This window comes from Cibotium barometz, chromosome 16 (assembly GCF_041138505.1).
Source record: "Cibotium barometz isolate CiBa-2024 chromosome 16, ASM4113850v1, whole genome shotgun sequence".
NCBI classification, from domain to species: Eukaryota; Viridiplantae; Streptophyta; class Polypodiopsida; order Cyatheales; family Cibotiaceae; genus Cibotium; species Cibotium barometz.
The window spans coordinates 42,346,081-42,418,169 of record NC_141061.1 but is presented as its reverse complement, the minus strand read 5'-3'; positions in this window follow the sequence as shown (position 1 = coordinate 42,418,169).

The window sequence follows — 72,089 nt, the reverse complement described above, 5'->3', positions numbered from 1 at the left end:
TTTTCATGCATAGAAGTATGTATAAAGGAAAATTTTTATATCAAAAGTGTTACTTTTATCATTTTTAATTTTCATGCATAGAAGTATGCATAAAGGAAAAATTTTTATATCAAAAGTGTTACTTTTATCATTTTTAATTTTCATGCATAGAAGTATGCATAAAAGAAATTTTTTTATATCAAAAGTGTTACTTTTATCATTTTTAATTTTCATGCATAGAAGTATGCATAAAAGTTGATTATTTTATTATAAAAGTGTGACTTTTATCATAATTGAATTTCATGCATAGAGGTATGCATAAAAGTTGATTATTTTATTGTAAGAGTGTTACTTTTATCATATTGGATTTCATGCATATAGGTATGCATAAAAGATATTCTTTTTATACTAAAAGTGTGATTTTCCTCATAAATGGATTTTGTGGATGTATGTGAATGTGGATGTAGATGTGGATGTATAGATGTGAATGTGGAAAGTGGATGTGGATGTATGTATGTATGTGGATGTGGATGTATGTATGTATGTGGATGTAGATGTGGATGTATAGATGTGAATGGAAATGTGGATGTGGATGTATGTGAATGTGGATGTAGATGTGGATGTGGATGTATGTGAATGTGGATGTAGATGTGGATGTATAGATGTGAATGTGGAATGTGGATGTGGATGTATGTATGTATGTGGATGTAGATGTGGATGTATAGATGTGAATGAGAATGTGGATGTGGATGTATGTATGTATATGGATGTGGATGTGGATGTGGATGTGGATATATGAATGAGGACGTGATAGTGGATGTATGCATGTGGATGTGGATTTATGGATGTGGATATGGATGTGTATGTATGAATGTGGATATGGGATGTGGATGTATAAATGAGGATGTGAAAATGGAGGTAAGCATGTAGATGTGAATGTGGATGTGGATGTGGATGTATGGATGTGGATATGGATGTGAATATATGATATGTGATGTGAAGGAATCTGAAGTGAAGAGATGAAAAATGATGTGATTGGATGAGTACACATATAAATGGAATGTGGAATAAGTAATGTGGATTAATGAGGGATAATGTGGAAAAATGAGAGTTAATATAGAAATTGTATTTGTAAACTGTTTGTAAATGCTGTTTGTAAATGGCTGTTTTATGTCAAGAATGCTGGGGAAGCATTTTGACCGTCTTGTGTTTAAGGTCGTGGAGACCTAACTGATAAAGTTGCAACTGCTGACGGAGAGTCAATGGAGGACGTCTCGCGTAGCAAGGTCGACCGAGGTCTTGACCAGCCTCGGTTCGATTTAAATGGTGAGCTTCCGGTACGGTGGATGAGGGACCAAGGAAGCGGCCTATGAGTGAAGCGCTAGGTCACCTGCGAAGGATCCTAGAGGGTGCTGACCATACGGTGCTCGGGCTCTGGGTCGCCGAAGATACCCACACGTGCGTCGTGGAAGATATTGGAACAAGGAGTAAGAGTTGTTTTGTGAAACCGGGCATGGATCTGGTTGATTGACCTTGCTGGTCTTCAATGGATGAGTCCATGGCTCTTTATATGGATCTGTTGGTTGATCTTGCTGATCTTCAACGAGAGTCCATCTTGATTTTTATAAGTGATTATATTGCCGAGTATTATGGGCTAGGAACTATTGAAAAGGCCCCTGTGTGGACAGGTGGTGAGCGTTCTAGTTGCCAATGATGCCATAGATACTCTGATGAAGGAATGATGGGAAATTATGAATCAACTGGATAAATTGGAAGATTGTGATCAGTGGTACTATGGTTTCCTTAAAGGATTGTTTTAAAGTTAGCTGATGCTAAGAAAAAGGCAATTTCATATTGGGTGTGTAAGTGGTGTGGCTAGTTTTATGTTTGCATGAACTTCCGGCTAGGGGGCCTTGGAACTCTTTTCCTTGGTACCCGGGACAAAACCTAACCAAATTCCAAATTGGATCCCATCACTACAGTGGTTGGGCGGTTGGCTAACCCATGGGATCGGATGGGGTTAGGCTGGACTGATGGATCCGTAAATCGAGATTTAAATTCTAATATTACGATAGATGAAGTAAATCCCGGATAGAAATTGTTCTATGGATAGGAATCAACGGCTGTGCCTCTTGATGGGGAAAAAAGCGTTGATCCCAATGATCCAAGTGCAAGTTCTTCCTTGATTTGACCAAGTACCGTTAAAGGTGCAGTCAGATCAGTTTTGATCAGTAATGATCTTGACTACGTTAGAGTAAAGAGTTATCCTGGTGGAATCGCCCGTGCTTTCCGGGTAAAGGAAGTTTTTCCGGTTTCGGTTTTGGACAAACCGACGGATTAGTCTCTTGTCCGGATATCCGTGGGCGAGGCCCCGAGTGTGGAACCCCTGTCCCGCGCGAGAAGTGCTACTTCCGCTGCTAGTACCCCGAATCCGTTGCTCGGTGGGAACAGGGACCTCACAGTTGGTATCAGAGCCAAATTGAAAGCTAATAAGGATAATTAAATTCTTATCTGAAATTGGTAATAAGAATTCAGAAACAGCATTTTCATAATGTATTTTCATTCCGTAAGCTTCTTTAATGAAGAAATTTTAATCAAAGAAATTGTTTTTATAGATGGAAGTTCCCCATTTATCTGGTATTCCCGACCTCACCCAGTCTCAAGATATGATTGCATTTGCCTTCGAGCATCTCATCTCTTCCGCTTCAACACGAACAAGCCGAGAAAGACTCGCACGCCATTTCGAGGAATTGTATTTTCCTAACCTAGTGGAGAGACAACAGCATAAGTGGTTTGCAGGGCTATATATCCACGCCTCTTATAACCGGCGTGCAATGCTGAGGCAGAACCTCTCATTGGCCATGATTTTGATAAAGCTGAAAATGACGCGTGGTGTCATTCTATATCTTTCAACGCCTCAAAATTTGAGACGTGCTTGCCGAGTTTATAGACTCCTTAGTCGATTTATCCCTAAGGAGAAAATAATAGCTCCCTTCGCAGTTAGAGAACTTATGTAACAGGGCATGACTATGGCCCAGTACCGTCGTCTTATACGTCTCTCGAAGAGATTTTGAATTTTGGAGCCGAGCCACTCTATGTAATTATTGCAACTTGTATATAAATATACAAATGTTTTTTTTAACGGACGATCGGATAAAGAAAAATCTATTTATCAGACTTAAGTCATAGATCTCCAATAAGATCAACTGAGGAGCAAATTATGTCAAAAGTTTATCAAGACGCACAAAAAGGTTGTAATTGTTTGATATAATTCATACAAATTGTTAATTCAAATTGAAATTCGTAAATTAGTAATTGGGTCTTCAATTGGAAGTACCGCAATTGTATGGAACCCTGACTTGCTTGAGACCTAGACATGATGGTATTTACCTTATAGTTTCGAGTATCATGACTATCCGTATATACCGAGGGTATAACTGCAGCTCTTTACCGATAGTATATACGAGTAAATCTAAGACTTGAAATTATAAGTGTTAATGCTATCCAGATGATGATTTTGAATGTGGTTGATATGATTTTTAATTCTGTTTGGGAACTGATGAATTGATTTGGATTCTGATTGAAAAATGATGATCCTTGAAAATGGGTTGAAATGTAATAAGCTGAGCGAAACCACAATGTGGATGATTGGGACGAGTCCCTGTAATGATAAATGATGAAAATGATTCAGCAAATCACTATGAGATTAGTGGATTGTGCTGTCAAATTGCTACTGTTAACACTTGACCGTTAGATCAAGTTAAGGGATGACAAATTGAGAACTTACTTGACTGAAATTCCCGTGGAGGAATGCTCAGAAGGAAATTTTTCGGTCTAATGGACCTTTATCATGTTAAAGATATGAATGATATGATCTGAATGAATTGTTATTTAATGATGAGTTCTAAGGGATATTTATCCCAGTATTCTGTTGGGTTGACCAGAATATAAGGAACCCCAGAATAAAATTGGATCTTAAGAAAAAGAGTTGTCCTCTACTTTATGAGATGAGAACATCTCGCACTTTTTAAGTGGGGTAGAATGTAAGATTCTCCCCCAGCCTTAGAGGTATACAGGAGTAAGAATCTCCCTTTCTGATCTTATAATTATTCTATCTCTAAAATAAAAGAAAGATTCTGTTTAAAAAAGGAAGAACCTTTTCCTGAATACTTCTCAAGAGTCCCACCTGTTTTAAGGATTCAGAAGTGAGAATCGATGTTTTGGATATCAAGGTTTTGGTCTCGAGTACGGTCCAAAAGAAGTTCTTTATCTCTTGGGAAGAAGTTATCTCCCAGATATTGGACCAAAGAAAGTAGGTGATTTAACTTACAAACTTCTTTTATCTCCTCATCTCAAAGTTCTTAATGCCTTCTATAGAAAATTGTGCCAAACCCAAATCATGGAAAGACGGTAAAACTTCAGTGGCAAGTTACCGTTGGCTTCTAAGTTACGCTAGCTCCTTCCTTTATATAAGTCGTAACTTTTACTTGTCGCTCACAGTAATCTTACTTCCATCGATCTCCTTTCTTTCTTAATCTCCTTCATGGCTTGGCAACAAGAACTAGTTTTATCCATAATGATTCCTCACCTTCAAGACGCAAGTGAATCTGTAAAGAAGGATTTTATAGAGCAGTATGAGCGCTCACTTTTCCCTCACTTGGGAACTTCTGTAGCGCAAACCAAATGGCGGACCTATCAAAACATAACTAGGGTAACACCCTGGGGTCAGCAGCACTTTCGTAACAATGTCCGCTTGGCCATGGTTATTGAAGCTTTGGGTTTGGGTCCCCGATACTACTGCGTCATGAGATCAAGGCATCCTGGGTTTTCTGAGCGGGTCTTCTTACTGGCGTGTTTTCTTCCTCATGAGAAGATATGCCTTTACCCCGTTTTTGGCTTGCCTCTCAGAGGTCCTTTTGTTAGAACACCTCATACCACTGAGATAGGCGCAGCAATAACCCACAGAATCATTCCCATAGATGAGTTACCTTATACTTGTGCAGCTTGTGAGGACTGCTTTTGTGACCATATGATGGACGGACTTATGGAAGTGTAAAGAGTTCCTCTATCTTTACTGTATAAGTTCTGAGAATGAATAAAGTTTAAATCTTGTTCGTATTTTGAATCTTGCTCTCTTTAAGACTTATCTTGGTGGTTAATCTTGATTAAAATTTTTCTCTAAGTCTCATATTCGTGAATCTTGCGAAATTATCACAAGTTGCGAGATGAGGACATCTCGCGTTTTTTTAAGTGGGGTAGAATGTAAGATTCCTCCCCCAACCCCTTTTTGATGTCTAGTATCTTCCCCTGTAATCAATCCCTCTTCAGAAATATAAAAGACTTGTTTCTAACTGTTTTAACCTAGAGAGAGAAAATATTCTAGAGAGAGAATATTCAGATTTTGAATATTTTTGGATAGAAAAATATCTCTTCTAATTCAGCTGAGTTCCCCTGAAACAGAAATTCAAAAAGAATTTTCAATGTGCAATTGGAATTAATTGAAAATAGCTATAAAGAACCTTAGCCTAAGGGTCTAGATTTTCAGAAATCTTTAGACTATGGTCCAATTAAGGTTCCTATGGACCAATAGCATCAATCCATGTGTAGGGAGGAGATAAATCCAACTTGCAAAAAGAAAATACCCAAAAATGAGTAAATGCTCACATGAGGTGAAGAGTTGAAAATGTACAAGGTTTATTAGTAAAAAAAACTATGTGCAATATTAAAAATATGAGATATTTTGGGTATAATGATTTTATTATGACACATATGTAAGGAAGGGGAGTCCCTTAAATGCTCACATAAGATGAAGAGTTGAAAATGTACAAGGTTTATTAGTAAAAAAACTATGAGCAATATTAAAAATATGACATATGTAAGGAAGGGGAATTCTTTAAAGGAGGTGCATATTTCACATAAGATGAAGAGTTGAAAATGTACAAGGATTATTAGTAAAAAACTATGAGCAATATTAAAAATATGACATATGTAAGGAAGGGGAATTCTTTAAAGGAGGTGCATATTTCACATAAGATGAAGAGTTGAAAATGTACAAGGATTATTAGTAAAAAAACTATGAGCAATATTAAAATGATTCCATTATGACACATATGTAAGGAAGAGGAGTTCTTTAAAGGAGGTGCATATTTCACATGCTTGAATGAGTTTTAAACTCATAAAAATTGAGATATTTCATCTCTCCTCTCTCCTCATTCAAGTCTAGTTCTAAAAAGTTAGCTTAACTGACCTAAAAATGGTCAAATATTGACCAAACTGATTTAGAAAATTCTAGAATCAGTTTGTTTGGTTAGGAGCTCAATTTTTCCTATAAATAGAAGCCTCCCCCTTGTTGAAAAATATATAGTGTTTATGCATCGTTACTCTACTCCACCTAAGCCAAGAACTGTGAATTCATTTAATAATTCACTAGTTTTTGGAGCTTCCCTCTTTCTTCAATCCCAATTAGTGGCTCCATCAACATACTTAACCAATTGATTGGTTGGGGGCCTCTACCGTGAACAAAGAATCAAGCAAGTTGTAAGGTAATTAGTGAATATTGATCTTTCTATAATTTCTCAATGTTTCTCTCTTCTCAACCCCTCTCAAGCTTGAGAAGTTTAATTGGTATGTTTTTTTTTAATGCTATTGAAGGTTGAATAGTAGTGAAGAGTTACATAATGCTATTGAAGTTAATTTTCATTTATGTTTAAATTCTAATGATTTTTATGTAAATTCTCTCTCTCACTCAAGAAATGGTCATACTCATGACCCGTTCTCAATCCAAATCAAGCTTTTCATAAAGCTTTTCCTTAACCCAAGATTAAGCTATGCTTGAGGCCAAATTAATGGCTCTTTTCTATGCTTTTAGTTTATGTATATTAATGATTCAATCCATTATGGATTGATAATCCAATTAGAGATTATTTTAATTATTTTCTTAATGATAAGCATTATCCCTTAGAAAAATTGAGATTTATCAGTCATAGCAGCGGAGCTATGGCAAAATTTTTATAAAAATTATGCATAAAATAATTTCATTCAAAGCATAAAAAGAGGACTTCCTACCATATTCTAGGAATTATCATCCTAGATTAATTGAAAGAATTTCATTATAATCATGGAGAAATTAAATTTTAATATCATGCATAAAGGATAAGTTTTTATATCAAAAGTGTTATTTTTACCATTTTTATTTCATGCATAGAAGTATGCATAATGGATAAGTTTTTATATCAAAAGTGTTATTTTTACCATTTTTATTTCATGCATAGAAGTATGCATAATGGATAAGTTTTTATATCAAAAGTGTTATTTTTACCATTTTTATTTCATGCATAGAAGTATGCATAATGGATAAATTTTTATATCAAAAGTGTTATTTTTATCATTTTTAATTTTCATGCATAGAAGTATGTATAAAGGAAAATTTTTATATCAAAAGTGTTACTTTTATCATTTTTAATTTTCATGCATAGAAGTATGCATAAAGGAAAAATTTTTATATCAAAAGTGTTACTTTTATCATTTTTAATTTTCATGCATAGAAGTATGCATAAAAGAAATTTTTTTATATCAAAAGTGTTACTTTTATCATTTTTAATTTTCATGCATAGAAGTATGCATAAAAGTTGATTATTTTATTATAAAAGTGTGACTTTTATCATAATTGAATTTCATGCATAGAGGTATGCATAAAAGTTGATTATTTTATTGTAAGAGTGTTACTTTTATCATATTGGATTTCATGCATATAGGTATGCATAAAAGATATTCTTTTTATACTAAAAGTGTGATTTTCCTCATAAATGGATTTTGTGGATGTATGTGAATGTGGATGTAGATGTGGATGTATAGATGTGAATGTGGAAAGTGGATGTGGATGTATGTATGTATGTGGATGTGGATGTATGTATGTATGTGGATGTAGATGTGGATGTAGATGTGGATGTATAGATGTGAATGGAAATGTGGATGTGGATGTATGTGAATGTGGATGTAGATGTGGATGTGGATGTATGTGAATGTGGATGTAGATGTGGATGTATAGATGTGAATGTGGAATGTGGATGTGGATGTATGTATGTATGTGGATGTAGATGTGGATGTGGATGTATGTGAATGTGGATGTAGATGTGGATGTATAGATGTGAATGAGAATGTGGATGTGGATGTATGTATGTATATGGATGTGGATGTGGATGTGGATATATGAATGAGGACGTGATAGTGGATGTATGCATGTGGATGTGGATTTATGGATGTGGATATGGATGTGTATGTATGAATGTGGATATGGGATGTGGATGTATAAATGAGGATGTGAAAATGGAGGTAAGCATGTAGATGTGAATGTGGATGTGGATGTGGATGTATGGATGTGGATATGGATGTGAATATATGATATGTGATGTGAAGGAATCTGAAGTGAAGAGATGAAAAATGATGTGATTGGATGAGTACACATATAAATGGAATGTGGAATAAGTAATGTGGATTAATGAGGGATAATGTGGAAAAATGAGAGTTAATATAGAAATTGTATTTGTAAACTGTTTGTAAATGCTGTTTGTAAATGGCTGTTTTATGTCAAGAATGCTGGGGAAGCATTTTGACCGTCTTGTGTTTAAGGTCGTGGAGACCTAACTGATAAAGTTGCAACTGCTGACGGAGAGTCAATGGAGGACGTCTCGCGTAGCAAGGTCGACCGAGGTCTTGACCAGCCTCGGTTCGATTTAAATGGTGAGCTTCCGGTACGGTGGATGAGGGACCAAGGAAGCGGCCTATGAGTGAAGCGCTAGGTCACCTGCGAAGGATCCTAGAGGGTGCTGACCATACGGTGCTCGGGCTCTAGGTCGCCGAAGATACCCACACGTGCGTCGTGGAAGATATTGGAACAAGGAGTAAGAGTTGTTTTGTGAAACCGGGCATGGATCTGGTTGATTGACCTTGCTGGTCTTCAATGGATGAGTCCATGGCTCTTTATATGGATCTGTTGGTTGATCTTGCTGATCTTCAACGAGAGTCCATCTTGATTTTTATAAGTGATTATATTGCCGAGTATTATGGGCTAGGAACTATTGAAAAGGCCCCTGTGTGGACAGGTGGTGAGCGTTCTAGTTGCCAATGATGCCATAGATACTCTGATGAAGGAATGATGGGAAATTATGAATCAACTGGATAAATTGGAAGATTGTGATCAGTGGTACTATGGTTTCCTTAAAGGATTGTTTTAAAGTTAGCTGATGCTAAGAAAAAGGCAATTTCATATTGGGTGTGTAAGTGGTGTGGCTAGTTTTATGTTTGCATGAACTTCCGGCTAGGGGGCCTTGGAACTCTTTTCCTTGGTACCCGGGACAAAACCTAACCAAATTCCGAATTGGATCCCATCACTACAGTGGTTGGGCGGTTGGCTAACCCATGGGATCGGATGGGGTTAGGCTGGACTGATGGATCCGTAAATCGAGATTTAAATTCTAATATTACGATAGATGAAGTAAATCCCGGATAGAAATTGTTCTATGGATAGGAATCAACGGCTGTGCCTCTTGATGGGGAAAAAAGCGTTGATCCCAATGATCCAAGTGCAAGTTCTTCCTTGATTTGACCAAGTACCGTTAAAGGTGCAGTCAGATCAGTTTTGATCAGTAATGATCTTGACTACGTTAGAGTAAAGAGTTATCCTGGTGGAATCGCCCGTGCTTTCCGGGTAAAGGAAGTTTTTCCGGTTTCGGTTTTGGACAAACCGACGGATTAGTCTCTTGTCCGGATATCCGTGGGCGAGGCCCCGAGTGTGGAACCCCTGTCCCGCGCGAGAAGTGCTACTTCCGCTGCTAGTACCCCGAATCCGTTGCTCGGTGGGAACAGGGACCTCACAGGTCCAACTCCGAGCCTTGCTAACGTCACCACCCGGCTACACAAGCACAGAAACATGGTTAGCATCAAGGCAAGGAGAAGATGTACGTGCACTTTGTACGTGCACTTTTTAACTTAATCAAGATAACAATTGCTAAACTAAACCATAGAATACGATAAACAACATCACCTTCTCGAGAAAACAACAATATCACAAGGATTTTGGTATTTTTCAAAGTAAGGATAGTGGTATCTTCTTTTTTTATTAATTAATGCTAATATTAAAATTCAATCAAAAAGCTCTTTTTTAAATGATGACGTTAATCTGGCCATTAATTCCTTGTGGGCAGGGAGAGAGGGGGGAGTTCCCCTTAATTCTATTCACCTGAGAGGGGGGGGTGGATAGTAACTAAGGACGCCCTCTACTAAACATAAGGGTGAGATGATGAAAAAAAATTTTTGCAAAGGTGGGCTAAAAAGGGCTTACTAGGAGAGGGGTTGCAAAAGGCTGTCGAGTACAGTCCCGCCGCACGGAGTGTCAGGAACAGACTCTACATAGAGTGTCAGGTACAGGCATCACAGGGTGTCAGGGTGTTAACCATGAGGGTGCTTGGAGTTTATATAGGGGCTAGTACAGGGTACAGGTGTAGGGAAAGGGAGAGCAAAGCGGGGTCTAAAGGATGGTGTACGATGAAAGTAAGCCAGCATATGGTTGTATAAGCTAGGGAAAGGGATGGTGCCTGTACGTAGGCAAAAGAGGACGTATGCATGTACCTTCCGATTAGGTGGTAGCAAGGGTGTCCACCTATCGCCCAGTGTGAACCATATGTTAGGGTGGTCGGCCTTTGGTCCTTACGTGGCTATTGTATAGGCACCCGGGTATGTGAATGCCATCATTTTGGGGCAGGGACCCCTAATTTGGAGCGCTGGCGTGCAAGAGTGCCTGGTGGGTGTGAAAAAAAAATTAGACAAAAATGTCTGGCATATTCTCCTGGTCATAGGGGTGCAGTCTATTTGTCAATCGGACACCTAGACGTGCATTTATTAAGGTTTAAAGTTTACCGTATTTTAATTGAAAATAACTAAAAATTTATGTATAGGCTTAATTCGGTGTCCGTTTTGAGTGCTATAAAATCCTATATTACGATAAAATAATGGGCAAATTCTAAATTTGGACTCAGAAGTTTAAGATTCCAAGTGGAAATAGTTCGATTATTAAAATTGATGATTTTTACACCACAAAAAGACCATAAATTCATCTATCAAATGGGCATATACTATTTTTGAAGATGGGCATGTTACATCCATCCCCCCTTAAAGAAATCGAGATGTCCTCATCTCTTCATGAATTCAGGGTATTCTTTTAAGACTATAGCTTCATCTTCCCAAGTTGCATCCTCTTCAGGGTAATCTCTCCACTGTACTAGATGTTCTACAAGAGTTCTATTACATAGTTGCCTTTCTCTAGAATCTATGATCTTACTAGGTTGCAATTCAAGGACTCCTTGAGTAGGGATTACAACTTGCTCATCATCAAGAATATGATCAAGACTGGGTACATAAGGCTTTAACAAACTTACATGAAATACATTGTGGTCCTTAATATGGGCTGGGAGCTGCAACTTATAGGCACTTCTACCTAGACATTTGATGACTATATAGGGTCCACAATATCTTGGGATGAGCTTCTTATATTTCCCAAGTGATAGAGAGCTACGATTGGGTCGCACTCGTAGAAGAACTTTGTCTCCTTCCTTGAAGATCCTTTCAGACCTCCTTGTGTATCGGCATAATGCTTTTGTCGATCTTGAGTAGATTTAATAGCTTTGGTCTGTTCCTCCATCTCCTTGAGCATTTTTCTCGATGCCCCAACTCTTAAGGTTGGATCAGAGAAATTTAGAGGAGATAAGCATTCTTGCCCCCATAGAGTGCTTTCAATGGTGACATTCCTATGCTCTAATGATAAAATGTATTATAAGTGAATTCTACTAGAGGAAGGTATTAGATGTGAGCTAGACTGAAACAAAGTTGAGTATTCAAGGCCTAAAATAAGGACTGCGAGAACTTCCAAGTGAAGTTAGAATCCCGGTCACTAACAATCCTCTTTGGTAAACCATGAAGCTTGAAGATCTCCTTGATGAATAACCAGGCAACATCAGAAGCTTTGAAGGTTTTCTTTGTTGGTATAAGATGAGCTACTTTGGTAAGCAAGTCCACCACCACTAGAATGGAATCATATCCTCCTTGTACAGTGGAGAGTCTTGTGACAAAATCCAGACTAATGCATTCCCGCTTCATTTGGGAGATATCCAAGGGTCGAAGCTTCCCATGCATTTTGACTATTTTAGCTTTGATCCTTTGACATGAGAGACACTGCTTCAAGTACTGAAGGACGTCATTTTTCAATCCCGCCCAATCATAGCTCCTTCTTATAGCATTCAAGGTTTTTGCATAGCCTGGGTGCCCTACAATGGGGCTATCATGAGCTTCGTGGAGGATTAACTTCTTTAGGGAAGGATCCTTTGGAATACATAGCATATGATTAAAGTAGAGGCACCCATCATGGGTGGACTAACCTTTGACTAGATTTTTCTCTTTTTCTCAGGTTCCTCCTTCTTTGACTATGTTCACCATCTTTTGTTAATCAAGATGATGAAAATACACTTCTTTCACCTTGATCAGAATGGGATCATTTGGCATAGAAATTGCACTCAAGAAAGATTTGCGGTTAAGTGCATCAGCTACCACATTATCCATCCTAGAGCGGAATTTGATGTCAAAGTCATATTCTTGTAGGATTTCAATCCATCTTCTCTGCCTCATGTTGAGGTTAGGCTGAGTGAAGATCCACTTCAGACTCTTGTGGTCAATAACAAGCTAGAATCTGCACCCCAAGAGATAATGTCTCCATAACTTGAGTTAATGAACAACCGCTAAGAGTTCCAAATCATGGGTGGCATAATTTTCTTCATATTTCTTTAGCTTGTTGCGAAGAAGTATAAGCTACTGGTCTTCCTTCTTGGCCTAAGACACCACCAAGTGCTAGACTACTAGCATCAATAATGGTGAAATCAGGAAGTCTTAGGGCTGGAGCTGAGGCAATGATGGCTTTGAGCTGATCAAAGCTAACTTGATGCATTTGCGACACTATTTTAGAATCCTTCGTAAGAAGATCTGTCAAGGGTGAGGCTACTAGGGCATAATCTTTCATGAAAATCCTATACCATCTTGTGATTCCCAACAATCCATGAACTTCATGGATTGATTTAGGGGGTGGCCATTCTAGTATATCCTTGACCTTGGCAGGATCTATTGAGATACCATCCTGAGATATAATGAATCCAAGATACTCAATATGCTGAGTAAAGAAGGTATATGTTCTCTTCTTAGCATAGAGTTTATGTTTGTGTAGCAATTGCAAAACTTTGTGCACATGCTCCTCATGCGCTTCCACCGACTTGGAGTAGACTAAGATGTCATCAAAGTAGACAAGCACACATTAATCCAAGTAGAGATAGAATATATCTTACATTAGGCGGTTGAAAGTTGTAGGAGCATTGGTTAACCCGAATGACATTACAGTAAACTATAGTGGCCATAACGGGTATTGAAACTCGTCTTAGGTATATCTGCTTCTGACTCTAATCTGATAGTAGCCAGAGCTCAAGTCTATCTTTGAGAAAACCTTGGCCCCATGAAGCCAAGAATCTTGTCATGTAGGGGATATGATACTTGTTCTTGGTGGCAGTGACTTGATCTAGCCCCCAATAATCTATGCAAAGAGACAAAGAGTACTGTCCTTCTTCTTTTGGAAAAGAATGGTTGCTCCCCAAGGAGAGAGGATGGGGCAGTGTACAAATCCTTGTTCAAAAAGTTGGGAAAGTTGCTCCTTGAGTTTAATGGCTTCACAGAGAGACATCTTATAGGGTGTTTTCGAGATAGGCTGAGCACCAAGGATTAGCTCTTGGAGCCAAGAGGGTTCTGATTCCTTACTAGGTTCAATAACTTTGTTGAGTTTAACTAGGAAAACTTGTTGTGTCCCTTACATGATCCATTGAGTAGATGTTTTGCTTTGACCACTCTAGACTTCGGTTTACATGTCTTCCCCTAAACTGATACTACTTGGCCATGCTCATTTTTAAAAGTAATACTCCCCTAGTTACAGTGATGAATACTAGCATTGTTTATAATTAACCAGTCCATCCCAAGGATCGCATCATAAATTCCTAATGGAAAGATTCTAAAATGGCCATGAGTTTGTTTACTACCCAATTCAAAGTCAAGGTCTCCTACAGAATGGTGGGATACTACTTCCTTCCCACTAGCTATTTCTACAACCATTCTCCTAGCTGGTTTTTAACCCAAATTTAATATTTGTAAGCACCTAGGAGAAAGAAATGAATGGGTACTACCACACATCAAATCAAAAGCTCGAATGGCTTACCGTGATGCACTAGTGGTTGGGGTTTGAATGACACCAAATTGTTGATTTGGACCTTGATGTTCTACCGCCGCATGGACAGTGGCACACTCTTCCTCAACTATCTCCAAAGTTGGTTCTTGATTTATGGCATAGACTGTGCGAGCAACTGCTCTACGACCTCTCCGGCGTCCATCACCTCTTGCACCTTGGTGGATGGGGGCTCCTGGCCCTAATTTACTTGACTGCCTTGAGGAAATGATGATGCTAGCTGGGGACAGTTGGCCCTAAAGTATCCCGGCTCATTGCATTCAAAACACAAAGGAACCTCTCTAGAAGCAGCAACATACAAATGGGGAACAAAGGACTTGGTCTGCCACCCTCGGCTGTAGTAGGGAGTATTTTGTTGGGGCTTCTTGTAAGACTGATCTTTAGGGTTTTCTTCATGGTAAGATCTCTTCTGATACTTAGCTTTGCCAAACTTTGTCTCTTTCACAAGAGCCTTTGCTCGTATGAGATCATCTTGCAATGTGCTCAGCCTCATTGCTTTAAGGCGAGAGTCCAAAGGTTCATTCAGACCTTGGTAGAAAATGGGCTACTTGTTGTTGGGAGGTAGTCATGGCTGGGGCATGCTTCCGGAGAGTGATGAACTTGGAGTAGTATTCTTCCACGGTTAAACTGAGCTGCTTGAGGCTAAAAAACTCATTCATCTAGATAGATTCATGAGATGGGGGAATATACCGCTCCTTCATAGCTTACTTTATGTTATCCCATGTTTGGGAGTATTCAGTGGGTGACTGGCTTCAGTATCGGCAACAGTTGAGAAATAGTCATCAATAGCTTCGATCCATACCTCAGCATCCTTCTCATTTTTTGAACCTTCCCCCTTAAAGGAGGGAGGTTACATTTGTTTGAGTAGAAGCTGCTTCTCCTGGACATCTCTATATAGCACATTGGGGACTGGAGGAGGCTGATTGTCCTGGCCATTGGTGCAAGATTAAATTCTAGGATTACAAGATTCATACATTGCACTATGCTCACGTTTTTAAAAGTAAAACTTTGAAATCATTTTATTTCTCAAATATTTACAAGGGAAAGTTTTATTACAAAGGTTTGGGACTAATATAATTAGTCTTAAGAAAATCCTAAGCTTAACTAAGACATAAGACAAGAACAGTCCACATAAGTGAAATATGGGGGTTCTGTAGTGGTTTCTCAGACACGAAAGACTGATTGTAAGGGAGGTAGACTTTGGATTGGGTTGTGTCCCATAACGACTACTTTGTCCAGCGGGTAAGACTTGTGTTACTTGGTCATATACCTAGCGGTCTTGTAATATACGATTCCCATCTATGGTCACAGAGCTGCCGGCGGGTCTAGGAGTACCACGAACCAAAATAAATGGACCGTCTTCAACTTTTCCATCCAACGAATCCGCTTAAATCGGTGGTGAGGTTCCCAATTCGGTCCACTGGATGAAAACGTACCTCAGCCCATGATTCCAAAAGTGATCCCTATCCCACCCTCTTTGGATATGAGAGGGATGAGGGAGGGACAACATCTCTAGTATCTGCACCGTCATATCACAGAATTCATAATTTGAGGAGTGACAAGCCGTTTGGAAGATGCACTAAAAGACTAGGAATCTTGAGTAAGCGTATCTCTCTTCCTACAGCCATTCAATCATCACTAACTTAAATTGTTCTTCCTACAGTCATTCAATCATCACTTACTTAAATTGTTCTAGTAAGGTATTTTATCAATCACCATTATGTTAGGTAGAACATACATTCCAAAATAACCTTAAATAACAAGTCCTAGGAACTAAGATTGGGTCTGATACCAATTGTAAGGTTTCCCCCTTCCTAAATAGGAGAAACCATAAGATAGCCTACTAAGTCTAACTCGAGAAAACGTTCCTACTCGTCGATGCCTTGACCATGTAAAGATACAAGGATACAATTCTTAGGGAAGACCTAGTTCTATCTCGCAAAGGAGAGCGTGGTCTTCTTAATGTCTCTAAAATTCAAATCACTCATAGAGTGACTCACCTTAATTCGAGTAATCTCTATTCTAATTCTTACAAACAACGCTTTTTTCCTCATCTATGCAAGGCACAGCACTGGCCTAGTCCTCTAGAGTAGAGTTGCCCAAGAACATATGTATCTAACGTAGAACTTCCAATTAATGTAGGCACAGCACTGGCCTAGTCCTCTAGAGTAGAGTTGCCCAAGAACATATGTATCTAACGTAGAACTTCCAATTAATCTATTGGAAAACTACCTAACTAAACGGGTCCACCCATCCATAGGATGTTTCCATCAGGGCATTCCATCATCCCACTTTCCACCCAACTCACATATCAATTTTGTTTTCTAATTAGTCCCACCACATTGTCTGACATATATAGACAAGTTCTTTAATTAATAACCTTACACATTGTTTATTTAAATAGCCTTTAACAATGATACAACAATGCTTACAAACAAAGGATTTAAAAAAAATAGATACAATGTTAAAAATTATCCATAACCAAAATCCAAGCTCTCTTATTCCTTTACTTTATTCTGCCCACATGATCTAGAATTTGGCATTCTGGTCTCTATAGCCTACTAGGCGATCCCTACGAGACCATAAACCGCATCGTCAGCAGCAGCTGGGTGGCAAGGACTCAAGCTAGCCTGTCGCCCTCTCAGGCTCCATCACTTGATCCTCCCGCTCCTCAAAGGGATGTCTACACACTAGGGAGGGCTTATTCACCGCACTAGCCTGGGCTCGTAGAACTAGGCAGCATCATATTACTCGCTTAGGTCGGCAAACCTCATCTTCCCAATGGTAGGAGGGATACCTTGGGCCAACTCCAAGCCTTGCTAACGTCACCGCCCCGGCTATAGAAGCACATAAATGGGGTTAGTGTCAAGGCAGGGAGAAGATGTACTTGTACTTTTTAACTTAATCAAATAAAATTTGCTAAACTAAACCATAGAATACGATAAACATCACCTTCTCGAGAAAAAAACAATATCACAAGGATTTTGGTATTTTTCAAAGCAAAGATAGTGGTATCTTCTTTCTTAATTAATTAATGCTAATGAAGTCGATATGAACGAATGGATGAGATGAGATATCAAGTGAATCAAAATGTGAAATGAATATGTGAACGAATGAGATGTAATGAGAAATGGATGTGATGAGACGTAATGTAAATTAAGAAAGATAGGAATGGATGTTATGTGAAGTGACTGAATCTGATGAGATGGGATGGAAAATGATGTATCTGGTCAAGAATAGATACACTTATGAATTGAAACAAACTGGAAAGATGTGAATTCATTATAGAAACTGTATTTGTGATCTGCTTGAAATGACTGTTTTATGTCAAGAATGCTGGGGAAGCATTTTGACTATCTTGAGAATGTGGTCGTTGAAGACCTACCTGATAAAGTTGCAGCGGCTGTATGGAGAGTCAATGGAGGATGTCTCGCGTAGCAAGGTCGGCGGCCGAGGTTTAAATGGTGAGCTTCCAGTACGGTGGATGAGGGACTAAGGAAGCGGCCTATGAGTGAAGCGCTAGGTGACCTGCGAAGGATCCTAGAGGGTGCTGACCATACGGTGCTCGGGCTCTGGGTCTCTGAAGATACCCACACGTGCATCGTGGAAGATATTGGAATAAGGAGTAAGAGTTGTTTTCTGAAACCGGGCATGGATCTGGTTGATTGACCTTCTTGGTCCTCAACGGATGAGTCCATGGCTCTTTTATATGGATCTGTTGGTTGATCTTGCTGATCTTCAACGAGGATTCCATCTTGATTTTATAAATGATTATCTGCCAGGTACTATGAGCTAGGAACTATAGAAAAGGCCCCTGAGTGAACAGGTGGTGAGCATTCTGGTTGCCAATGATGCCATAGATACTCCGATGAAGGAATGATTGGAAATTAAGATTCAACCGGATACTTGGAAGTTTATGATCAGTAACACTATGATTCTTTAAATGATTGAATTAAATACATTTGAATCTAGGAAAAAGGCAATTTCATATTAGGTGTGTAAGTGGTGTGACTGGAGTTAAATTTGCATGAACATCCGGCTAGGGGGCCTAGGAACTCTTTTCGTTGGTACCCGAGAAAAAACCTAACCAAATTCCTAATTGGATCCCATCACTACAGTGGTTGGGCGGTTGGCTAACCCATGGGACTGGATGGGGTTAGGCTGGACTGATGGATCCGTAAATCGAGACTCAATGAGGGGGGAGTCCCCATTAAATCTATTCACACAAGAAGGGGGGGTGGGAGAGCAGCTAAGGACACCCTCTACTGAACATGAGGATGAGATGATGAAAAAAATTTCTATAGAGCTTACTGGGAGAGGTGGGCTAAAAAGGAATTAGTACTGCGAGAGGGGTTGCAGAAGGCTGTCGAGTACAGTCCCGCACAGAGTATTGGGTACGGACTCTACACAGAGAGTGTCAGGTGGTACTACAGGCATCATAGGGTGTCAACCATGAGGGTGCTGGGGGTTTTATAGGGTTGGTACACAGGGTACGGGTGTAGGGAAAGTGAGAGCAAAGCGGGGTGCAAAGGATAGTGTACGGTGAAAGTAAGCCGGCATGTGGCTGCATGAACCGAGGAAAGGGATGGTGCCTGTACGTGGTGGGCAAAAGATGACGTACGCATGTACCTTCCGAGTTAGTGGTAGCATGGGCATCCATGTGTCGGCCAGTGTGGACCATATGTTAGGGTGGTTGGTATTTGGTCCTTACCTGGCTGTTGTACAGGGGCTCGGGTATGTGAACGCCATCTTTTTGGGGTAGGCACCCCTAATTTGGGGCATCGGTCTTGATATGAATGCCAGAGTTCCGGGTGGGTGCGGAAAAAGTTTTCGACAAAAATGTCTAGGGTACTTCCCTAGTCATAGGGGTGCGGTGCATTCATTAATTGGATACCCGGATGTGCATTTATTAAGGTTTAAAGTTTACCATATTTTAACTGAAAACAACTAAAAATTTACGTATAGGCTTAATCCGTTGTCCGTTTTGAGTGTTGTAAAATCCTATATTAACATAAATTCACAGGCAGATTCTAAATTTGGACTCAAAATTTTAAGATTCCAAGTCAAAATAGCTCGATTATTAAAATTGATGATTTTTACACCACAAAAAGACCATAAATTCATCTATCAAATGGGCATATACTATTATTGAAGATGGGCATGTTACATCCTTCCCCCCTTAAAGAAATCGAGATGTCCTCATCTCCTCATGAATTCGGGGTATTCTTTTAAGAGTGTAGATTCACCTTCCCAAGTTGCATCCTCTTCAAGGGGTAATCTTTCATTGTATTAGATGTTCTACAAGAGTTCTATATACGGAGTTGCCTTTCTCTAGAATCTATGATCCTACTAGGTTGCAATTCAAGGAATCCTTGAGTAGGGATTACAACTTGCTCATCATCAAGAATATGATCGAGACTAGGTAAAGAAGGCTTTAACAAACTTACATGAAATACATTGTGGACCGTAATATGGGCTGGGAGCTATAGCTTATAGGCACTTCTGCCCAGACATTTGATGCTGTATAGGGTCCACAGTATCTTGGGATGAGCTTTTTATATTTCCCAAGTGATAGAGAGCTACGCTTGGGTCGCACTCGTAGAAGAACTTTGTCTCCTTCCTTGAAGATCCTTTCAGACCTCCTTGTGTAGGCATAATGCTTTTGCCGATCTTGAGTAGATTTAATAGCTTTCTAGATAGCTTTGGTCTGTTCCTCCATCTCCTCGAGCATTTTTCTCAATGCCTCGACTCTTAAGATCGGATCAGAGAAATTTAGAGGAGATAAGTATTCTTGCCGATAGAGTGCTTTGAATGGTGATATTCCTATGCTCTGATGATAAAATGTATTATAAGGGAATTCTACCAGAGGAAGGTTTTAAATCCATCCTCTTGGCTCATGTCCACAATATGCTCTGAGAATGTCTTCAATTATTTGGTTGAGTCTCTGAGTCTGGCCATCGGTCTGTGGTGGATGATAAGCGATACTAAAACAAAGTTGAGTAACCAAGGCATAAAATAAGGACTGCCAAAACTTCAAAGTGAAATCAGAATCTCGATCGCTAACTATCCTCTTCGGTAGACCATGAAGCTTGAAGATCTCCCTGACGAATAACCGGGCAACATCAGAAGCTTTGAAGGTTTTCCTTGCTGGTATAAGATGAGATACTTTGGTAAGCAACTCCACCACCACTAGAATGGAATCAGATCATCCTTGTACAGTGGGGAGACTTGTGACAAAATCCATACTAATGCATGCACACTTCATTTGGGAGATATCCAAGGGTTGAAGCTTCCCAAGCATTTTGACTATTTCAACTTTGATCCTTTGGCATGAGAGACACTGCTTTAAGTACCGAAGGACAACATTTTTCAAGCCCGCCCAATGATAGATCCTTCTTACAACATTCAAGGTTTTTGCATAGCTTGGGTGCCCTACAGAGTGGGGCTATCATGAGCTTCATGGAGGATTAACTTCTTTAGGGAAGGATCCTTAGGAATACATAGCATGTGATTAAAGTAGAGGAACCCATAGTGGGTGGAGTAACCTTTGACTAGATTTTTCTCTTTTTCTGAGGTTCCTCCTTCTTTGACTAGGTTCACTATCTTTTGGTAATCAGGATCATGGACAGACACTTCTTTCACCTTGATCAGAATGGGATCATTTGGCATAGAAATTGCACTCAAGAAATATTTGCGGTTGAGTGCATCATCTACCACATTATCCTTCCCAGAGTAGAATTTGATGTCAAAGTCATATTCTTGTAGGATTTCAATCCATATTCTCTGCCTCATGTTAAGGTTAGGCTGGGTGAAGATTCACTTCAGACTCTTGTGGTCAATAACAAGCTAGAATTTACACCCCAAGAGATAATGTCTCCATAACTTGAGGCAATGAACAATAGCTAAGAGTTCCAAATCACGGGTGGCATAATTTTCTTCATATTGATTTAGCTTGCGTGAGAAGTATAAGCTACTGGTCTTCCTTCTTGGCCTAATACACCACCAAGTGCTAGACTGCTAGCATCAGTAATAACCACCTCAAATTCTTTGGTGAAATCAGGAAGTTCTAGGGCTAGAGCTGAGGTAATGATGGTTTTGAGCTGATCAAAGCTTCCTTGATGGATTGGCAACCACACTATTTTGGAATCCTTCTTAAGAAGATCTGTCAAGGGTGCAGCTACTAGGGAATAATCTTTAATAAAAATCCTATACCATCTTGTGATTCCCAACAATCAAACTTCACGGATTGATTTAGGGGATGGCCATTCTAGTATATACTTGACCTTGGCGGGATCTACTGAGATACCATCTTGGGATATAATGAATCCAAGATACTCAATATGCTAAGTAAAGAAGGTATATTTTCTCTTTCTATCATAGAGTTTATGTCTGCGCAAGAACTGCAAAACTTTGTACACATGCTCCTCATGCTTTTCCACCAACTTGGAGTAGACTAAGATGTCATCAAAGTAGACAAGCTCATCCAAGTAGGAATGTAATATATCTTGCATTAGGCAGTTGAAGTTGTAGGAGCATTGGTTAACCCGAACGACATTACAGTAAACTATAGTGGCCATAACCGATATTGAAAGCTGTCTTAGGTATATCTACTTCTTTGACTCTAATCTGATAGTAGCCAGACCTCAAGTCTATCTTTGATAAGACCTTGGCCCCATGAAGCCTGTCAACAAGAAGCTCGTCGCGATGCAGGGGATAGGATATTTATTCTTGACAGTGACTTGATTTATCCCCCATAATCTATGCAAAGACAAAGAGTACCTTCTTTCTTCTTTTGGAAAACAATGGTTGCTCCCCAAGGAGAGATACTGGGGCGTACAAATCCTTGTTCAAGAAGTTGGGAAAGTTGCTCCTTGAGTTCAATGACTTCAAGGAGATATTAAGAGACTAAGGTTATGTAAAAGGGGAGGAGAAGGGTGTGTGTGTGAATGGACTTATGGTCCACTAGCTCACCTATTTAAAGGTGGAACTAGAAGGCATTTTATGAGCATGAAGCTTAGTTGTATTGTGAGCATGAAGCTTAGTTGTATTGTGAGCAACTTAAAAGCAAGATCTTTTCTTGTATTTTGTGTCTCTCTCCTCCACATATTTGATCTAGCATGAGCACCATAAAATTCTAACTTGGTATCTAGAGCTTGGCAAGATTAGGTCATTTTTGTGGTGTAGAATAGGTCAATTTTATTCCTTTTCTTTTGTGGAGCTGAACCTCTTGCCAGTGGAGCTGAACCTCTTGCCAGTGGAGGAGCTCTAGCATCTCGTGGAGGCAAGAACTCGGCAAGCTCTCATCTAGGAAAGTGTAGAGGAGGTCTGGGCACTTAGAATTGTACAGCTAATTGCTGGATTACACTCCCCTCAGTCGCGCCATTGCACACTGAGCAGGCCGGCGTACGATTTTAGCAGCGCAGTTTGTCGTACAATAATACGCAGCTTGTGGGCAACCTCAAGCCACACAAGCTTAGGGCTTTTGAATCCCTAAGTCTCAAGGGTCTACAGTCAAGATTTCAGCCCTAATGGAGGCTGCTCCACGTGTGCGCTACAGTCAAAAAACCAGGCTGCTCACTTGGTAGCCATTGAAGCTTCCATTAAAGCTTCAAAATCAAGTGTCCTTTTTGCACTAATCCTCTCCTCTTAGCTTTAAATCTCTTAAGTGCTTCTTGAAGTGTTTGTCTCTAGATTCTCTAATGTTGTGGCCATACACCATGAGGTGTTCATAAGCCTCATTGTTATCAAGCTTCATCAACATCTTCAAGTGCACAAAGCTTCTCAAAGTGTGCTTATAAGCACTAATAGTGTTGATTAACACTAATGAGGCTACTAATCCAGTAAAGGGAAGCCATTCCAAAGTGTTTCTAAACACTAAGAGTGTTTTTAAACACTAATGGTGAATCTAATCACCAATGCAAGTGTCATTAGATGCTACAAATGTGCTCTTAAGTACTAATAGTGTTGCTAAACACTAATGGTGATCTTAATCACCAAATAAAGTGTTCTTTGACACTAATAAAGCTAATCTCCATCAAAATTAGTGGTTGGGCACAAACCCTAAGTGCTAAACCATAAGCTTCACCATCTTAATCTCCTTTTTATGCAACATCCTTGGCTTGATTAAGGGTTGTTGCACTGTCATAAGCCTTTCTCTTTCTACTTAAGCCAAAACATCACAAATTTTTGGTTTTTTCTTCTTCATAAATCAGCCCATTACTCTCTTATAATCTCCTTCAATACCCAATGTCAAAGAACAACACCCAAATTAAGAAGTTCTCTGGAGAGGGCTTCCACACTTGGCAAGTCCTTGTCAAGTACAAGATGATGTCCAAAGGTTTTTGGCCATTCATCTCTAGCACTAAGGTTATTGATCAAACTAAGGCTAAAGATATTGAAGATGATGAGAGGGCACAAGCCATCATCATGCTTCATCTTGATGAGGCTCTCATTCACCATGTGGACCAGCTTCCGGCCTGCAAAGGAGAAATGGGATGAGCTTGACAAGCTCTATGGAGCTCGTGGTAAGAATTCCAAGATCTCACTTAAAATTGAATTTTTCAGCTTGGAACTCAAAGAGAGAGACGGCATTGGAGCCTTCATCTCTCACTTGAAGGGCCTTATGTGTCAACTTGTATCAGTGAATGCGAGAATGGATGAAGATGATGCAGTGGCTGTTTTGCTAAAAGCAGTCAAGAAGGTGTACCCCACCCTGAAGAACATATCGAGTCCCACCCTTGAAGGAGTCATTCAATCTTGTCTTGATGAAGAAAAGAGGCCAAAGGGAGGAGCTGAATCTTCAAATGCAACAACTTCATCGAATATCGAACAAGCTTTGTCACATCAAGTGATCAAAGTAAGATATGTCCATTGCAAAAAGGTGGGTCATTTGGTAAATAATTGTTGGATCAAATATTCCAACAAAATGAAATGTAACAAGTGTAAACAAACGAGACATATCACTTCCAAATGTCCTAAAATAAAGAGTCAGAGGCTAACTTTGTATCAGCCTCATACTCCACTGAGAAATTGTTTTAAATCTCAATGTAACCACACCTATATTCCTAACCTTGTACGCCTAATGTTATAAAGTCATCCTATGTCCAATACCACCTATTCTAATTTTTTTCATAGTTGGTATTGAGGGGGTGTTTTAAGAGACTAAGGTTATGTAAAAGGGGAGGAGAAGGGTGTGTGTGTGAATGGACTTATGGTCCACTAGCTCACCTATTTAAAGGTGGAGCTAGAAGGCTGAAGCTTAGTTGTATTTTGAGCAACTTAATAAGCAAGATCTTTTCTTGTATTTTGTGTCCCTCTCCTCCACATATTTGATCTAGCATGAGCACCACAAAATTGTGACAGGAGAGATATCCTATAGGGTGTTTTTGGAACACGCTTAGCACCAAGGATTAGATCCATGTCATGATCGACTTCTCAAGCAGGAGGTAGCCCTGTACCTTGTCAAAAAAGATGTCAAAGAACTCTTGGAGCCAAGAGGGTTCTGATTCCTTACTAGGTTTAGCAGCTTTGTGTAGTTTAACTAGCAAAGCTTGTTGTCCCTTACATGCTCCATTGAGCAGATGTTTTGCTTTGACCACTCTAGACTTGGGTTTGCATGTCTTTCCCCTGAACTGATACTACTTTGCCATATTCATTTTTAAAAGTAATACTCCCCAAGTTACAGTGAATACTAGCATTGTTTGCAAATAATGAGTCCATCCCAAGGATACAATCATAAATTCCTAATTGCAAGATTCTAAAATGGCCATGAGTTTGTTTACTACCCAATTCAAAGTCAAGGTCTCCTACAGAATGGTGGGATACTACTTCCTTCCCACTAGCTATTTCTACAACCATTCTCCTAATAGCTGGTTTTTAACCCAAGTTTAATTTTTGTAAGCACCTAGGAGAAAGAAATGAATGGGTACAGCCACAATCAGGTAAAATCTGGAATGGATTACTGTGATGAGTGGCTGGGGTTTGAATTACACCAAATTGTTGATTTGGACCTTGATGTTCTACTACCGCATGGACGCTGGCATGCTCTTCTTTAGCTATCTCCAAAGTTGGTTCTTCATTTATAGCACAAGCTGCGCAAGCAAAACTGCTTTGCAACCTCTGCCACATCCATCACCTCTTGCACCTTGGTGGATGGGGGTTCCATAGCCCTGATTTACTTGACCACCTTGAGGAAAAGATGATGCTAGCTGGGGACAGTTGGCCCTAAAGTATCCTAGCAGCTCATTGCATTTGAAACATAGAGGAACCTCTCTAGAAGCAGCAACATATGAACAAAGAACAAAGGAGTTGGTCTGCCACCCTCGGTTGTAGTAGGGAGTATTTTGTTGGGGCTTCTTGTAAGATTGATCTTTAGGGTTTGCTTTCATGGTAAGATCTCTTTTAATACTTAGCTTTGCCAAACTTCAGCTCTTTCACAGGAGTCTTTGCTCGTATGAGAGCATCTTACAATGTGCTCGGCCTCATTGCTTTGAGGCGGGAGTCCAAAGGTTCATTCAGACCTTGGTAGAAATGGGCTACTTATTGGGAGGTAGTCATGGCTGGGGCATGCTTCCAAAGAGTGATGAACTTGGAGTAGTATTCTTCCAAGGTTAAATTAAGCTGCTTGAGGCTAAAGAACTCATTCATCTTGATAGATTCATGAGATGGGGGGAGATACCATTCCTTCACAGCTTGCTTGATGTCATCCCATGTTTGGGAGTGTTCAGTGACTCCCCCTTGTCATCACGGCACCATTGCTTCCACCAGAGTTTATCATCCCTGGTGTGATGAAATCTTTCAAGCATGGAGTGGTTTTTTGCTCCACTACCGGGCAGCTGAGAAATAGTCATCCATAGCTTTGACCCATACCTCGGCATCCTTCTCAATTTTTGAACCTTCCCCTTTAAAGGAGGGAGATTGCATTTGTTTGAGTAGAAGCTTCTTCTCCTGGACATCTGTGTATAACACATTGGGGAGTGGAGGCTGATCCTCCTAGCCATTAGTGCATGGCCATTGGTGCAAGATTAAATTCTAGGACTACAAGATTCATACATTGCACTATGCTCACATTTTTAAAAGTAAAACTTTGAAATAATTTTATTTCTCAAATATTTACAAGGGAAAGTTTCATTACAAAGATTTGAGACTAATATAAATAGTCTTATTCATCATAAAAGAAAATCGTAAGCTCAACTAAGACATAAGACAAGAACAGTCCACATAAGTGAAATATGGGGGTTTTGTGTAGTGGTTTCTAAGACACGGAAGACTGATGGTAGGGGCGGTAGACTCTAGATTGGGTTGTGTCCCATAACGACTACTTTGTCCAACCGGTAAGACCTATGTTACTTGGTCATATACCCAACAGTCTTGTGGTATACGATTCCCATCTATGGTCATAGAGCTATCAAGTCTAGGAGTACCCACGAACCAAAGAAAATGGACCATCTTTAGCTTTTCGTTCCAACGAATCTGCTTTAAATCGGTGGTCAGGTTCCCGATTGGTCCGCTTTGGATGAAAAAGCACCTTGGCCCACGATTCCAAAAGTGATCCTTACCCCACTCTCTTTGGATACGAGAGGGATGAGGGAGGGACAACATATCTAGTATCTGCACCATCATATCACGGAATTCATAATTTGAGGAGTGACAAGCCATTTGGAAGATGCACTAAAAGACTAGGAATCTTGAGTAAGCGTCTCTCTCTTCCTACACTCATTCAATCACTAATTTAAATTGTTCTAGTAAGCTATTTTATCCATAAGCATTATGTTAGGTAGAACATACATTCCAAAATAACCTTAAATAACAAGTCCAAGGAGCTAAGATTGGTTCTCATACTAATTGTAAGGTTTCCCCCTTCCTAAATAAGAGAAACCATAAGATAGTCTACTAAGTATAACTAGAGAAAAATTTCCTACTCGTGGACAGTGGACACCTTGACCATGTAAAGATACAAGGATATGATTCTTAGAGAAGACCTAGTTCTATCTCGCAAAGGGGAGCGTTGTCGTGCTGTGACACGTCCATGTAGGGAAAATCTTCTCTGTGATCAATTCACATGAATTCAGAGACAAGGACATGCAAACAGTGATGTATAAACTGTACATGGGCTTGATGTGCTAGTACTCTGGAGGCATGAGGAGCATGGGCAATTTAAGAGGTAAGAGGGCCTTTGTTGCTTTTAAATTGTGGGTGTGAAAGCATTATGCGGCCATTTTTAGGCCCTGAAAAATAATGAAATGACAAAACGTGGCCATAAATAAAGGAGGCAAGCGTGGAGGTCGAGTGGCTGCCAGCGCACACTATCTAGAGGGCTGGCAAGCACATGAAGGTGGCCGCTTGGAAAAAGACGGCGCTGGTGATTCTGCGGAGGTGCCGAATCCAAGAGAGGAAGGCTGTGTGCCAGGTTGAGGGGGGTCATTGGGGGAGGGGAAGCCGCCTGCTGCTGATAGAGGGAAGCTTGGACGTCAGGACAGAGCCGAAGGGTGAAAGAACGGAGGAGGCCGATGGGCACGTAAAAAAATTGCCTGTGGTGAGGGTGCAACGAGCTGGGGCGCTGAGCAGAAAAAGAGTGTGAAAGAGGATCGTCTGGCTGGGGGGGGTGATTGGGAGAGATCCTGTGGTTTCAAAGTGGTGGCTACCTGGTTTTTGGGGCTCTTGGGCAACAGCACGTATATGCAGAGAGACGCCACAGGTGTGTGGCCATCGTGCAGAGCTACTGGAAGCCTTCCTTGTGAAAAGCAGCGAAAGGGCGGCTCTGGTGTGAGTAGAGAGGGTGCAGCTGTGTGCCAGGTTGAGGGGGATTGTGTGTAAGCGCAGAGTGCAGAGGTTCAGTGAGACTGGTGCTCGAAGGCACTGGGAGTGTAAAGCACAGCCGTGAAGACTGGCTGGCAGAAAAGGTGGCTTCGGGTAGCAAGTTCAGATGGGGAGGTGTGGTAAAAACTTGTACAAAGTGGTGGTGCTTCACAAAGGCTAACATCTGAAGTTCACAGAATTCTACCCAAGTACAAGCAGGTCAAGAGCCATTAAAGGCTACAAGATCAACTGAGCATGGAGTTTCTAAGGAAATGTGGAGCTTACGAATTTGCAGCTCAAGCCAGAAGCACGTAATGCTCTGAAGCTTCCCATTAAAGTCAAAGCAGGATTTTTAGGATCAGTGAAACTGAAGGAACTGATAAAGTTGAAGTGAATAACTCATGGCTGGGGCTCTCTGGCACAACTGAAAGACAAGCTAGAGTGGATGATGTCAAAGGGCTGGCTGACGGCGGCTGGCGACAAGCTATGGTAAATGGGCTGTTGGCATGCATATGTTGAAGATATGTATACCCTTTGGATTTGATGATGTCTTGTGAGTTTTATTGTTTTGTCTCATGAGTGTTGTTGCTTGTCAAACATTTTGTACAAACATATAGCATATGTTATGTGAAGACCTTTCTTGATGATGAAGCTTTGATGATGATATATGAAGATGATGATGAGTTCTCTTGCCATAAGCCTTGTATTATCAGAGTTGAAGATGAGTGTGTCTTGTATGAGTTGTGGAGACAATCCCATTGAATGTATGCCAGAGACAAGAGATTGAAATAACGCCATGTTATACTTTGTTCTATGAGAAGCTGAGAAGACATTTAGTGCTTGGAATTTGAAAGCTACTCTCACAGCAAGAAGTCTCGCACTTTCCCAGCGACACTGTCCACGTCACGACAGCTTTGGTGAACCCGACGTGAAACCGCTGGGGTGAGAGTACGTAGAGATGGCTAGCAAAATGGAGCATTTATATGCAGAGATGAAAGAGCTTGAAGAGCGGTTCAGGAAGATTGAAGAAGAAAGGCGAATTCAGGAAGCGGTGGAAATTGCGGTGCAATTGGTATATAACAGGGTCAATATATTTGATGGTTTCGATCCAGAAAGCTATCTAAGGTGTTACGAGACAGAGATGAAGAATCAAGGGGTTCCAGAAAACATGATGATTGCATCTTTTGCATACCTTATAAGTCCTGATTTAAAGGATGAAGTGCTGGAACTAGCAGAGTATCACTCCAAACGATGGAGTGATTTTGCAGATGCACTTATTTATGCGAGTTTCAGGTATAATGTGAGCTGTGATAGTGTTCCAGCAACAATCCGAGCCAATTTAGAAGCGGTTGTCGATGCATGTCTTATGGAGGACAATCAATTGCTATTCAAGGCTGATACAGAGATTGTGGAGGCTGTTTATGCTAAATTGGGATTGCAAAAAGCCATTAGTGAGCAACAAGGCCTTCACAGTGCCAAAAGGGATGCTTTGCTACAGTCTCATAAAGATGCAATGGGTGAACTCTGCAAGTATAATCTGTCTTCCTTGTTTGAAGGTGCAGACATACAGGGTCCTATAATCATACCACATGGTGTGTGTATGCCTATGCTTGAGGAGACACTTGATTCAGAGAGCTTCAAGACAGGTGCTCAAGACCCAGTACACGAGGAAGAGGACATCGCTAATAGTTTCCTCTTGGGCTGTGAAGCATGTAAGCTGTGTAAACTTGAGGATTCTCATGACGAAAGTGCTCATTTGAAGGGTATTCCTCAAGTGTCGTACCATATGTGTGAAGAACAGCAGGAACCAATGCTTCTTGCTTTCTGAAAGCATGATTGCAGAGTTTGAAGATCTAAGACAAGAAGAAGATGCTATCATTACTGCATTCTTATCTGGTTATGATGCTTATAAGCAGGATGATGTACATGAATATGCATGTGAGGAAAATAAAATATTACAAGATGGGCCACAAGTATGTGTGATTGATTTAGAGGGGGTGAGTGATATGGGTGATTCCAACAGTGATGTTGCTTCTGAAGCTGGTTGCCAAGGTTCTTTGGATTTGGGTTATTCTGGAATGCTAACAGGGTGTTCCAACAATAAACAGGGTGATGCTATGTCATCAGTGTCAGGGTTACCTTGCAACCACATTTGTGAGCAACAATCTCGAGCTTGGAAGCCTGTTTATGATGATGATTTGGAGAGGGAAATTGAATCTGTCTTTTTGGATCATACAAGGTTCAATGACATACAGATTCAAGGGTACTTGGGTGAGGGACCCATAATTCTAAGCCCATCTGTGCAGACAGGTATCAAGAAATACTGGGAGATAACATGCAGGATATGCAAAGTGTGGTCACAGAGCCTCATGAGGCTGCATATGAGCAACCAAATGGATATAGTTATGGGGGGATGAATGTTCATGATAATCAACATGTGGGATTGCAAGATGATAATGGCTTCAATGCGATTGATCCTAGATTGGATGCTATCTTAGATGATGCATTGGATGATTTCATGGTATATAATAGATCCCCATCAGCTTTGGGCTCTTCTATGCTTGATGCTAGTCAACTGTTGGTTGCAAGTGAGGATATGCAGGTGTTATGTAAGCCAAATGATTGTGATGAGATTGATTCAGAGCTAGAGGCTATTCTCGGTGATGCCTTGTTGGACTTTGTATGTGTTGATGCTTTTTCGTCTTTGGATGAGAAGAATGAATGTTTGTCAGTGGGTGAGGTGGATCCAGGCAAGGTAGATTTGGATGGGATGTTACCAAGTGTGTGTTCCATGCTGTTAATGCAGTTGTTATTTGGTGTGGCCATACAATATGTGGTGCAAAGGCTTCAAACATGGCCTGAGGAAAATTTTGAAGCAAATTATTTTGAAGAGCATCCCACTTTGAATGATGAGGATAATTATGCATATGCAGAGAATCTAAGTGAGGATAGGGCTTCATATGAGCAAAGGATATGGCACATATGCCAAAAGCGATTGGTATTTGATCCAGGTGGGAAAGCAGAACCATTCAGATGTGATTGCTAAGATATAAATATCTTGCAGGCTAAGGGGGTAGGTTAAGATGTCATGCTATGTTTCAACAAAGGATAACCCCTTGTGAGTGGCACTATGTATATTCTTCTACTGTTTCATGTTTACTAGGGTGATACCAACTGGGTCAGGTTTGACAGGGTTTAAGACGCCTAGTTGGATGCTTGTACATATACGAATGTTGGTGTGCAAATAATGCATGGACACTGAATTCCAGGACCAGTGTGGCACATACTTGAGGATGTGCAGGCTTAGAGGGGGTGGATGTCGTGCTGTGACACGTCCATGTAGGGAAAATCTTCTCTGTGATCAATTCACATGAATTCAGAGACAAGGACATGCAAACAGTGATGTATAAACTGTACATGGGCTTGATATGCTAGTACTCTGTAAATAGGAGTTCAAATATAGTGTGATTTCAAGTATGAAGTGATACACTGGCATGGTTGATTTCTTTTGGGGTATACAAGGCATTTAGAGATGGGCCTTGAATGTGTGGGTGTCCAAATACAATGGGCACTCGTGAGTCTGTATTCGAAGAGGCATGAGGAGCATGGGCAATTTAAGAGGTAAGAGGGCCTTTGTTGCTTTTAAATTGTGGGTGTGAAAGCATTATGCGGCCATTTTCAGGCCCTGAAAAATAATGAAATGACAAAACGTGGCCATAAATAAAGGAGGCAAGCGTGGAGGTCTGAGTGGCTGCCAGCGCACACTATCTAGAGGGCTGGCAAGCACGTGAAGGTGGCCGCTTGGAAAAAAGACGGCGCTGGTGATTCTGCGGAGGTGCCGAATCCAAGAGAGGAAGGCTGTGTGCCAGGTTGAGGGGGGTCATTGGGGGAGGGGAAGCCGCCTGATAGAGGGAAGCTTGGACGTCAGGACAGAGCCGAAGGGTGAAAGAACGGAGGAGGCCGATGGGCACGTAAAAAAATCGCCTGTGGTGAGGATGCAGCGAGCTGGGGCGCTGAGCAGAAAAAGAGTGTGAAAGAGGATCGTCTGGCTGGGGGGTGATTGGGAGAGATCCTGTGGTTTCAAAGTGGTGGCTACCTGGTTTTTGGGGGCTCTTGGGCAACAGCACGTATATGCAGAGAGACGCCACAGGTGTGTGGCCATCGTGCAGAGCTACTGGAAGCCTTCCTTGTGAAAAGCAGCGAAAGGGCGGCTCTGGTTTGAGTAGAGAGGGCGCAGCTGTGTGCCAGGTTGAGGGGGATCGTCTGTAAGCGCAGAGTGCAGAGGTTCAGTGAGACTGGTGCTCGAAGGCGCTGGGAGTGTAAAGCGCAGCCGTAAAGACTGGCTGGCAGAAAAGGTGGCTTCGGGTAGCAAGTTCAGATGGGGAGGTGTGGTAAAAACTTGTACAAAGTGGTGGTGCTTCACAAAGGCTAACATCTGAAGTTCACAGAATTCTACCCAAGTACAAGCAGGTCAAGAGCCATTAAAGGCTACAAGATCAACTGAGCATGGAGTTTCTAAGGAAATGTGGAGCTTACGAATTTGCAGCTCAAGCCAGAAGCACGTAATGCTCTGAAGCTTCCCATTAAAGTCAAAGCAGGATTTTTAGGATCAGTGAAACTGAAGGAACTGATAAAGCTGAAGTGAATAACTCATGGCTGGGGCTCTCTGGCACAACTGAAAGACGAGCTAGAGTGGATGATGTCAAAGGGCTGGCTGACGGTCGGCTGGCGAGACAAGCTATGGTAAATGGGCTGTTGGCATGCATATGCTGAAGATATGTATACCCTTTGGATTTGATGATGTCTTGTGAGTTTTATTGTTTTGTCTCATGAGTGTTGTTGCTTGTCAAACATTTTGTACAAACATATAGCATATGTTATGTGAAGACCTTTCTTGATGATGAAGCTTTGATGATGATATATGAAGATGATGATGAGTTCTCTTGCCATAAGCCTTGTATTATCAAAGTCGAAGATGAGTGTGTCTTGTATGAGTTGTGGAGACAATCCCATTGAATGTATGCCAGAGACAAGAGATTGAAATAATGCCATGTTATACTTTGTTCTATGAGAAGCTGAGAAGACATTTAGTGCTTGGAATTTGAAAGCTACTCTCACAGCAAGAAGTCTCGCACTTTCCCAGCGACACTGTCCACGTCATGACAGCGTGGTCTTCTAAATGTCTCTAAAAATCAGATCACTCATAGAGTGACTCACCTTAATTCGAGCAATCTCTATTCTGATTCTTAGAAACAACGCTTTTTTCCTCATCTATGCAAGGCACAGCTGCTGGCCTAGTCCTTTAGAGTAGAGTTGCCCAAGAACATACGTACCTAACGTAAAATTTCCAATTAATCTATTGGAAAACTACCTAACTAATCAGGTGCACCCCATCCATAGGATGGTGCCATCAGGGCATTCCATCCTCCCACTTTCCACCCAACTCACATATCAATTTTGTTTTCTAATTAGTCCTACCAAGCTGTGTGATATATATAGATAAGTTTTTTATTTAATAACCTTACACATTGTTCATTTAAACAGCCTTTAATAATAATTCTTACAAACAAAGGATTTAATTAAAAAATAAATACAATGTTGAAAATTATCCATAGCCAAATCCAAGCTCTCTTATTCCTTTACTTTATTCTGCCGATGATCTAGAATTTGGCCTTCCGGCCTCTATAGTGTAAGATCCCTCCCCAGCTCCTCAAGATGTCCAGTTTCTTCCCCTGTAAAAATCAATCCCCTTTTCAGAATAATAAAAGATCTTGTTTCTATTGCTTTGGCCTAGAGAGAGAAAATATTCTAGAGAGAGATAATTCAGTTTTTAGATATCTTTGGATGGAAAAATATCCCTTCTTGTTAAAATAAATTCCCCCAAAACAGAAGTTTAAAAAGAAATTCCTAAGGTGCATTAGAAATAAATTATAATGTGCACAAAAGACCTTAGCCTAAGGGCCCCTGTTTTCAGAAAATTTTGGATTAAGGTCCAAACAAAGGTTTGACATGCCAATGAGATTAATCCAAATGTAGGGAGGAGATAAATTGAATAATAAAAGAAAAACCCCCCAAAAAGGAGTAAATGCTCACATAAGATGAAGAGTGGACTAAGGACCAAAGAAAAAAATTAAAAAACTAAATTTTGACACCTCAGTGTGGGGATCTCCCCTCATGAAGTAGGCACCTTTTTCTCATCATTAATCTCTAATTTTTAATTAATAAAATGAGATATTTTTATCTCTCCTCTCTCCTGTTTCAAATCTAGATCCAAAAAGTAAGCTGAACTGACCCAAAAATGGTCAAAAATTGACCAAACTAATATGGAAAATTCTAGAATCAGTTTGTTTGGTTAGAGGCTCACTTTTTCCTATAAATAGAAGCCTCCCCCTTTTGTAAAAGCTTAATGGTGTTTATGCACTGCTACTGTACTCCTGTCTTGAGCCATCTACATTGAATTTTTTAATAATTCAATTATTTTTGGCCTAATCCTCTCCAGTGAATTGGTGGCCACTATTGCTTCAAACAAAAGTAGAACTCTCAATCCCTCAAGCCAAAGGAGAGCTTACAAGCTCCATGTAAGCTAATTTTCTTACTTTGTTTATGAATTTCAATGAAAAATCTATGGTTTTCTTGATTTTTATGTTTTGCAAATGATTGAATTAAATTTAAATGCTATTCCATTGATGAAAAGGCCACCCCCTTCTCTTCTTTACATTCCAACCTTTCTTAATCCTAGAAAGATTAACTAAGTGCTGATCGTCCTGTGGGGCCATTGGTGCAAGATTGAATTCTAGGATTACAAGATTCATACATAGCACTACGCTCGCGTTTTAAAAAGTAAAACTTTGAAATCGTTTTATTTCTCAAATATTTACAAGGGCAAGTTTTATTACAAAGATTTGAGACTAATATAGCTAGTCTTATTCATCATAAAAGAAAATCCTAAGCTCAACTAAGACATAAGACAAGAGCGGTCCACATAAGTGAAATATAGGGGTTCTGTAGTGGTTTCTAAGAAGACACGAAAGACTGATGATAGGGGAGGTAGACTCTGGATTGGGTTGTGTCCCATAATGACTACTCAGCGGGGTAAGACCTATGTTACTTGGCCATATACCCAACGGTCTTGTGGTATACGATTCCCATCTATGTTCACAGAGCTGTCGAGTCTAGGAGTACTGTAAGATTCCTCCTCAGCCTGAATAATGAATAAGCTTTACTTCAATCTCCTATAATCATTTCTTATTTTTGAATACAAGAAAATATTATTTTTCCTTGTTTTTGCCTAGCGAGACAAAAAACTCTAGAGAGAGGTAATTCAATATTGAGATATTTTTGGATATAAAATTCTACAAATATCAAAAATATATTTTCCTAAAATAGAAATTCAAAATAAATTCTCTAAGGTGCATTAGGAATCAATTAAAAATGATTTAAAAGACCTTAGCCTAAGGGTCAAGATTTTTTGAAATTTTTGGATTATGGTCCAATTAAGGTTCCTATGGGCCAATAAGATTAATCCAAGTGTTGGGATAAGATAAATCCAATGAATAAAATAAAATACCCAAAAATGAGTAAATGTCCACATAAGATGAAGAGTTGACTGAGTACAAGGTTTATTAGTTAAAAACTATGAGATATTACTAAAAAAATGAGATATTTTGGAATAATGATACATTTTTGACACCTTGGTAAATAAGGAGGGGGGAGACTTCAAGGAGGTGCCTATTTCACACATGTAAATGAGTTTTAAATTCAAAAATATTAAGATATTTTTATCTCTCCTCTCTCTTGGATCAAACCAAATCAAAAAGGCAACCAAACTGGTCTAAATCAGCCAAACTGAAGTTGGAAAATTCTAGAACTTAGTTGGACTCAGTTGGTGGCCTCCCTCACCTATAAATAGACCCTCATTCTTTTTTATTCTCATTTGCAAACTAGACCATGCCAGTATTACATTAAAATAAGAATATTTTCTATTATCCCCTAAAAGTCCTCTACAATTTGGAGAGATTGGAGCTTCTCTCTCTCTTCAACCTTCCTTGCAGCTTTCCTCTCAGCATACTAACCAATTGATTGGTTGGGGGCCTCTTCTAAGAATAGAGAAGCAAGCAAAACAAGAGGTAAGATGTGACTTTATGATTTTTTCTCTAATATTCTCAATGTTTTCACTTCTCAACCCCTCTCAAGCTAAAGAATTTTCAAATGAATGGGTTTTTCATTGCAAATTAAGCTCTCCAAAGAATTCTAATGAATAATCACAAAAAGTTTATCTTTATGCTTAATTTAGGATGTTTTTATGTATATATCTCTCTCTCTCCCCAAAAGAATGGTCATTCCTATGACCAATTCTCTATTCAAATGATGCTTCTCATGGAGCAATTCTTAATTCTAAAATCAAACTCTATGCTAGTTAAGCTAGAGGCTAAAGAAATGGCTTTTTAGTGCTTTTATGTTACATAAATTATGATAAACTTATGATTTAGATCCATGAATTGGATTTAGATCTATTGATAGTTAATCTATCATAATTGTATTACTAAGTTTTATTCTTTCAAAATTTATTAAAAATTATCAGTAATAGCAGCGGAGGTAAAATTTTTAGAAATTAACACATAAATTATTTTTATGCATAATGTGAAAAAAAGACTTCCTACCATATTCTAGGATTAGTCATCCTATGCTAAAAGAATAATTCTCATCATACCCATGGAAAATTAATTTTTAATGTTTATGTATAATTAATTAATTAGAGAAAAAGATGAATTTTTAGTAAATTCATTCTTATGCAAAAAGAGGAATTCCCATGACAATGGAGATCCATGCATTTCAATGGAGAAAGAGAAAAATAGGTATATTAAAATAATAAATATTTTTATTTAAAATTAAAGAGAAATTTTAGTCAAATTTATTTTTATGTATAAGAAAATTTTAAATGATAAAAGAGGAATTCCCATAATATTTGGAATTCAATCATTTAAATAGTAAAAGTGGAGTTCTTATCATATTTGGATTAATGGATATTTTTATTTAATTTTAAGAGAAATTTTAGTTAAATTTATTTTTATGCATAAGAAAAATTTAAATGATAAAAGAGGAATTCTTATCATATTTGGAATTCAATTATTTAAATGGTAAAAGTGGAATTCTTGGTATATTTGGAATATTGAATATTTTTATTTAATTTAAGGAGGAATTTTAGATAGATTTATTTTATGATTTAAGAGGAATTCCCATGACATTTGGATTGCACTCATTAAATAAGAGGAATTTTAAGCTTGTTTAAAAAAATGGATATTGGTATTTAGTTAAAAGAAAAAAATTTATGATATTTAAGTAAAGAAAGATTTGAATTAATTTTTGGTGTTAAAAGATGAATTTTCACCATAATTCTACCTAGGGAATTAAGGTTAAGAAATTAAATGGTAGAAAGAATATCTTTATATATTTTATGCGGTTAAATTACCAATTTGGTATTTACACAAAAATAGATTAAATGGAAGAAGATTATTTTCATTAAAACCCAATATTCTCTAGTAAAACCATTTCTTAATCTACTATGAAGAAAGAATGAAATTAACAAAGTTGGAATTTCCTTTACGATTAGAAGTTCAGTAGTTGTTTATCTAAGAAAATCCTTGTTAGAATTAAACCGAATGATTTTGGTTAGACTACGAGAGGGACAGACAGTAAACCTACTTGTCCATCTCTCGATCTGAATCAAGCAAAAACTTCGTGACCAATTCCAGTTCCTAAATACAAAGAATAGACTACCGTTGAATTAAACTAGTTTTCCTTTGACCAAAATCACCAAGAATCTAGTTGGACAATCAGTCAAATGATGGGTAGATTACCTTGATGTGAGAGATCAAGGATTCTCATTATGAAATTGGGAATCAAAGAAAAAGGGTTTTGTGGAACCAATCTTAAACTAGGAATTTTACTTGCATAGAACCTCTATTTTCATTAAAGGACTGTTTTACGCCAGAACGCTAGAGGAAGCATTTGGCATGTGTTTTACTAAGAGGAGGTTCGTTTTGCAACTGACAGGGAGACGTCGCTCTCGTAGCAAAGCCTGTCTCGATACGGTTAAATGGTGCGCTTATAGTACGATGGGTGAGAACCGACGAAGCGGTCACCTGAATGAAGTGTTAGGACACCTAAGTAGGATCCTAGAGGGTTCTGACCAGGTGATGCACGAGCTCGTAGTTGCTAGGACACCAATGCGTGCATCGAGGAAGATTCGGATGGACTAAGAAGAATAACTTTTGTGAATCAAATTTTGGATATTGGATCTCGTTGGTTCGCCAGCTCGTCTCTTCAATGGAGAGTCCAGATGACATATTTTGTAATACAGTGGACTCAAAATTTTGAAGGATAATGATTAGTAATATTATGATTTTCAGTGAAGGATTGTTTTAAAGCCAGCCGAATCTGTTAATAAATGGCAGCCGAATCTGTTATAAATGGCAATTTCATATTGGGTGTGTACGTGGTATGCCTACCTTAGTTTTTGCATGAATAACTGGCTAGGGAACCTGGGAACTCTTTTCCTCAGTGCCCGGTCAAAACATAACCAAATCTTTATAAAGGAATCCCACCAATATAGTGGTCGAGTGGTTGGCTAACCCATGGGTGGAGGCTCTGTAAGATTCCTCCCTCCAGCTTTTAAGGTGTACATGTGTAAGAACCTACCCTTTTGATCTTGTAATTATTTCCCTCTTTGAAATAAAAGAAAGATTTTGTTTTACCCTGTTTTAGCTTAGAGAGAGAAAATGCCTAGAGAGAGATAATCCAAAATTGATATATTTTTGGATATAAAAATCCTCCTAGTGTCTAAAATGGTTTCCCTTGAAACGGAAATTCAAAAAGAACTTTCCAATGTGCATTTGGAATTAATTGAAAAGAAGTATAAAGGACCTTAGCCTAAGGGTCTAGATTTTCAGAAATTTTTGGATTATGGTCCAATTAAGGTTCCTATGGGGCCAATAGGATCAATCCAAGTGTGGGGAGGAGATAAATCCAATTTATAAAAGAAAAACCCCCAAAAATGAGTAAATGCTCATATAAGATGAAGGACAAGGTTTATTAGTAAAAAACTATGAGTATTACACTAAAAAAAATGAGATATTTTGGGTATAATGATTCAATTTTGACACCTTGGTAAGGAGAAGGGAGCTCTTCAAGGAGGCCCCTATTTCACTTGTGTGAGGGATTTTTAAACTCAAAAATATTGTGATAATTTTATCTCTCCTCTCTCCTAGATCAAACCAAAATATTGTGATAATTTTATCTCTCCTCTCTCCTAGATCAAACCAAATCAAAAGGGAGCCAAACTAGGTCCAAATCTTATCCAAATTCAGCCAAACTGAACCTGGAAAATTCTAAAAACTAGTTGGATTTGGTTAGAGGCCTCCCTCACCTATAAATAGATCCTGAACCCTTTGTAAAAAAATATGAGAACTATACCATGCTAGTATTATACTGAAATAATGATATTTTCTATTATCCTCTAAAAATCCTCTACAAATTGAAGAGATTGGAGCTTCTCTCTCTCTCTTTAATCTTCCTTGGTGACTCCAACAACATACCAAACCAATTGATTGGTTGGGGGCCTCTACTGTGATCAAAGAATCAAGTAATTTAGGAGGTAAAGTGTGGATTATTGTCTTCTTTTTCTTTAATCTCCAAATGTTTCTCTTCTCAACCCCTCTCAAGCTTGAGAAGCATTAATTTGAATGGCTTTTGAATAACTATTGAAGTTCTTTAATGTATTGTAATGAAGAAATACATAAATTTCCATTTATGCTTAATTTATAATGGTTTTTAAGCATTTCTCTCTCTCCCCCAAAGAGTGGTCATTCCTATGACCTATTCTCAATTCAAATGAAGCTTCTCATGAAGCATTTCTCTAATCTAAAAGTAATTTCTATGCTTGTCTAATTGGAGGCCAAAAAATGACTTTTAATACTTTTATGCTATTTAATTTATGGTAAAATTAAGAATCAATCCATAATTGGATAATGAGCCAATTAATGGTTATTCTAGTCACATGAATAATACTAAACTTTATTATTTCAAATTTATTAAGAATTATCAATAATAGTAGCGGAGCTATGGTGAAATTTTTGAAAAACACATGAATCATTTTCATTTATATTATGAAAAGAGGACTTCCTACCATATTCTAGGATTAATCATCCTAGATTAATTGAATGATTATCATTATAATCATGGAAATTTTAATTTTTATGTTTATGCATAAATAGTAATTAGCAAAAGATAAAATTCTAGTAATTCATTTTAAATGTTAAAAGAGGAATTCCTATGACATTTGGAATTCCATCATTTAGATGGGAAAAGAGAAATTCCTAGCATATTGAATTTATGGGTATTTTATTTTAGATGAAATTACTTTATGAATAAAAGAGGAATACCCATGACATTGGAATGCAATTAATTAAATGCAAAAAGAGGAATTCCCATGGTATTTGAGATCCAAGAAATTAAATGGGAAGAAGAGGAAATTTTAGTATAGTTCAATTTTTTTGATTACTTATCAAAAGTGGAAATATGGTTAGAATTGATTTCTGTAAATCCCATGAATTCTTCTATTCCAAAAGAGGAATATTGAATATAATTCATTTGAGAAATTGAGAATGAATATGAAAGAAAGTAACAGGGGTGGGTTAGTCCCTCACCAAGGGAGTGGCTCATGAAGGAGTCACCACTTTAGCATCTCACGGGAGAAGCTCACCGTTGATTCTTGGAATAGATAACATTATCATGAATGACCCATAATCCCATTTACATTGGTATTTATACTCCACCCAAGAGTTCACACCTACTTACTAGTTGTCCATGGCCTTGGGCCCATAGTGCTTTCTTACAAACCATCCCTTCCCCAATGGTTTCGTCCTCGAAACCTCAAATGAATACCCCAAATTCGGAGAAGAATGTTGTGGCTGAATTTACACCAACCCATATTGCTCTATCATTGCTTCATATCCCTCCAATGCTGAAATAGGTTGCCATGAAGCTTCTTCCTTAGGTAAACCTTTCCATTGAACAAGATACTCCACCAAGGTACGAGTGCGAAGTACCTTTTTCCTTGTACCCAAGATAGCTTCTGGAATGTCAATCATTCCCTCTTCATTCATTGGAGGTAACTCATCAACCATTTGATCGATCATACCCACATATCCTTTCAAGTGAGAGACATGAAACACATCATGAATCTTTGTTGTAGAGGGAAGTAAGAGTTGATATGCAACCTCCCCAACTCTTCGTATCACTTGATAAGGACCATAATAGCGATGAGCTAGTTTGGTGTTGGTGCTTCCCTTCAAAGACGCATATCTTGACTTTGGTATTCTCAAAAGAACCCAATCTCTTACTTTGAATTCCAATGGTCTTCGATGAACATTGGCATATTGTCTCATTTTCTCTTGTGCAACCTTCAAATTACTTTTGCATTGTTGCAACAAAGCTTGCATCCTTTCGGCTTCCTCCTTGGCATTATGGTTAGAAGTCTCATATGTACCCACCCAACATAGGCAAATTGACCTTGTAACCATATAAAGCCTCAAAGGGTGACATGCCAATGCTCACATGATATGTTGAGTTGTAAGCAAACTCAGCCAAAGGTAACCAATCATCCCATGTGCTTTGAGTATCATGACAATAGTGGCGTAGATATGTTTCCACCCATTTGTTTACTCTTTCTGTTTGACCATCGGTTTCGGGATGATAGGCGGTGCTTGGAGTAAGCTTGGTTCCCATATATTCAAACAATGTTCTCCAAAAAGTGCTCATGAATTTGACATCGCGATCACTCACAATTTGTGACGGCATACCATGCAACTTGAGAACCCCATCAACAAATTGCTTGGCAACATTTTGGGTTGAATATGTGACCTTGGAAGGAATGAAATGGGCCACTTTGGTCAATCTATCCACCACAACATACAAGCTGTCCCACCCTTTCTTTGTGCGCGGAAGGTTAGTAATGAAATCCATTGATATATGACTCCATTTGCCTTCGGGAATGGGCAATGGCTGAAGCAAACCTCCCGGTTTATGTGTAGGATCCTTATTCAATTGACATGACCGGCACCCACTTACATAAGCATGAATGCTCTTCCACATCCCCTTCCAAAAGAAACTTTTCCTTATTGCATCAAAGGTTTTGTAGACACCCAAATGACCAGCCATAGGAGTACAATGCATCTCTTCCATGATCTTCTTGATAAATGATGAAGTAGGAACCAAGTAGACTTTTCCTTTGTAGTAGAGGAGACCATTTTTCAGCTCATAATGGGGTAACTCTTCACATACACCTTGCTGTAATTTCTGCACTATTTGTGAGGTTTCTTCATCAAACAAGTACTCTTCTTGTATCTCCATGATCCAATCTTTATGCATCTCAGAAATAGCATACAATGAGCAGGCCCACATACAAGACAAGGAATCGGCAACCACATTTTCTTTGCCCTTTGTGTATGTGATTTCAAAATCATAGTTTTGTAGTGTTGCTACCCACCTTCTTTGCTTAGGAGACAAATTGGGTTGTGTGAGGAAATACTTCAGCACCCTATGATCACTTCTCACATAAAAATGACTCCCATATAAGTAATGGTGCCATTTCTTGATAGCATGGAGTATAGCAATCATCTCTTGCTCATACACATGGAGTTCTCTTTCTTTGTCATTCAGCTTTCTACTTTCATAAGCAATGACTCCATGGTCTTGGTAAAGTACCACACCAATCCCTCTTCCACTTGCATTTTCCCTTATTGTGAAAGGTTTGGTGAAGGCTGGACATACCAAAATAGGTGCTGATGTGAGCATCTTCTTCATATCTTCAAAGCTTTTGTTGGCAATGGCATCCCAAAAGAAGGTTTCCTTCTTCAATTTGTTCGTCACATTGGGGCTGCAATTTCTGCATAGTGGGCAATAAAGCGCCTATAGAATGAAGATAACCCCAAAAATCCCCTCAATTGAGTAGTGTTTGAAGGAACTGGCCAATTCCTAATACATTCCACTTTCTTTGGATCCACACAAATGCCATCCTTGCTCACAATGTGACCCAAATATTCCACCTCATGTGCCATGAAGGTACATTTTGTCTCCTTAACATACACCTCCAAAACCTCTTTCACGTGCTTCAAATGCACTTCCTCATGTTTGCTATAGATAAGTATGTCGTCAAAAAAGACCAATACAAACTTGTAGAGGAAAGGTTGAAGCACTTTGTTCATCAATGCTTGAAAAGTTGCTGGTGCATTGCATAATCCAAATGGCATAACCATGAATTGGTAAAGACCCCTTTCTGTACGAAATGCTGTTTTGAACTCATCACCACTTTTCATCCTTATTTGATGGTATCCGGAACGCAAATCAATCTTTGAAAAGCATGTGGCACCCTTCAACTCATCCAAAAGATCATCCACCCTTGGTATTGGAAAACGATTTTTGATGGTGATCTTATTCAAATCACGGTAATCAATGCACATACGGAAAGTACCATCCTTTTTCTTCACAAGTAGCACCGGAGAAGAAAAAGGAGATTGACTTGGTTCAACCCATCCCATGTCAATGAGTTCTTTGACTTGTTTTGCCACCTCTTCCTTTTCAACCTTTGACAAACGATAGGGAGGCTTGTTGATTGGTTTGGCATTTGGTTCCAAATCAATAGCGTGATCAACACTCCTCTTTGGCGGCATTGATTTTGGCATGGTAAACACATCTTCATAATCCTTGAGTAGCTTAACCATGTCCACATTTTTGATGCAATCCTTTTTGCTATTATCTTCCTCTTTGCAAAGCTGTAGTACATAAACATAGCCCTCTTTCTTGAACTCTTTCTTCATTTGAGTAGCATTGATCATGAAGAGCTTGGACCCTTGTATTCCATTCAATGTAATAACCCCTCCATGATGCACAAAACTCATGAAACTTATTTGTAAGTTCATGGTAAAAGAGTTCAAAGTGGACAGCCAATCACATCCAAGTACTATGTCAATTGGTCCCAACTCAATCACCAAAAGATCAACTTTGCAAGAGTAGCTCTTGGACAACTCCAATTCTGTACTTTGACACTTCATATTGCAACCCATTGAATCACCATTGGCCACTTGCACCATGTGCTTGTTTGGTAAAGAAGTTGGTTGCATTTTGAGAGTGTTCAAAGACCTTTTATTGACAAAACTATGCGTGCTTCCAGTATCAATGAGTGCATATGCTGTTCTCCCATTCACCTTGATCTTCAATCTCAATGTGTTGGCACCCTTACTTCCCGCATAAGCATCATGAGAGATTGTACACAAGGTAGTATGTGCACTATTGTTTTCATTCCACACGCATAGAGGCATCCCATCATCCATTTTGTCATGAGCAAACTTTAGTTTCCCACCCGGATCAAAAGGAAACTCGGGATTTTCTTCATCAAAACCATCATCATGAGAACCTCCACCCTCATGAGGATCTCCCCATCCTAAGGCATCATTGCATTCAAGGAATTCCTCCTCCTCATGATTAGCATTGTCCTCAGTGATAATGTAGCTTATGGAAATATCCTTGGATTTGCATACTTTGAAGTGATCCTTGTTCCATTTTTCTCCACATTTGAAACATAGACCTTTGAGCCTCATTTCATGCAAACGGTCCTCCTTGATAACCTTGCTTTTTGAACCCCCATTTGCTGGCTTGGACTCATTGTATGTAGCTTTGTTGGACATAAATGGTGGTTTAAATGGAAGTCTATTAGACCCTCTACCATACACGATAGGAAATCTTGGAAGATTAGGTCTTGTGTTTACATGAGAACCCATGTCAGTCCTTGTGATCACTTCCCCTTTGATATTCCCTTTGCTAGCCCACTTTGTCAAGTACTTCTCTTCATGAATTTCTGCAAGCATCATTGCCTTCTTCAAAGTGGCGGGTTCATGAGACTTGACATCACCACCAATAGGAGCTTTCAAGCCCTTATATACTTGACAACAAGATAATGCTCATCAAAGTCGTCCAAGTATAATAGAAGCTTTAGAAACTTATGAGAATATTCCTTCACAGTAGTGATTTGCTCTAGCTTGTCCCATTCCACAATGTGATTGTCCCTTTGCATGCGAGAAGTAAACTCTTCTGCCATGTCATTCTTGAATTCTTCCCAAGTAGTGATGACATAACCATGAGATTGCTTTCTCCTCCACCAAGTGTGAGCAAAACCTTCAAGATGAAGTGAGGCAAAGTAGACTTTGGCAATCTCGCTCCTTGGGCTGATTTCAAAGTAGAGATCCATCTTGTTTGCCCACTCTTCAAAGTCTTCGATAGAATTTGATTCTCCTTTGAACTTATTAAATATGATTTTGTCCTTCACAGCATTGTCAAAATCACCATGCATTCTTGAACCCCTCTGCCGTGCTCTTGGATCATCAAATCCTCTTCCTTCACCCAAGTGTCTATGCATTTGCTCATCTTCCAATTGCCAATCACCTGCATCTTTAAATCCCTTTTGTTCATACCCTCTTCTTTCATCTTGCAGAAAGGATGAAGTTCTTGGAATAGTGGCATTGGATCTCTCATAAGAAGCATCACCCATAGGTCTCTTGCCCTTGTCCATGTAAGAAGAATGTGGCATCATTTGAGGTGGCATCATTTATCTTACTTTGTTCTCTTCTGGCATAGAAGGCTTTCCATCATGTTTGGCATCATAATGTACACCATCCATTGCATTCATATCGGCTTCTTGGTTGAGCTTGAGAGGAGCCAATGCACTAATGGCTTTCTCCAAGTCTTTTAACCCTCTTTGCATCACGTCATCCAGGTAGTGGTGTCGCTTGTCGAACCGTTCCATGAGGTGTTCACCAAATTGTTGTTGCCGATTTGTTTGGTTATTTTCAATCCTTTGAAACATACTCTCCATAGCCATTAACATCATGTCCACTGTTAGCGGAGTAGTTCCCAAAGATTGAGGCATTTCCACTGGCTGAGATTCATCTAGAGATGGTGCTTTTATGGTTGAACTTTCTTCATTCCTCGTTGATGAACTCGTTGCCATCATTGCTTCCGGTTGTCTTTGATCATTTTCATTCCGGGCTCCCTTGTTTTGACCTCCTCTAGTCATTTCCATGCGCGTAATTGATCCCTCCTTGCAAAGACCACTTACTTGATTTTTTTTTCTCTATTCAAACGGTATCCGATTTGGGTGATCTTTATATCGATGCGAAGCTCTTGACGAGACGAATAAGAATCCCCAAAAACAGATCTGAAAAAGTCAACAGCCTTTGACCAGTCAACTGTACCGGCTGAAAGACAACTCTTGATGTTAACCGCTCAATTCTTATCTGATTTGGGTGATCTATGCGAAGCTCTTGATGAGACGAGTAAGGATCCCCAAAAACAGATTTGAAAAAGTCAACAGCCTTTGACCAGTCAACTATTCTAGCTGAAAGTCAACTCTTAACTTTGACCGCTCAACACTACTCCGATTTGAGTGATCTTTAGCTTGTTTGAAAGAGGTTTTCGGGTAGATTGAAGAGCTTTCAGGACAGATTTGAAAAGCTTTTGAAAAACCCTAGAAATTTAAGGATTTGTCCTGGCTGCAAGTAGGCAAATTTTACAAAAATTTTGCCATGGTCTCCCCTCTTTTTGCACCAAATCTCAATCAAATCAAAGCATCTCAATCAAGTATTAAAATCCTTATGCGTTTGACCACTGTAAGCAAATCAATCCTCAATCGCTTTTCCATCTGAGCATGTGACCTTATGGCATCAATTTTGTCCTATTGCATAAGAAGTCGATGTAGAGGATTTGCTTGTTTGCTCAAGTCGAATGAAGGGGTCGATGAAGCGCGTCGATGCTTGCCGATCTCCCGGCCAAGCACTTCTCACCCCTTCACCAAGTTTACATCCACCAAGGTGAAGGTTGAGGCCATTTCTTTACCACCAAGTACCTAATCCTCTTCCTTACCGCGTTGTCGTGAAGTGTGCGGTACAGCCAGGAAAGTACGAAACTTCTAGCTGTGAGAGTGAATGTCAAATCCAACAAGGAAACTCACGCACAAAATTTCCCAAGGAGTATTGAACATCACTATTTCCCATGACAATACATGTGTCGATTCACCTCAATACATCCTTGGATTCATCCCGTTGATTGCACAAAATTGCATGAAATCCTTTGAACCATTCACATGTGGGCATAACAAAGCCTTCCCATTTTTCCAATATACATGTGTCCAGTTACATCCTTTACATCCAGTGCCATTAAAACCATTATATCATGATGCTCTTTTTCACCTGAAAACCTGCCTTAATATTCTAACATTTCACAAGCAAAAGATAGAATACGGCATAGCTATTTCATGTACATAATTTCCAAAACTCAATCAAGCAGAAACAAGGCCATCTTCCGTGATTTTACAAAACTCCAAGTTCCCCAAAATTATATCTTGTTCACAAGCTTTTTCCCATATATTCCAAATCTTTTAAGGACTTATATGTCATGCCCTTTTTCTAAAGTAAACAAAGTGGTTTAAAAAATTAAGCTTATCTGAATGATGCCACGAGTGAACACTTCGATTTTTTTATTTTTGTTAATCCATAAAGGTCGCTTCAGCGCCGATAACACGATGGAGAAAGGAATAGTGCAACAGTTGCCTCTGCGCTGACTATGAGCTTTGATTTTCCAAAAAGCACATCATCGTATAGCACTCAATTTTCCCTTCATTTCTAGCACCTAAAAGCTATGCGCAGAAGATATGGTCTTCAAATGAAATCGCCTGGTCGTCAACGCCACTGTTCCCTAACTCTGCAGAATTTTCCTCCACCTCTCTGCACTCGCCGTCGTCGCCTCTGGTTTTCTCACCTTTTTCCCGCGGAGAACTCGGCCCCCTTACCACCTTTTGCAGCTATTGATGCGGATTTTCTAATTACAAAATGCTACGCTTGCTCCAGAAAATTCTAAATTAAAGACATATCTTCCCTTTTCCACGTGTGCTGCTAGCCACGTATGTTGCTAGCCTTAATGCTTTGTTTCTAACCTTAGCATTAAGGTTGCAAGGCATAACCTTAACATACATTCACCCATAAGGCATTTTAGCCGATGACACTTTGAATTCTCTGCTTTGGCACAAACACAAGATTCCCAAGGCATTCTCACACCTATGAAGACATGCTTACAAGCCCCATGTTTTCTATCTCCACATTAGATATACATAAGATACATGTACCTCTACATGATAATCCATGAAGTCCAAGTGCAGTTTTCTATCTCCACATTTCCCCAACATTCAATGAACTCCTCGGCACTGTGATGCTCACTAAATCTCCATTTCTCTTGACACCTTCATAGTTTATAAATCATCATATCAGCCCATGTGATCTATAGAATCCCCAATTGCTCATTCAAGTATTTCTCCATGCCTTCATAAATGCATTCCTTTGTGCATTGGTATGCCCTCATGCCATCATATATAACTGGATGCTTCTAACTTGCCCATGAGCTCTGAGTAACAGCAAAAACATCATCCTCCATACTCATATACAAAAAACTCCTAAATCTGACTCAACCTCAGCTTGTCTTATTGAACCTTATATACAATATGAACATATGTACATGGCATCATATAATGACTCGTCATGGCACTTAACCCCGTGCATCTGGATGTGTATTTGATGGCCTCACATGCACGGTTTCACATCATAGACGTGCCATGGCACGACATCAAAAAGCTGTCGTGAAGTGTGCGGTACAGCCAGGAAAGTACGAAACTTCTAGCTGTGAGAGTGAATGTCAAATCCAACAAGGAAACTCACGCACAAAATTTCCCAAGGAGTATTGAACATCACTATTTCCCATGACAATACATGTGTCGATTCACCTCAATACATCCTTGGATTCATCCCGTTGATTGCACAAAATTGCATGAAATCCTTTGAACCATTCACATGTGGGCATAACAAAGCCTTCCCATTTTTCCAATATACATGTGTCCAGTTACATCCTTTACATCCAGTGCCATTAAAACCATTATATCATGATGCTCTTTTTCACCTGAAAACCTGCCTTAATATTCTAACATTTCACAAGCAAAAGATAGAATACGGCATAGCTATTTCATGTACATAATTTCCAAAACTCAATCAAGCAGAAACAAGGCCATCTTCCGTGATTTTACAAAACTCCAAGTTCCCCAAAATTATATCTTGTTCACAAGCTTTTTCCCATATATTCCAAATCTTTTAAGGACTTATATGTCATGCCCTTTTTCTAAAGTAAACAAAGTGGTTTAAAAAATTAAGCTTATCTGAATGATGCCACGAGTGAACACTTCAATTTTTTTATTTTTGTTAATCCATAAAGGTCGCTTCAGCGCCGATAACACGATGGAGAAAGGAATAGTGCAACAGTCGCCTCTGCGCGCTGACTGTGAGCTTTGATTTTCCAAAAAGCACATCATCGTATAGCACTCAATTTTCCCTTCATTTCTAGCACCTAAAAGCTATGCGCAGAAGATATGGTCTTCAAATGAAATCGCCTGGTCGTCAACGCCACTGTTCCCTAACTCTGCAGAATTTTCCTCCACCTCTCTGCACTCGCCGTCGTCGCCTCTGGTTTTCTCACCTTTTTCCCGCGGAGAACTCGGCCCCCTTACCACCTTTTGCAGCTATTGATGCGGATTTTCCAATTACAAAATGCTGCGCTTGCTCCAGAAAATTCTAAATTAAAGACATATCTTCCCTTTTCCACGTGTGCTGCTAGCCACGTATGTTGCTAGCCTTAATGCTTTGTTTCTAACCTTAGCATTAAGGTTGCAAGGCATAACCTTAACATACATTCACCCATAAGGCATTTTAGCCGATGACACTTTGAATTCTCTGCTTTGGCACAAACACAAGATTCCCAAGGCATTCTCACACCTATGAAGACATGCTTACAAGCCCCATGTTTTCTATCTCCACATTAGATATACATAAGATACATGTACCTCTACATGATAATCCATGAAGTCCAAGTGCAGTTTTCTATCTCCACATTTCCCCAACATTCAATGAACTCCTCGGCACTGTGATGCTCATTAAATCTCCATTTCTCTTGACACCTTCATATCGGCCCATGTGATCTATAGAATCCCCAATTGCTCATTCAAGTATTTCTCCATGCCTTCATAAATGCATTCCTTTGTGCATTGGTATGCCCTCATGCCATCATATATGACTGGATGCTTCTAACTTGCCCATGAGCTCTGAGTAACAGTAAAAACATCATCCTCCATACTCATATACAAAAAACTCCTAAATCTGACTCAGCCTCAGCTTGTCTTATTGAACCTTATATACAATATGAACATATGTACATGGCATCATATAATGACTCGTCATGGCACTTAACCCCGTGCATCTGGATGTGTATTTGATGGCCTCACATGCACGGTTTCACATCATAGACGTGCCATGGCACGACATCCACCCCCTCTAAACCTGCACATCCTCTGGTATGTGCCAAATCATCATCAAGGTCCACATATAACTGGATGTCGTCTTCATCTTCTGCAGTTCCAAGAAGATTATCCTCTTCCTCTTCAATCATATCCATATTACCACTGTCAAGTTTCTCATCCTGAATCTCTTGTGAATCAAAAGGATTACCATCATGCCTTCTTTTAAATATCTTGATTCTTTTGCCAGCCACAAGATTCTTTACTTCTGTTCCATCAAGCTCACACAAAGTATACGTAGCATTTCCATGCACATGCTTGACAATGTAAGGGCCAAACCATCTTTTTGCAAATTTTCTTTGAACAGTGAATTGGTTGTCAAGGCTACTATCATATATTAGAACCCAATCACCTTCTTCAATAGGTTTTGGCCGGAGTCTGTGTCTACTATCAAATCTTTCTTTATTTTTCAGCCTTGCATCTTTCAAGCGAGCTTTAGCAAGCTCTACATCTTCAGGCCTCCTCTCCAACTGTCTTATTCGCAATGCAAGGAGGTCATCTCTGCTCAATCCTTCCACCCAGGGCAATACATTCCAAGTTAGAATTACTTCTTCAACTGGCATCACTGGCTTCTGACCATACATTAATTCTGCAGGCATATATCCTATCACTGAGCTATGAGTTGTACGGTCAGCCCACAAGGCATATGGTAGCAGCTTTGGCCACTCTCTCATCCTTTCTCTGCATGCCTTAGCCAAAGCTTTAATGATTGGAGGATGTCCTCGCTCACTTTTCCCATTGCCCTCAGGATTGTAAGCACATGTTAGAGACAGTTTGATACCAATTCTAGAGAAGAATTCCCTTGCTTCTTCAACATCTAGCTCACCCCTATCAGCTGTTATTTTCCCAGCACAACCATATCGGTAGATCACATCTTCCAAGAGAAATTTGCATACTGTTTCCGTACTCTTTGTTCTAAGAGCACGCCCTTCTACCTGATTTGTCAAATCTTCTTTTGCAAGTGCTATATACCGCATCTGCCAAATTCCCAAAGGCATTGTAACTAGATCCACTACCCATTTGTAGTGCATGGGAGGTGGGTAGGTTGGTTGCAAGCCATCACGATGCCGCACATTTGAATACATTTGGCATACTATGCATGTTTCCACATATTGGGAAATATCCTTGTACATTCCTCTCCACCAATATTTTTCCTTTATTTTGGTAAAGGTGGCCCATACGCTTCTATGTCCAGCCCAGAGACTCTCATGGAATTCTTTCACAAGCTTTCCTTGAGTCTCTTTATCACATATGACTCTCTGTGGCATAGCATTCCTCTGCTTAGGATGCTTCCAGAGATACCCATCCTTTAGAAAGTAACCATATGCTTTTCTGCGGATCCTCTTAAATTCTGAGTCAGACCAATTTTCTTGCCTTGTTAGAGTGCTCAAATATTGACCAATAAGCAACCAGTCTCCTTCATATATTTCCTCAATAAAAGACTCAAGTGCATTTGATAGGCAAATATGATCCCCTTTTGCATATGCTATAGTATAGAACTTTGTACCCACATCATCAATGTCACTAATCATCTCTTCCTCATCTTCATACCTGGCTCGTGATAGCATATCTGCAACTGGATTATCTTTTCCCGCAATATGCTCAAACTCAGGATTTAGTGACTTGATATAAGCAATCCACCTAAGCATAGCAATATCTGGAGTGGTACAACTTGCTATCATCCCAAGAAGTGGCAAGCAATCAGTTTCCACAAGTACAGATGCCCCAATAAGATATTCTTTTTCACATTTTAGAGCAGTGACTATCCCCCGTAATTCTCTCTTGATCTGTGGATACTTTCGTGCCGAAAGCTTAACACCTTTGCTCCAAATCTAATTACATACCTATGATCATCCTCATCATCTTGCCCTACTGCCCATCCTATCCCAGTAGGACTAGTATCAACTGTAACAATCACAGGCCTGCCACACTCATAATCTGCCTTTCTCAAAGTGGGTGATGATTGGAGCAAATTTTTCAGCTTCCGCATAGCTTTAATATGTACTGCACTCCACAGAAATTTTTGATTTTTCCTCAAAAGTTGATAAAGAGGATCTGCTACATGTGCATAATGAGGGATCCAAATAACATAAAAGACACATGCTCCAAGAAATCTCCTCAGCTCTGTAACATTAATGCATGTCTCTTTCATTCTTTGTATTGCATCTATTTTGGCTGGACAAGGACGGCGTCCACTAGTACTACAAAGATGTCCCACTATTAGCACTTCACCAACCCCAAACACTGATTTCTACCCAGATAAAGTAAGATTCACTTCTTCAAGCCTGGATAGAATCATGTCACAATCCTTTATATGATTTGCCACAAACTTGCGGCACCCCTTTGAATCCAAATCCCCATCTTTGTCTTTCTCATCACAGCCCTTTATTGGCACATCATCCAAAAATGGCATAGTTTTTTGTGGTATGAAGTCCCGTAAGACTTTATTCATTCCATTCATCATATGTGCCACCGAGTTAGTGATCCCTGTGGTAAGGTACACATCCTTACTAATCCCAAAGGAGTTCTCATTGTGGTCAAGTTCCTGCTTTGTATATCCAGCTGGAACTGATCATATCTCGAATACAGATCACCCATAGAGTATATAGCTTTCCCTACAAATGCTTCTGCAAACTCATCCACAATTGGACCTGCTCCCACATTCCTGATTGTGACTTTGTTTACAGGTTGCATGTCTTGAATAAAGCGCAATGTCCCATTTTTCTTTGGTACAGTAAACCATCTGTTGGAATATGGGGCACATGAAGGCTCTAAGATTCCCATCCTGATCTTTTCCTTTAGTAATTCCATCAACTTTGGCAAGAGAGCCTTTTGGTACTGGAATTGGCCGCAGGTTCCAGGGCACATGTGGAACAGTAAAGATCACCATTGGTGCTGTTACACTTGGATCAACACAGCTTATCTCATGCGGCTGAAAGGCAAAAGCTTTCCCATGTTTTACAAGCATCTCCTCAAAGCATTCCCTTTCAACTGGCAACAGAAAATCCTTCTCACCAATTTTCAGCTCTTTCAGAGTTTCTTGAGTAAATTTATGCCCAATTTTCTTCGGATCTCTAAGATTTGGCTGCATAGAAGCTTCATCTATCTTCTCCTTGCTTCCCGGTGGCAAGGGCAAGGCAACTGGTTTCACCTTCTTTGCAACCGTTTTGTACTTTGTATCAACATGAGCATCCATCTCACAATTCATGTTTTTACATTCCACCCCCTCAAATTCCTGGATTATATCATACATCTCCACAGATGACACCTTTATCATTTCATTTCCACCCTGTAAGCATGCTCTTCCCATATCAAAAAGCACATCCATAGTATCTATAAATGACACCTCATCAAGCACCCCTGAAATAAACTCATTCTTTCCCAAAAGACCACACTGCTCAAAACCTTTTTGTTCATTTTGTATATGTTTTTGCATGCTACGCTTCAAATCCTTGCTTTTAACAAAAACCAATGATCCATAGCTGGAGAATCCTTGAAAATTTGCTGAAAAACTATTTACATTGATTGAGTCCTGCGAGAACTCATTTCCCCTTGTACCATTGGAATCCCGCTTTACAATGGCACCTGGCCAAAATCCCTCATCTCTCTGTAATTCATAAACTCTCTGTTTATCTTTGGGAGTGACTGTGCCTGAAGAGACTCACGATTCCTTTCATGATTAATGCAAACTGTCAAAAACTGAACAGCTTTTTTGCCATCTTTACTCCTTATTCTTGCATATGCTGAACCATCATCCAAAACCTTTGTTTCCATCCTTACAGCTGTAATGTAGGGTTGCCCAAGAATGAGGGGATATGATGACATCTCCTGAACAAAGAAATTCTGATCATCCTTCACATCCCCTATAGTTACCCTTACATTTGGACATGCTGCATAAAGCTCACCAGATGAATTATTAGCTGCTTTAATCATCCACCCATGATCCACATCCATTGGCCACTTACATTTGTTGTAGAGATTTTTAGCCATAAGATTTATTTCAGACCCATGATCAATTAGAGCGACATATGGCTCTTCCAAATCACCTATCTTGACAAGGGTTTCAGTGGTTGCTCTTGCCCAATGGCTCCTGGAGTAATGACTCTTTGTAAGAACTTCTTTTTCATCATCCTCTTCCACAAAGCGCACTTGTCGTGCCCCATCAGCAGAGTGATTACATTCCACCACATTTTCTCTCTCTTCCTTTTTCTGTACCTGTACTCCATGAGTCTTGGAAGTGCTTGCCTCCCCTTGTGATGGAATAGATTCAATTATGGACTGCCTTTTTCTTCGTATAATATCAATTATCTCATCATGAAATTCTTTCTTTGCAATCCCCAAGACCAGTGTGAATTCCACCCTGCTGTTTAGAATCCTTTCTTCAAGTACCTTTTTGAGATCTGTTGCAACTTCAATATCAGATTGAAGCTTGTAGAGTGGACTTTTCCCTTTACCCTTCTCCTTCATTTTTGCTGACACTTCTTCCATTGAAACATCCTGTGGAGGTCTGCTATGCTGTGGAGGCATATGTGATGGCCCAGGATCCTTCTTTTCACTTCCACGTGTAACTCTTTTTGACGGCCCTCCTTCCTCATTTTCCCTTTTTCGCTTCTCCTCTACCTGTGCCTCATTATTTTGGCATTTGGCAATATAGGCATGAATGGATAAAGAATCCACAGGCTCCTCCCAGCCAGTCTCAAGACGTATACAATCACCTGCCTCATGCAAAGCTTGCTTTGACACTTTCTTTGACGCAATTAGTTCCATTGTTGATGGCCAAAAATTCTCATTCTCATAATCCTCATCATTCTCAAATCCCTGCTTTAATTGACCAACCTTTAATCCATAGGTTGCTGCCTCAACCATAGAAATGGCATGACTAGCAGCCATATCCTCTACCAGCTTTTTCATCCCTCCTTTCCCAAAGTTTGTACTCAATGGAAGACCAGTCTCTGTAAGATGGATTTTCCCATCTTTGAGAAACACAAGTTGACTTTTAAGAGCTTCTTTATAGCTAGTACAGTCCTTCTTTGCATGCTCTGGGTCATCACACCATATGCATCTATATGTAAACCCTTCTTTGCTTTGAGGCCTTTGCATAGATACCTGCCCCAATGGTAGACCTTTTTCTTCAATCTTGGACATCTTCAATTTTAAGTCACGCATACCCTTGATAAGCTCATCCATCGGCCCATCTATCTTTGAAATTGTAGCAGCTGGTTTGGATAGATTCTCAGGGATAACAGCAGTTATTGGGGTTGCAGAGCCCATCACCATTTTATCCCTCCTCCGCTGCCGCTTTGCTAACATAGTGACTGCATCCTCAACGTCATTCCAATCACTCTTTAATCCCTGCTCTGTATTCTTATCCTCAAGGAGGATTTCCAATTTCTCCTGGAGATCTTTCCCAGCTGCTTGCAAGAAGAGCTCTGTTTTTTCTCTATCCAAAGTTGCACGCTCTATCCTTGACAACTGGGCATAACGCTTCTCAAACTCTCTTAGCAATTCTGTGTGGCAGAAATTCCCATTTTAGATTTTGTGACCCATTCCAAGAAAGTTCGTTTGGTCACTCGCTCAGAATCCTCCATGAAATATTCATCCTTTAAAGCAAGCTTGAACTCTTCCCAATTTCTGCCACCCTATGCTGTCTGCAATCCTTTTATGCGCTCTCTTATTTCAGGAACGCATACCAGCTCGAAACTTCGAACCATATCCTCCTCAGTCACCCTGTTTAGCTCCATCTCCTTTATATAATTGCGCAGGTACTTTGTAATGTCCTTCCCATCAAATTGATCCACCTTTTTCACAATTGATTGTAATGCCTTGGTCGTGGAAATTTGTCCCCTCTCAGCAGCTTGTTGCTGTTGCATGTACATGGTAAACATTTGAAACATCTGCATAACTTCGGGGTCAAAATGAACCCCCTGACCCTCAGAATTCTCAGCCATAGCTTCCCTGTATATTTCACCACACTCTCACCCCAGCAGTTTCACGTCGGGTTCACCAAAAAGCTGTCGTGAAGTGTGCGGTACAGCCAGGAAAATACGAAACTTCTAGCTGTGAGAGTGAATGTCAAATCCAACAAGGAAACTCACGCACAAAATTTCCCAAGGAGTATTGAACATCACTATTTCCCATGACAATACATGTGTCGATTCACCTCAATACATCCTTGGATTCATCCCGTTGATTGCACAAAATTGCATGAAATTCTTTGAACCATTCACATGTGGGCATAACAAAGCCTTCCCATTTTTCCAATATACATGTGTCCAGTTACATCCTTTACATCCAGTGCCATTAAAACCATTATATCATGATGCTCTTTTTCACCTGAAAACCTGCCTTAATATTCTAACATTTCACAAGCAAAAGATAGAATACGGCATAGCTATTTCATGTACATAATTTCCAAAACTCAATCAAGCAGAAACAAGGCCATCTTCCGTGATTTTACAAAACTCCAAGTTCCCCAAAATTATATCTTGTTCACAAGCTTTTTCCCATATATTCCAAATCTTTTAAGGACTTATATGTCATGCCCTTTTTCTAAAGTAAACAAAGTGGTTTAAAAAATTAAGCTTATCTGAATGATGCCATGAGTGAACACTTCGATTTTTTTATTTTTGTTAATCCATAAAGGTCGCTTCAGCGCCGATAACACGATGGAGAAAGGAATAGTGCAACAGTCGCCTCTGCGCTGACTGTGAGCTTTGATTTTCCAAAAAGCACATCATCGTATAGCACTCAATTTTCCCTTCATTTCTAGCACCTAAAAGCTATGCGCAGAAGATATGGTCTTCAAATGAAATCGCTTGGTCGTCAACGCCACTGTTCCCTAACTCTGCAGAATTTTCCTCCACCTCTCTGCACTCGCCGTCGTCGCCTCTGGTATTCTCACCTTTTTCCCGCGGAGAACTCGGCCCCCTTACCACCTTTTGCAGCTATGGATGCGGATTTTCCAATTACAAAATGCTGCGCTTGCTCCAGAAAATTCTAAATTAAAGACATATCTTCCCTTTTCCACGTGTGCTGCTAGCCACGTATGTTGCTAGCCTTAATGCTTTGTTTCTAACCTTAGCATTAAGGTTGCAAGGCATAACCTTAACATACATTCACCCATAAGGCATTTTAGCCGATGACACTTTGAATTCTCTGCTTTGGCACAAACACAAGATTCCCAAGGCATTCTCACACCTATGAAGACATGCTTACAAGCCCCATGTTTTCTATCTCCACATTAGATATACATAAGATACATGTACCTCTACATGATAATCCATGAAGTCCAAGTGCAGTTTTCTATCTCCACATTTCCCCAACATTCAATGAACTCCTCGGCACTGTGATGCTCATTAAATCTCCATTTCTCTTGACACCTTCATAGTTTATAAATCATCATATCGGCCCATGTGATCTATAGAATCCCCAATTGCTCATTCAAGTATTTCTCCATGCCTTCATAAATGCATTCCTTTGTGCATTGGTATGCCCTCATGCCATCATATATAACTGGATGCTTCTAACTTGCCCATGAGCTCTGAGTAACAGCAAAAACATCATCCTCCATACTCATATACAAAAAATTCCTAAATCTGACTCAGCCTCAGCTTGTCTTATTGAACCTTATATACAATATGAACATATGTACATGGCATCATATAATGACTCGTCATGGCACTTAACCCCGTGCATCTGGATGTGTATTTGATGGCCTCACATGCACGGTTTCACATCATAGACGTGCCATGGCACGACAGCGTTACCCGGCACTAACGGCAAGGAAGATTCAAGACATTCTCCCCTTGGCCTCTCCTCCAAATGCCAAGGTACCCTTACTTCATTCTAGATTCTAGGAATAAAATCGTGAGTTACAAGCTCAAATGAATGAGTAGAGTTGACTTACAATTGATTTATAGCATGACTCATGCTCATTCATATCATAATACATGGTTCATAGTGCTTCCTTCATCACATCCACTCATGGCAATGTCAATACATTTTCACATACATCAACAACATCCAAGTGTCACAGAGCGGTGATCTCGGGTCGTGTTCTGGGCGCGAGTTCCTGCTCGGCACTAGAAAATCCAGTACAAAAGTGAAAACAGAGAGCACTTGCTGAATCCTGTACCTCAAGACCTATAGCTCGCCTCGAAGAGGACGACGAGCCGGTCGTTTTGAGTACTAGAACTCCAAAAACGGAGTTTGTATGAGAGAGTTATGACCAAAAACGTGCAACCGGCAATGGAAAACGGTGTCACCAAAAAGTGGGCTTCCAACCCAAAACATTTTATTCAATCCCCCAAATGTGCCAAAAGCTATGCTCACTTATGCCAATATACAAGGCATAGCATTGAATGGCTATGTGTAGCATTCAAGCTTTCATAATGCATAAAGAGCAGCATGAATGGCCATGATTAAAGTCCAATTTCTGAAAATTAGGGTTTTATGTGTAATAAAACCCTAATTTACTCCATAGCTTGAAAGAATGCTTCAAAATTGTAAGGAAGTGATGGAGCAACTCACCAATGTCACCCGGGAAGCCTTAATGCTTGAATTTGTTGAAGGAGATGAAGATTAGGGTCACTTTGGTGAAAAACGTGGGCAGCTTTGGTAGTGATTTTCAGCCACATTGGGAGCCCCATTGCTCATGGAAAATAGGTGAAATACTTCATAAAACATTGCTAGATACATGAGAGACTCAATGCCCTTTGCTCATGTTGAGATTCCATGGCTAGGGTTTGCAAGAAAGCTCCCAAACAAAAAAACGTTTTTGATTAACAACTGCTAATCAAGATTAGAAATTTTTCCCAATTTGGTCCACTCATTCAAAAAAAATAGGTCCATGTGCTCAGATTTGAACCACAAACTCTACCTTAGCCATATCCCCTTCCCCCATGAATCAAATGAAGCAGAAATTTCACGAAATGAGAAGAAGAAAAGAAAAATTAAAAATCATGGATCAAAAGCCAGGCTCTGATACCAATGAAAGAAAGTAACAGGGGTGGGTTAGTCCCTCACCAACAAGGGAGTGGCTCATGAAGGAGTCACCACTTAGCATCTCACGGGAGAAGCTCACCATTGATTCTTGGAATAGATAACATTATCATGAATGACCCATAATCCCATTTACATTGGTATTTATACTCCACCCAAGAGTTCACACCTACTTACTAGTTGTCCATGGCCTTGGGCCCATAGTGCTTTCTTACAGAATATGGAACTAATCGTCAAGAAAAAGAACCTTTACTTAGGCCAAGCAATTGGCAAAAATTTAGAAAAAGTTTCATTATCGGGATCAATCTAGAAAAAGCTATTAAATGGGAATAGCATGTGATAGGATGTGATAGGATAAAAATAGGATAGGATAAGATGTGATGTAATGAGAATGGATGTGGATGTGTATGTGGAAGATTGAATGTGTATGTGTATGTGGATGAGAATGGATGTGGATGTGTATGTATGGATGTGGATGTGTATGTATGTATGGATGTGGATGTGTATGTATGGATGTGGATGTGTATGTGGAAGATTGAATGTGGATGTGTATGTGGATGTGCATGTATGGATGTGGATGTGTATGTGGAAGAATGAATGTGGATGTGTATGTGGAAGTATGAATGTGGATGTGTATGTGGAAGTATGAATGGGGATGTGTATGTGTATGTGGAAGAATGAATGTGGATGTGTATGTGGAAGTATGAATGTGGATGTGTATGTGGAAGAATGGATGTGGAAGAATGGATGTGGAAGAATGGATGTGGATGTGTAGTACAGATGTGGATGTGTATGTGTATGTGGAAGATTAAATGTGGATGTATATGTGGAAGAATGAATGTCGATGTGTATGTGGAAGAATGAATGTGGATGTGTATGTGGAATAATGGATGTGTATGTGGAATGTGGATGTGGATGTGGATGTGAAATAATGGATGTGGATGTGTATGTGGAAGTGGATGTGGATGTGTATGTGGAATAATGGATGTGGATGTGTATTTATGGATGTGGATGTATATGTGGAAGAATGAATGTGGATGTGTATGTGGAAGTATGAATGTGGATGTGTATGAGGAAGTATGAATGGGGATGTGTATGTGGAAGAATGAATGTGGATGTGTATGTAGAAGTATGAATGTGGATGTGTATATGGAAGAATGGATGTAGATGTGTATGTGGAAGATTGAATGTGGATGTGTATGTGGAAGAATGAATGTGGATGTGTATGTGGAAGAATGGATGTGGATGTGTATGTATGGATGTGGATAAGCATGTGGAAGAATGGATATGGATGTGTATGTGGAATTATGAATGTGGATGTGTATGTGGAAGAATGGATGTGGATGTGTATGTATGATTATGATTGTGGATGTATATGCGGAATAATGAATGTGGAAGTATGAATGTGGATATGTATGTTGAAGAATGGATGTGTATGCGGAATAATGAATGTGGAAGTATGAATGTGGATATGTATGTTGAAGAATGGATGTGGATGTGTATGTATGAATGTGGATATGTATGTTGAAGAATGGATGTGGATGTGTATGTATGGATGTGGATGTGTATGTGGAAGAATGGATATGGATGTGTATGTGGAAGAATGGATATGGATGTGTATGTGGAAGAATGTGATATCGATGTGAGTGAATGAATGAGACGTGATGTGATGTGAATCGGGATGTGAATGAATGAGATGTGATGTCATGCGAATCAGATGTAAATGTATGATATGGGATGTGAATGTATGAGATGGGATGTGAATGGGTGAGATGTGATGTGATGTGAATCGGGATAATAAATGAGATGAGATGTGAAATGAATGAGATGAGATGTGATGTAAATTGAGACAGATGTGAAATGAATGAGGTGTGATGGGATGTGAATATGGGTTGATGTGAGTGATGAGATGTGATGAGAATCCTAGAGGGTGCTGACCATACGGTGCTCGGGCTCTAGGTCGCCAACGATACCCACACATGCATCGTGGAAGATATTGGAACAAGGAGTAAAGTTGTTTTCTAAATTCGGGCATGGATCTAGTTCATTGACCTTGCTGGTCCTCAACGGATGAGTCCATGGCCCTTTTATATGGATCCATTGGTTGATTTTACTGATCTTCAACGGAGTTTCCATTTTGATATGTGAATATATTGCTGGTTACTAGGAACTATCGAGCGAAAAGGCCCCTGAGTGGACAGGTGGTGAGCGTTCTGGTTGCCAATGATGCCATAGGTACACCGATGAAGGAATGATTGGAAATAAGGATTTAACCAGAGACTTTGAGGATTAGGATCAGTGACTCAATGGTTTCATTAAATGATTGTTTTTAAAGATAGCTGATTCTGTGAAAAAGGGAATTTCATATTGGGTGTGTAAGTGGTGTGACTACTTTTAAGTTTGCATGAATATCTGGTTAGGGGGCCTGGGAACTCTTTTCCCTGGTACCCGAGACAAGACCTAATCAAATTCTTAATTGGATCCCATCACTAGAGTGGTTGGGGGGTTGGCTAACCCATGGGCATGGACTAATAGATCCCTAAATTGAGACTCAATTCTATTATGGTATGATAGATGAAGTAAATCCCAGACAAAAATTGTTCTATGGAAAAGAATCAACGGCTATGCCTCTCAATGAGGAAAAAAGCGTTGGTCTCTATGATCCAAGTGCAATCTTTTCCCAGATCTAAATATGGGACTTATAAGTTTGGTCAGATTAGTTCTGTTAGATAAGGCTTTTGACTACATTAGAGAAAAAGTATCCAGGAGGAGTTGCCAATGCTTTCCGGGAAAGGGAAGTTTTTTCGGGTTCGGTTTTGAAAGAACCGATGGATTAGTCTCTTGTCCAGATATTCGTGGTGGGTGAGGCCCCGAGCGTGGCTCGCTGCTCCGCGCAAGAAGTGCTACTTCCCCTGCTACTAGCACCCCTGAATTCGTTGTGCACTAGGGATAGGAATCTTACAGCTATGCTGGTATCAGATCAAATTTGGCTAATGTGGATCAACCAAGAAGCCAAAAATGCCAAAAATATAGTAAAAGGTTGTAATTGTGTGATTAAATTCATACAAATTGTTACTCAGACTGAAATTCATAAATTGATAATTGGGCCTTCAGATGGAAGTACTACAATTATATGGAATCCGTGACTTGCTTGAGGCCTAAATATGATGGTATTTACCTTATAGTTCCAAGGACTGTGACTACCCGTATATACCGAGGGTATAACTGTAGCACTTTACTAGCAGTATATACGAGTAAATCTAAGATCTTGAAATTATAAGCTAAAATGCTATCCAGATGATGAATTCGAATGTGGTTGATATGATTTTAAAATTCTAATTGAGAATTCATGAGTTGAATTGGATTCTGATTGAAAAATGATGATTCCTAAATTTTTGGTTGAAAAGCAATAAACTGAGCAAAACCACAATGAGCATGAATGGGACGAGTCCCTGTGTTGATGTTCGTAACTAGAATAACAATAATGACTTCAGCAAATCACTATGAGATTAGTGGATTGTGCTAACAGATTGCTATTGTTAACTCTTGACCCAGTGGATCAAGTTAAGTGATAACAAATTAAAAGTCTATAAAATTGAAATCCCCCATGGAGTACTGTTCAGATGGAAATTTCGGTCTAATAGACCATTATTATTATGTTAAAGATATGAATGTTATGTTCTGAATGAATTGTTATCTGATAATACGAGTATCTTTATCCCACCATTCTATGGGGAGCTGACCTATCTAAAGAACCCCAGAATTAGATGAATCAAAAATCGAATTTGAATCATAAATAAAGGGACTTAACAAGATTTTTCGTATATTGATAGGAACATGGATCGACGTCGTCGTGGTAGAAATGATAACCCCCAACTCGATGAGGAAGAGCTCGACTTGGATGTTCGTAAAACACTGCATAGTTCGCAGCCTGGGCCTTTCAAGGGTGAAGGGAAAAACTTGGGTGAGACTGTGGAGAAGTGGATCGAAGCAATAGAAGAGTACTTTGATGTCACCGGGTACAATGAGAAGAGAAAAAGTTGGGTGAGACTGTGGAGAAGTGGATCGAAGCAATAGAAGAGTACTTTGATGTCACCGGGTACAATGAGAAGAGCAAAATGGGTCTTGCAAGGCTGAAGATAGTAGAAACAGCTAGAGTGGCATGGAGAAACCACTACAAGACAAACCGTCTGGATCGGAATACCCAGACATGGAATGATCTCAAAATTTACCTAAGGACGAGGTTCTGTCCTCCCGGCTTTTTGGAAACAAAGATGAACAAATTCTTAGAGCTAACCCAGGGAAGCAGAACTATTGAAGTATATCACCAACCGTTTGCACTCCTCCTCAAATACTCACCACCACTGCTGAATGAAGAACAGCTGATGGACAGGTTCATTCGGGGACTGAACGAACCTTTGAATATTTTGGTGAAGAACGCCAAGCCAGCTTCCATGGCCGAAGCAGTGTGAATGGCAAAGGATTTCTCCAAGGCCTTTGATGCCAAGGTCCCACCAAAGCGAGCACCATCACCTTTCAAAAGGTTTTTAGTTCCAAAAGGTGATTCCAACCTTCCACGGCCTAAGAGATATCAGGGTCAAGCCGAAGATATGGGAAGTTTCAGAATGGAAGAAATGTCCTTTTCACAAAACTCAAACCCCTGGAATTCAACTTTAGAAGTTCCACCCTTGAACAAGGGAGTGAAATGCTATAACTATCAAGGATTTAGACATAGCAATATGGACTCCTTTGGGATCAAGGTTTTCAGGGCACGAAAATCAAGGATTTAGATTCCAGACTCCAGCTCCTTCCTTCAAGAGTAATCAGGTTTCTATCTGCCAAAATCAGGGAAATCCCAGAGGTAGACCCTCTAACCAACCCGCAGTTTCAAACCAAAGTAATGCAAGACCTCTGCCTCAGAATAGGGGAAGTCAAAGAGAGTTGTTCCCAAATCGATCATCCACTTCCAAGGCAGTAACGCTAGAAGTGATTGAAGAAGAAGAAGATGATGATGATGATGATGAAAGAGATCATACTCCACCTACGAGATGAGGATATCTTGCGTTTTTTAAGTGGGGTAGGATGTAAGATTCCTCCCCCAGCCCCTCAAGATGTCCAGTTTCTCTCCTTGTAATCAATCCCCTTTTCAGAATAATAACAGATCTTGTTTCTATCTGTTTTAGCCCAGAGAGAGAAAATGTTCTAGAGAGAGGTAATTCAGTTTCTAGATATCTTTGGATGGAAAAATATCCCATTTTATTAAAATGATTTTCCTTGAAACAAAAATTCAAAAAAAAACTTTCCAATGTGCAATTGGAATAAATTGAAAATAGGTAAAAAGGACCTTAGCCTGGGGGTCTAGATTTTCTAAAAATTTTGGATTAAGGTTCCTACTATGGACCAATAAGATTAAGGTTCCTACTATGGACCAATAAGATTAATCCAAATGTAGGGAGGAGATCCTCCCCAGAGTCAAATACATTGAATTCACTTGATAATTCAATTGTTTTTGACTAAATCCTCTTCAAAAGAACTGGTGGCCTCTCTTGCTACTGCAAACAAGAGTAGAACCCTCAATCCCTCAAGCCAAAGGAAAGCTTACAAAATCCATGTAAGCTTAAATTCTTACTTGTTGTGAATTTTAAATCTATGGTTTTCTTAAATTTTATGCTTTGAAAATGTTTGAATTAAAATCTGATGCTATGCCTTGATGGAAAGGCCACCCCTTCTCTTCTTTACAATTTAGTCCTTCTTAATCCTCGAAAGTTTAATTAAATGATTGATTAAACTCTTTTCATAGTTTACTCTCTTAATTTTTAGAAAATGGAGTAGATTAGAGATATTAAAATTCAAATTGGATTAATTCAAGTTATAAATTCAATGTTAAAATTGAGAAATGGTCAGCCATACAAAGGAGGTTATGGCTAAATTTTTTTAAATTTTATGGAACTAACGTTAATCATTAGGTTATTCTAAAAGAGTAATTCCTTACTTTTTTGCATTCTAAAAGAATTATTTTTATTTCAAAAGTGTTATTCCCATTAAAATTGAATTTATGCATAGAAGGATGCATTAAAGAATTTTTTTATTTCAAAAGTGTTATTCCCATTAAAATTGAATTTATGCATAGAAAGATGCATAAAAGAATCATTTTTATTTCAAAAGTGTTATTCCCATTAAAATTGAATTTACACATAGAAAGATGCATAAAGAAATTTATTTTTATTTCAAAAGAGTTATTCTCATTAATTTTTATTTTATGCATAGAAAGATGCAAATTGGGATTTTTTTTTCAAAAGACTTATTCTCATTAATTTTGATTTTATGCATAGAAAGATGCATAAAGGAATTTATTTTTATTTCAAAAGAGTTATTCTCATTAATTTTGACTTTATGCATAGAAAGATGCATAAAGGATTTTTTTTTATATCACCCTGTTTTCTTAAAGGACTGTCTTACGCCAGAATGCTAGAGGGAGCATTTGGTATATGTGTTTTTCTAAGGGAAGTTCAGTTGCAACAGCTGGCGAGGAGTGTTCAAAGGACGGCTCACGCGGCAAAAACCTACCCAAGTCTTGACCAACCTCGGTATGGTGAAAAATCATTAAATCAAAATTAATGAGAATAACTCTTTTGAAATAAAAACAAATTCCTTTATGCATCTTTCTATGCGTAAATTCAATTTTAATGGGAATAACACTTTTGAAATAAAAATAATTCTTTCATGCATCTTTCTATGCATAAATTGAATTTTAATGGGAATAACACTTTTAAAATAAAAAAAATTCTTTAATGCATCTTTCTATGCATAAATTCAATTTTAATGGGAATAACACTTTTGAAATAAAAATAATTCTTTTAAAATGCACAAACAGAAGGAATTAGTTTTTTAGGATAATCTAATGATTATCGTTAGTTCCACAAAATTTAAGAAAATTTAGCCATAACCTCCTTTGTATGGCTGACAATTTCTCAATTTTAACATTCAATTTATGACTTGAATTAATCCAATTTGATTTCTAATATCTCTAATCTACTCCATTTTCTAAAAATTAAGAGAGTAAACAATAAAAAGAGTTTAATCAATCATTTAATTAAACTTTCTAGTATTAGGAAGGGCTGAATTGTAAAGAAGAGAAGGGGGTGGCCTTTCCATCAAGGCATAGCATCAGATTTTAATTCAAACATTTTCAAAGCATAAAATTTAAGAAAATCATAGATTTAAAATTCACAATAAGTAAGAATTAAGCTTACATGGATTTTGTAAGCTTTCCTTTGGCTTGAGGGATTGAGGGTTCTACTCTTGTTTGCAACAAGAGTGGCCACAAGTTCTTTTGAAGAGGATTTGGTTAAAAACAATTGAATTATCAAGTGAATTTAATGTATTTGACTCTGGGGAGCAGTAGAGTAACAGTGCACGAACACTATTAACCTTTTACAAGGGGGGAGGCTTCTATTTATAGGAAAAAGTGAGCCTCTAACCAAGCAAACTGATTTTAGAATGTTCCAGATCAGTTTGGTCACTTTTTGACCATTTTTAGGTCAGTTTAGATTACTTTTTGGATCTAGTTCAAACACGAGAGAGGAGAGATGAAAATATCTCATTATTTATGAGTTTAAAACTCATCCACACATGTGAAATAGGTGCCTCCTTCATGAGGGAAATTCCCCACACTGAGGTGTCAAAAATGCATCGTTTCCTCTAAATATCTCTTCTTTTTTAACTAATAAACCTTGTCCTTAGTCAACTCTTCATCTTATGTGAGTATTTACTCATTTTTGGGGGATTTCTCTTTTATTCTTCAATTTATCTCCTCCCTACATTTGGATTAATCTTATTGGTCCATAGGAACCTTAATCCAAAAATTTCAAAAAATCTGGACCCTCAGGCGACAAAGGTCCTTTTTACCTATTTTTAATTTATTCCAATTGCACAACACTGGAAAGTTCTTTTTGAATTTCTCTTTCAGGGAAAATCATTTTAATAAAAAGGGATATTTTTCCATCCAAAGATTTCTAGAAACTAAATTATCTCTCTCTAGAATATTTTCTCTCTCTAGGTCGAAACAGATAGAAACAAGATCTGTTATTATTCTAAAAAGGGGATTGATTACAAGGAGAGAAACTGGACATCTTGAGGGGCTAGGGGAGGAATCTTGCATCCTACCCCACCTAAAAAACACGAGATGTCCTCATCTCGCAGGTGGAGTATGATCTCTTTCATCTCGCAGGTGGAGTATGATCTCTTTCATCATCTTCTTCTTCTTCTTCTTCAATCACTTCCAGCGTTACTGCCTTGGAAGTGGACGATCGATTTGGGAACAACTCTCTTTGACTGCCCCTATTCTGAGACAGAGGTCTTGCATTACTTTTGTTTGAAATTGTAGGTTGGTTAGAGGGTCTACCTCTGGGATTTTCCTGATTTTGGTGGATAGAAACCTCATTACTCTTGAAGGAAGGAGCTGGAGTCTAGAATCTTGATCCCTGATTTTCGTGCCCCAAAAACCTTGATCCAAAAGGAGTTGGACAATCCATACTGCGATGTCCAAATCCTTCACAGATATAGCATTTCACTCCCTTGTTCAAGGGTGGAACTTCTGAAGTTGAATTCCAAGGGATTGAGTTTTGGGAAAAGGACATTTCTTCCATTCTGAAACTTCCCATATCCTGGGCTTGACCCTGATATCTCTTAGGCCGTGGAAGGTTGGAATCACCTTTTGGAACTAAAAACCTTTTGAAAGGTGATGGTGCTAGCTTTGGTGGGACCGTGACATCAAAGGCCTTGGAGAAATCCTTCGCCATTCACACTGCTTCGGCCATGGAAGCTAGCTTGGCGTTCTTCACCAAAATATTCAAAGGTTCGTTCAGTCCCCGAATGAACCTGGCCATCAGCTGTTCTTCATTCAGTGGTGGTGAGTATTTGAGGAGAAGAGCCAATGCTTGGTGATATACTTCAATAGTTCTGCTCCCCTGGGTTAGCTCTAAGAATTTGTTCATCTTTGTTTCCAAAAAGTTGGGAGGATAGAACCTCGTCCTTAGGTAAATTTTGAGATCATTCCATGTCTAGGTATTCTGATCCAGACGGTTTGTCTCACAGTGGTTTCTCCATGCCACTCTAGCTGTTTCTACTATCTTCAACCTTGCAAGACCCATTTTTCTCTTCTCATTGTACCCAGTGACATCAAAGTACTCTTCCATTGCTTCGATCCACTTCTCCACAGCCTCGCCCAAGTTTTTCCCTTCACCCTTGAAAGGCCCAGGCTGCGAACTATGAAGTGTTTTACAAACATCCAAGTTGAGCTCTTCCTCATCGAGTTGGGGGTTATCATTTCTACCACGACGACCTCGATCCATGTTCCTATCAATACGAAAAATCTTGTTAAGTCCCTTTATTTATGATTCAAATCCGATTTTTGATTTATCTGATTCTGGGGTTCTTTAGATAGGTCGGCTCCCCACAGAATGGTGGGATAAAGATACTCGCGTTATTAGATAACAATTCATTCAGAACATAACATTCATATCTTTAACACAATAATAGTCTATTAGACCGAAATTTCCATCTGAACAGTACTCCATGGGGGATTTCAATTTTATAGATTTTTAATTTGTCATCCCTTAACTTGATCCACTGGGTCAAGAGTTAACAATAGCAATCTGTCAGTACAATCCACTAATCTCATAGTGATTTTCTGAAGTCATTATCGTTATTCTAATCAACACAGGGACGTCCCATTCATCCTCATTGTGGTTTTGCTTAGTTTATCGCTTTTCAACTGAAAATTCAGGAATCATCATTTTTGAGTAAGAATCCAGTTCAACTGATCAGTTCTCAATTAGATTTTTTAAATCATATCAACTACATTTGAATTCATCATCTGGATAGCATTTTAGCTTATAAGTTCAAGATCTTAGATTTACTCGTATATACTGCCAGTAAAGAGCTACAGTTATACCCTCGGTATATAAGGGTCGTCACGGTCGTTGGAACTATAAGGTAAATACCATCATATCTAGGCCTCAAGCAAGTCAGGGATTCCATATAATTGGAGTACTTCCATCTGAAGACCCAATTATCAATTTATGAATTTCAGTCTGAATAACAATTTGTCTGAATAACAATTTGTCTGAATTTTATCACACAATTACAACCTTTTACTACTTCTTCATAAATTTTTGACATTTTGGGCTTCTTGGATGATCCGCATTAGCTAAATTTGATCTCATACCAGCTCTAAGATCCCTGTCCCCACCGCGCAACGAATTCAAGGGTGCTAGCAGGGGAAGTAGCACTTCTTATGCGGGGTAGCGACCCACACTCGGGGCCTCATCCACGGATATCCGGACAAGAGACTAATCCATCGGTTCTTCCAAAATCAAACCCGAAAAAACTTCCGTTGCCCGGAAAGCACTGGCAACTCCTCCTAGATACTTTTTCTCTAACGTAGTCAAAAGCCTTATCTAACAGAACTAATCTGACCGAACTCGTAAGTCCCATAGTGAAATTTGGGAAAAGATTGCACTTGGATCATAGAGGCCAACGCTTATTTTCTCATTGAGAGGCATAGCCGTTGATTCTTTTCCATAGAACAATTTTTGTCCGGGCTTTACTTCATCTATCATACCATAACAGAATTGAGTCTCAATTTAGGCATCCATCAGTCCAGCCTAACCCCATCCACTCCCATGGGTTAGCCAACCACCCAACCACTGTAGTGATGAGATGCAATTAGGAATTTGGTTAGGTCTTATCCCGAGTACTAGGGAAAAGAGTTCCCATGCCCCCTAACTGGATATTCATGCAAACTTAAAACTAGTCACACCACTTACACACCCAATATGAAATTGCCTTTTTTCACAGAATCAGCTATCTTTAAAAACAATCATTTAATGAAAAGAGTCACTGATCCTAATCCTCAAAATCTCTAGTTAAATCCTTATTTCCAATCATTCCTTCATCAGTGTACCTATGGCATCATTGGCAACCAGAACACTCACCACCTATCCACTCAGGGGCCTTTTCGATAGTTCCTAGCTCATAGTAACCGGCAATATATTCACATATCAAAATAGAAACTCCGTTGAAGATCAGCAAGATTAACCAACGGATCCATATAAAAAGGGCCATGGACTCATCCGCCGCATTGAGGACCAGCAAGGTCAATCAACCAGATCCATGACCTAATTCAAAAAACAACTCTTACTCCTTGTTCCAATATCTTCCACGACGCACGTGTGGGTATCGTCGGTGACCCAGAGCCCGAGCACCGTATGGTCAGCACCCTCTAGGATCCTTCGCACGTGACCTAGCGCTTTACTCATAGGCTGCTTCCTTGGTCCCTCATCCACCATACCGAAAGCTCACCATTTTAATCAAACCGAGGCTGGTCTCAAGACCTCGGCCACCTTGCTACGCGAGACATCCTCCATTGACTCTCCGTCAGCTGTTGCAACTTAATAGATTAGGTCTCCATCACCTCATTCACAAGACGGTCACCTCATTCACAAGACGGTCACCTCATTCACAAGACGGTCAAAATGCTTCCCCAGCATTCTTGACATAAAACAATCATTAAAAAAAATAGGTCATAAATACGGTTTCTATAACAAACTCTAATCTTTCCACATTGTTCCACATCAACCACATTATTTAAAACCACAACCATTTCACAAGTATTTCTATTCTCATCCAATCACATCATTTTCATCTCATCACATCTTTCCTCAATTTATCCTCATCAGATCTCATCCACTCCATCTATGCATATCCACATTTCATCACATCACATTCACTCACATCTACGCATCCACATTTCTCGCATCTACGCATATCCACATTTCATCACATCACATTCATTCAGACCACATCACATTCACTCACAACTCATCCATTCATTTTAGCTCACATCTCATTCATTCACATCTATCCCGATCCATGTCCCATCACATCACATTCATTCATATCCATCACATTCATTCTCATCACCATTATATCACATCACTTCTATCCACATCATATCTCATTCATACACATCTCATCTCACTCATCCACATCCATCCAATCGTTCACATGTATGACTACTCATATCTATCCATACATTCATATCTATCACTTCACATCCACATATATTCATGTGGATCCATTCCTCACATACACATTCACATTCATTATCATCACATACATTCACTCACATCCCATATCATTCATTTACATTTTGATTCACATGACATCACATCTCATCCATTCATTCACATTTATCTGATTCACATCGCATCTCACCCATTCATTCACGTTTATCTGATTCACATCGCATCTCACATCTATCCACCTCACATTCTCATCACCTCTATTCACATCACATCCATCCATCCATTCATTCCCATCTATCTGATTCACATCACATCTATCCACATCACATTCTCATCACTTTTATTCATATCACATCCATCCATCCATCCATTCCCATCTATCTTATTCACATCACATCTCATC